The 72,089-nt window shown below is 42.4% G+C and overlaps 2 protein-coding genes across 2 annotated transcripts; one reads left to right on the forward strand and one right to left on the reverse strand.

Annotated features, from left to right (window-relative positions):
• Window positions 1-5,263: 5,263 nt before the first annotated feature.
• STING1 (stimulator of interferon response cGAMP interactor 1) lies at window positions 5,264-32,952 on the reverse strand. Its single transcript, XM_075274904.1, has 6 exons — window positions 32,702-32,952; window positions 27,973-28,150; window positions 22,603-22,711; window positions 13,513-13,751; window positions 10,408-10,594; window positions 5,264-5,409 (listed from the first exon to the last, which is right to left on the reverse strand). Exons 1-6 carry the CDS (start codon window positions 32,950-32,952, stop codon window positions 5,291-5,293), a joined length of 1,083 nt encoding a protein of 360 aa, XP_075131005.1. The 3' UTR covers window positions 5,264-5,290.
• A 33,086-nt stretch (window positions 32,953-66,038) lies between these two features.
• On the forward strand, window positions 66,039-69,036 carry CDKN2AIPNL (CDKN2A interacting protein N-terminal like). The gene is made up of 3 exons (XM_075274937.1): window positions 66,039-66,235; window positions 67,491-67,590; window positions 67,693-69,036. The coding sequence occupies exons 1-3, from the start codon at window positions 66,063-66,065 to the stop codon at window positions 67,699-67,701; spliced, it is 282 nt and encodes a 93-aa protein (XP_075131038.1). The 5' UTR covers window positions 66,039-66,062; the 3' UTR covers window positions 67,702-69,036.
• The last annotated feature ends 3,053 nt before the right edge of the window (window positions 69,037-72,089 follow it).

Genomic DNA, 72,089 nt, shown 5'->3' on the forward strand with positions numbered 1-72,089 from the left:
TATATTCTTTGAATTCCCAGTCAGACAATGGCACTATATACCAGTAGCAAAAATTGTGGGTGCACGTAACCCCAATATATTCTTTGAATTCCCAGTCAGACAATGGCACTATATACCAGTAGCAAAAATTGTGGGTGCACGTAACCCCAATATATTCTTTGAATTCCCAGTGAGACAATGGCACTGTATAGCAGTAGCAAAAATTGTGGGTGCACGTAACCCCAATATATTCTTTGAATTCCCAGTCAGACAATGGCACTATATACCAGTAGCAAGAAATGAGGGTATTTGTAACCCCAATATATTCTTTGAATTCCCAGTTAGACAATGGCACTATATACCAGTAGCAAAAATTGTGGGTGCACGTAACCCCAATATATTCTTTGAATTACCAGTCAGAAACTGGCACTATATGGCAGTAGCAAGAAATGAGGGTATTTGTAACCCCAATATATTCTTTGAATTCCCAGTCAGACAATGGCACTATATACCAGTAGCAAAAATTGTGGGTGCACATAACCCCAATATATTCTTTGAATTCCCAGTGAGACAATGGCACTGTATAGCAGTAGCAAAAATTGTGGGTGCACGTAACCCCCATATATTCTTTGAATTCCCAGTCAGACAATGGCACTATATACCAGTAGCAAAAATTGTGGGTGCACGTAACCCCAATATATTCTTTGAATTCCCAGTCAGACAATGGCACTATATACCAGTAGCAAGAAATGAGGGTATTTGTAACCCCAATATATTCTTTGAATTCCCAGTCAGACAATGGCACTATATACCAGTAGCAAAAATTGTGGGTGCACGTAACCCCAATATATTCTTTGAATTACCAGTCAGAAACTGGCACTATATGGCAGTAGCAAGAAATGAGGGTATTTGTAACCCCCATATATTCTTTGAATTCCCAGTAAGACAATGGCACTATATACCAGTAGCAAAAATTGTGGGTGCACGTAACCCCAATATATTCTTTGAATTCCCAGTGAGACAATGGCACTGTATAGCAGTAGCAAAAATTGTGGGTGCACGTAACCCCCATATATTCTTTGAATTCCCAGTCAGACAATGGCACTATATACCAGTAGCAAAAATTGTGGGTGTATATAGCCCCAATTCTATTGCTAGGGGACTTGCAGGGTATTTCTGAGGTGAAGGTGGGGGGGCACACCGTTGGAACGGGGATTTGGGGTGTATATATGGGGTATACGGGAATACACTGTCAGTGTGTTCCATTCAGGATCCTGGGAAAGCTGGGTTGCGGCGATTGAGCCCGTCAGTGCCACGTTACACTGACAAGCTTCTCCCTGGAATTGAATTTATATGTAAGCCCAATATATTCTTTTAATTCCCAGTGAGACAATGGCACTATATGGCAGTAGCAAAAATAGTGGGTGTATATAGCCCCAATTCTATTGCTAGGGGACTTGCAGGGTATTTCTGGGGTGAAGGTGGGGGGGCACACCGTTGGAACTGGTATCGGGGGTATATATTGGGTATACGGGAATACACTGTCAGTGTATTCCATTCAGGATCCGCGGAAAGCTGGGTTGCGGCGATTGAGCCCGTCAGTGCCACGTTACACTGACAAGCTTCTCCCTGGAATTTAGCTCTTATAAGAGCTGTTGGTTGTCTTCTCCTTCCTATCCTAGCCTGTCCCTGCCTACCCAGAATCTAAGCCCTAGCTAACTGGACGGAAACCTCCGTCCCCGGTGAATTGCAAGCTCAGAATGACGCGAAGCTGGGCGTCGCTGTTCTTTTAAATTAGAGGTCACATGTTTTCGGCAGCCAATGGGTTTTGCCTACTTTTTTCAACGTCACGTAACCCCCATATATTCTTTGAATTCCCAGTCAGACAATGGCACTATATACCAGTAGCAAAAATTGTGGGTGCACGTAACCCCAATATATTCTTTGAATTCCTAGTCAGACAATGGCACTATATACCAGTAGCAAAAATAGTGGGTGTATATAGCCCCAATTCTATTGCTAGGGGACTTGCAGGGTATTTCTGAGGTGAAGGTGGGGGGGCACACCGTTGGAACGGGGATTTGGGGTGTATATATGGGGTATACGGGAATACACTGTCAGTGTGTTCCATTCAGGATCCTGGGAAAGCTGGGTTGCGGCGATTGAGCCCGTCAGTGCCACGTTACACTGACAAGCTTCTCCCTGGAATTGAATTTATATGTAAGCCCAATATATTCTTTTAATTCCCAGTGAGACAATGGCACTATCTACCAGTAGCAAAAATTGTGGGTGCACGTAACCCCAATATATTCTTTGAATTCCCAGTCAGACAATGGCACTATATACCAGTAGCAAGAAATGAGGGTATTTGTAACCCCAATATATTCTTTGAATTCCCAGTCAGACAATGGCACTATATACCAGTAGCAAAAATTGTGGGTGCACGTAACCCCAATATATTCTTTGAATTCCCAGTGAGACAATGGCACTGTATAGCAGTAGCAAAAATTGTGGGTGCACGTAACCCCCATATATTCTTTGAATTCCCAGTGAGACAATGGCACTATATACCAGTAGCAAAAATAGTGGGTGTATATAGCCCCAATTCTATTGCTAGGGGACTTGCAGGGTATTTCTGAGGTGAAGGTGGGGGGGCACACCGTTGGAACGGGGATTTGGGGTGTATATATGGGGTATACGGGAATACACTGTCAGTGTGTTCCATTCAGGATCCTGGGAAAGCTGGGTTGCGGCGATTGAGCCCGTCAGTGCCACGTTACACTGACAAGCTTCTCCCTGGAATTGAAGTTATATGTAACCCCAATATATTCTTTGAATTCCCAGTGAGACAATGGCACTATATGGCAGTAGCAAAAATAGTGGGTGTATATAGCCCCAATTCTATTGCTAGGGGACTTGCAGGGTATTTCTGGGGTGAAGGTGGGGGGGCACACCGTTGGAACGGGTATCGGGGGTATATATTGGGTATACGGGAATACACTGTCAGTGTATTCCATTCAGGATCCGCGGAAAGCTGGGTTGCGGCGATTGAGCCTGTCAGTGCCACGTTACACTGACAAGCTTCTCCCTGGAATTTAGCTCTTATAAGAGCTGTTGGTTGTCTTCTCCTTCCTATCCTAGCCTGTCCCTGCCTACCCAGAATCTAACCCCTAGCTAACTGGACGGAAACCTCCGTCCCCGGTGAATTGCAAGCTCAGAATGACGCGAAGCTGGGCGTCGCTGTTCTTTTAAATTAGAGGTCACATGTTTTCGGAAGCCAATGGGTTTTGCCTACTTTTTTCAACGTCACCGGTGTCGTAGTTCCTGTCCCACCTACCCTGCGCTGTTATTGGAGCAAAAAAGGCGCCAGGGAAGGTGGGAGGAGAATCGAGTAATGGCGCACTTTACCACGCGGTGTTCGATTCGATTCGAACATGCCGAACAGCCTAATATCCGATCGAACATGAGTTCGATAGAACACTGTTCGCTCATCTCTACTGAGCACCTGTTTTCGCCTGTGGTGTAGAACTTATTTTTGGTGGTAACAGATTCCTTTCACATCAAACAGCATCTTTCTTTCTGAGTAGTCTGTAATATTTCCTTGATAAAGAAGACACAAAGTAGTAACTGCCTAAGTAGTTATTTTCACTTCCAACTAAAAATTATAATAATAATTAGAATTTTATTTATATAGCGCTAACATATTCCACTTACAAGGTACATGAACGGACAATATTTGACATTGCAATGTGATAAAAAATTTATGTCAAATAATAGGAGTGAGGGCCCTGTTTGTGAGAACTTACAATCTCTTGGTATACCTCCTATATGCTTACTATTTGGTATTGTGTTGAGACAGAGAGTGGTTAAATCTTGGAAATTACACCATAGTAGAAGAAATGTAAACAGAATAGAATAATGATGCCTAAAGAACATAGATGTCAACAACTCTGTGAGACTTTAGGCATCTGCCCCTCCAACAATCAATCATGACAATAGTGCATCCTCTTTAGGGGACATCACACGCCTTGGGGTCACTGCTGAGGCCTGTGATTGGGCTGCTGAGGCCCAATAACAATGTTGCTTAGGAAGAAAGTAACAGACAGTCATTGTAGAATGCAAATGAAGCCTCCTCTTAACTCTCATGTTGATAAAAACATGACAGAATCTTGTGCAAGAATTTTGTATAAAACAGCAGTGAAAAAGGGCCATTTTTCATGCCACTTTTGCCTTAGTGGGGCACCCATTTTCACGGACCCCTCATAGATTTGAATCTATTAAAATAACCAGAGCGGCCTTCTCCTGCGCTGGTTTAGACCTCTGCGTCTCAGCCCAGGCGACGTCATCACGCCTCCTGTGCTGAGACGCAGACGTCTTATTGCCGGGTGAAGAGGCGGGAGCAGCAGCGAGGTCGGTAAGTAACATACCTTTTTTTGTTGTTGTTTTATAATAGTATCCCCAGCAGGTAGAGGCCTATTTACCTACCTCCCTGGGCCATAGCCAGCCCCGCTTCCCCTTCTACTATAGGCCGCAGAGGGCGGAAGTGAGCAGACCCAGGCTGCGATCCCACTACTGCTATTATTATACGAGTATATTAATCTGAGCCCCAGGGGAGATGAGGGAACATAATAAACAGTGTTACTCACCTCTCCGGGATCCGTTGTCAATCCTAGCAAGCTTCGGGCCTGTAATGTCCCAGACGTCATGTGACTATATAGGCCCAAAGCCTATGCTAGCAATACCATACAGGCCCAAAGTCTGTGCTAGTAGTAATAGCCTGTTACTCCTAGCACAGGCTTTGGGCCTGTATGGTAACAGACTGTTACTGCTAGTACAGGCTTTGAGCCTGTATGGTACTGCTAGCACAGGCTTTCCCAGACCACATGACATCCTGAAGCCTGCTAGGATTAACATCAGATACCGGAGAGTAACAGTGTTTATTATGTTCCCTCACCTACCCTGGGTCTCCAATTATTATACTCTGGGGTCTGAAAAGACACCTGAATTTAATAATAGTTCATGGGTGTGCAACTGTGGGACATAACAGAGCTGGAAGGGTCCACTGTGGCCCCTGTAACCTCTATTATGCCCCACAGTCTATTGCGCCACTGTGGGCTGCAGGGAAAGGAAGAGACGGGAAATGTGAGAAGACATCTCCTGTCAGTATTACTGCACAAAATATTACTGCATTGTATTTATTGTAATGTTACCGCTAGCACACACCCCCCACCCCCACATACATTACAGCTAATGAAAGTGAAGCACAGCACAAACTGGTTTTTCTTATTTGGAAACCATATTACACAGATATTTAGTCACTCCTTAATGTTCTAAATTCAAGATCATATTCCTCAGAATGTTGCTGCTTTAAATGTTTCAGTATTATTCTGGACAGGAGATTCTCTTGTGAGTCTTCAGTAATTGAAGAGTCTGAAAGGAAATAATGAATGATTGGTTAAGTAATATCATTCCTTTTAAGTGCAATAGGTGATATCTATTAATCTATTACAGAATCTTTATTCACATGTCTGTGTTTCCCCGAAAGTACGACACCCCCAAAAGTAAGGCATGTGGGGTGTTTCTGTTGATTTGCCTAATATAAGGCACCCCCCGAAAATAAGGCATGCACGCAGTAGTGGGCGGGGTTTTGGGGGGTGGGGCTTAGCGAGGCTTTCATGGGCGTGGCTAAGCGATCCCCTTTCACTGACACAGCAGCCAGCTGGATGCCATGCTCTGTGCTCCGTGTGCACAGCAAAGCCAGCTGCTGTCTTTGCTGTTGTAGGATGAGCTCTCCCAGCTCATCTCAGAGGCAGCAGCCGGCATACAGAAGAGGCAGCAGCAGGATTTCCTGTGCACGTGGAGCACAGAGCACGGCTTCTGTGTCAGTGAAGTGGGGATCGCTAAGCCCCGCCCACGAAAGCTCCGCTAAGCCCCACCCACCACTGCCGGGACGAACAGCAGCACCAGCGCTGCTAGGAAGAAGGGAAAGGTAAGTATGATACCTTCCCCCCCCCCCTCCCCTACACTACCTACAACCGGCAGTCATGCTGACGCTCCACTAAGGAAGTCCCGGCATGACTGCCAGTTGTAATAAGACGTCCCCCGAAAATAAGACAGGTCTTATATTTGGGGTGACAATTTAATATAAGACACTGTCTTATTTTCGCGGAAACACGGTAGAAGAGAGAATGAATGTTAAAACCCAAAAATAAATCATGCGCTATGAGAGACCTTGTGTCTCGAAACGCGTCAGTGTTTTTTAGGGGATCTTTTTGGATTTTTTTCTTTTCTTTTTTCTACTGTATGTATTTATTTTTAGTTTGAATAGATTAAAAGTTATATTTTACTAAACTTCAGTGAGATGCTGACTTGTTCTCTCTACATGCATTGCTTCAATTCACTCTTCAAGCGCAGAGTAGCCCGTGCACCCTGAAGCTGTTTCTATATGGATTATCTTTAAACAGTGAGCTACAAAAAAATTTTTACTATTTAAAAAAAATACATGTTAAAAGGTTTCTTCCATCATTTTTATATAACTTTTCTGACGGAAGAAAAAGTATTGAATTCAGGATATTTTCTTCCATTACAAAAATAAACAAACAAGGAAGTAACAAGACATGACGGAACTAAGTTTCCGTCATGTCATAGATTGAAAAGGAACAGAAGACTGTTAGGGGGCATTCACATGGAGTAACGCCGGGCGTGTATCACAGCCGTACACGCCGGCGCTACGGCAGGCTGCCGAACACTTCCCATTCACTTCAATGGGAGCGCTCGTAACACCGCTGTTACGAGCGCTCCCATTGAAGTGAATGGGAAGTGTTCGGCAGTCTGCTGTTACGAGCGCTCCCATTGAAGTGAATGGGAAGTGTTCGGCAGCCTGCCGTAGCGCCGGCGTGTTCGGCTGTGATACACGCCCGGCATTACTCCGTGTGAATGCCCCCTTAGGCTGGTTCACACAGGAATTTTTGGACTAGATTTTGACGCGAGAATCCGCCTCAGAATCAGGTCCAAAAAACGCCTCCCTCGGCTAGCACGACTGCCGCGGCATTCCGCCAGTCGCAGCATTCCACTCTGGATTAGGCCCAAATGAATTGGCCTAGTTGGGAGGAAGTGTTGCTCCGCAGCAAGAAAGGACAGCTCGCTTTTTTTTTCCGCCAACGGGAAGAAACTGCTCACAGAGAAAGGAAGTGAATGGCTCCCATTGAAGTCAATGGGGGCAGCACGGTGGCTCAGTGGTTAGCACTGCAGCCTTGCAGCGCTGGAGTCCTAGGTTCAAATCCTGCCAAGGGCAACATCTGCAAGGCGTTTGTGTGTTCTCCTCGTGTTAGCGTGGGTTTCCTCTGGGTACTCCGGTTTCCTCCCACACACCAAAGACTTACTGATAGGGAATGTAGATTGTGAGCCCTATATATATAGTGACTGACAATATCTGTAAAGCTCTGCGGAATATGATGGCGCTATATACAGTCCTATGAAAAAGTTTGGGAACCCCTATTAATCTTAATCATTTTTAGTTCTAAATATTTTGGTATTTGCAACAGCCATTTCAGTTTGATATATCTAATAACTGATGGACACAGTAATATTTCTGGATTGAAATGAGGTTTATTGTACTAACAGAAAATGCGCAATATGCATTAAACCAAAATTTGACCGATGCAAAAGTATGGGCACCTCAACAGAAAAGTGACATTAATATTTAGTACATCCTCCTTTTGCAAAGATAACAGCCTCTAGTCGCTTCCTGTAGCTTTTAATCAGTTCCTGGATCCTGGATAAAGGTATTTTGGACAAACAATTCAAGTTCAGTTAAGTTAGATGGTCGCCGAGCATGGACAGCCCACTTCAAATCATCCCACAGATGTTCAATGATATTCAGGTCTGGGGACTGGGATGGCCATTCCAGAACATTGTAATTGTTCCTCTGCATGAATGCCTGAGGATTTGGAGCGGTGTTTTGGATCATTGTCTTGCTGAAATATCCATCCCCGGCGTAACTTCAACTTCGTCACTGATTCTTGAACATTATTCTCAAGAATCTGCTGATACTGAGTGGAATCCATGCGACCCTCAACTTTAACAAGATTCCCGATGCCGGCATTGGCCACACAGCCCCAAAGCATGATGGAACCTCCACCAAATTTTACAGTGGGTAGCATGTGTTTTTCTTGGAATGCTGTTTCTTTTTGGACGCCATGCATAACGCCTTTTTTTATAACCAAACAACTCAATTTTTGTTTCCAAAATGAAGCTGCCTTGTCCAAATGTGCTTTTTCATACCTCAGGCAACTCTATTTGTGGCATACGTGCAGAAACGGCTTCTTTCTCATCACTCTCCCATACAGCTTCTATTTGTGCAAAGTGCGCTGTATAGTTGACCGATGCACAGTGACACCATCTGCAGCAAGATGATGCTGCAGCTCTTTGGAGGTGGTCTGTGGATTGTCCTTGACTGTTCTCACCATTCTTCTTCTCTGCCTTTCTGATATTTTTCTTGGCCTGCCACTTCTGGGCTTAACAAGACCTGTCCCTGTGGTCTTCCATTTCCTTACTATGTTCCTCACAGTGGAAACTGACAGGTTAAATCTCTGAGACAACGTTTTGTATCCTTCCCCTGAACAACTATGTTGAACAATCTTTGTTTTCAGATCATTTGAGAGCGGGCTGTCCATGTTCGGCGACCATCAAACTTAACTGAACTTGAATTGTTTTGTAGAAAGAAATGGTCCAAAATACCTTCATCCAGGATCCAGGAACTGATTAAAAGCTACAGGAAGCGACTAGAGGCTGTTATCTTTGCAAAAGGAGGATGTACTAAATATTAATGTCACTTTTCTGTTGAGGTGCCCATATTTTTGCACCGGTCAAATTTTGGTTTAATGCATATTGCGCATTTTCTGTTAGTACAATAAACCTCATTTCAATCCTGAAATATTACTGTGTCCATCAGTTATTAGATATATCAAACTGAAATGGCTGTTGCAAACACCAAAATATTTAGAACTAAAAATGATTAAGATTAATAGGGGTGCCCAAACTTTTTCATAGGACTGTAAGTAAACATAATAAATAAATGGGGGGTGTTTTTGTTTGAGGTGGATTCTGCATCAAAATCCGGTCCATAAAACCCCATGTAAACCAAGTCTAACTCTCATCTTATGATAGAAGTCCACAATGGATGTTCAAAACAGTAGTGAACATCCCTTTTAAAAAAAGAAAGAAAAAAACCACAGTGCATCTGCCACAGAGTTTATTTCTGCAATGTGTGGATAATAGAAAAATAAAATAGTTATAGCTTAAAAATGTTAACTAACAACTAATGAAAATAATTGGCGTGCCATTAAGGCCATAAGTGGCAGTATCACTTAGGGGTTAAAAATGCATTGTTCATAGTCCCTTTATTTCTACCCGAATGTGTATAATGTACTTTAAAAGAGATTCTATCATTAGAATTCCCTTTTTTAACTAAGTTCGTGTAGGGATAGCCTTAAGAAAGGCTATTCTTCTCTTACCTTTATTATTCTGATCCGTGCTGCCGTTCCTGAGAAATGTCTTCTTTCTTCCATATGTAAATGAGTTTTCAGACAGCACTGGGGGCGTCCTCTGTGCTGTTTGAAAACTTTCCAGTGACGTCTCCATCTTCTTCTCTGAACCGCCTCTTCTCCCGTGTCACTTTCGTGTCTGCATTCAAAAGCGCCAAAAAGTCGGCACTTTTGGATGAAGACATGAAGGTGACGCATGAGAAGAGGCGGTCGGGAGAAGGAGATGTAGGTGTCGCTAGAGAGTTTTCAGACAGCACAGGGTACGACCCATGTGCTGTATGAGCGCAAGGGAACATCCCCTGTGCTGTCTGAAAACTTGTGTACATATGGAAGAAAGGAATGTTGGCATGGATCAGAATAATAGAGGTTAAGAATAGAATAGCCTTTCTTAAGGCTATTCCTACATGTACTTAGTTAAAAAAAGGGAATTCTAATGATTGAACCCCTTTAAAATACAAAGCTATTCTCTTCTCTATTGTTGTTGTCAATCTCTTTATCATCAAATAATCTTGGTACTAGCAGAGATGTGGAATCCCCCCGTTCCTCAATTCTAGATGAATTTATTACAATTCATCCAGCATAAATGACTATGGTTTACAACAAAAGAGCATACTTCCTTCCCATAGTCATGCAAATTAATATTTCTTTCTTTCCTCTAAACGCAATGGCCGATGCTGTTTGGGAGATAATACAATAGCAGAAAACATGAAGATCTGCAGAAGCATTCCAGATGTTTCCCAATATAAGTTACCAGTAGTATGAAGATTCCAAAGAACACTTCAGACAAATGCATTTTGCTCTTGCTATGTAAATGGTAGCAAATATTGAAATAATGTTGAAGATACATTTGTATAAAATATAGATTGAGAGTAGTTTACTTTACCGTTATATATCACTAATCGAAAAGTGTTGTGGCATTCAAGTGAACTTTCCAGTATATCCTTCAATGTGCGGTAGAACAGTTTGGCTTGCTCCATGCGATCCTCTCTGCTAAAGCCAGCACTGGCTATATTTGACATTTCATACAGGGATGCAAGAGGTGTAGCATACTCTGCTATACAGTAGTATGGCTGTCACATGTGAACAAAAAAAAAAGGAGTAAAGCTAAGAGCTACAAGAATACATAATCATGCCGAAATAGATGACCAGGGACAAACACGTTCAGTCTATCAGCAGTCATGGTATTGATGACATATAATAAAACTAAGAAACCACTTTTGTGTTGTATTATGAAATTATGCAGCAAATTAATCCAAAGAGTTACACACAGTTTGGACGGAAAAAATGAGCTCAGTTAGTTTTATTAGATAACTTCCAACTATGTACAACTGTGATGTACAGGCCGATGTAAATTGTACCCCAACACGCTCTGAGCCCTGCACACCTGGCTATCTCCTCTCTTTCCTGGGTCCTTTTCCTGAGTACTGACATCTCCCAAAGCCATACTCTAAAGCCCCCGGACCTTGAGGTATTGCTACATTCTGGCAGTCGCTCATGTACTCTCTAACACTATACTCTATTTGGGAGATTCCTCATCTCCTTCTTAGTTTCCTCATCTTGGGACATCTCTGGTTCTGGAACAGCGTTAACTTTACTCCTGTCACCCTGTCCACCCGCCCAGACACACTATTCCCTTGGGCCTATGCCCATTCCCTCATGTAATTGTGAGGGTGAACTCCCTGTTGGAACCCTCTGTGGTTGGGGAAGTCAGCTGAGTGCAATAAGTGTCTGTCATGAGACCGGTACTGCACTTCCTACAATAGAGCAAAATATAAGAAGATGTCAGATGATAAGATGTCAGGTTCAAAGAATGTGTGACCCTTGCAACTAAAAACCTGCCTTCACAGCAAGTCATTGTAAACATCACATTGATAGCTCCAGACTGCTGCAGCCAAACACTTGATTGGTGAAGCTATTGATTGACTTCAGTAGTCATGTGCTGTCAACCTGATTTCAACCCTGCAGTCAGGTAAACAAGGTCCATCAGCAAAATAGAAGTGAACGGCGCAGACGGAAGTAATATTGATTTTTTATTTATTTTTTTAAAAATTTGAAAACACACTCTCGCTTTTAAATAAAACAAACAAAAAAGGATTAAAAAAAAATCTACTACAGGAATTAGGAAATGTAATCTTTACACAATGAGGTTTTTTTTCACGTTTAACGTCACTTTTTTCGCTGCGTTTTTTTTTTTTTTCTTTTTGCTACAGCAGACTGTATAGACCTGGAAACTTCCCTTTAACCCCATCCCAGTGATGACATTTTTCAATTTTCATTTTTTTGACTCCCCACCTACCAAACCCCATAACTTTGTTTTTTTTTTCTGTTCCCAAAGCCATGTGAGGTCTTAATGTTTGCAGGACAAATTGTTCTTCATGATGCTACCTTATTATTCTGTACAATGTTTTTTTTTTGGAAAAAAAACATTCATAATGGGGTGGATTTGAAAAAAAAAAAGCATTTGTGCAACTTTTATGGGCTTTGTTTTTGCGGAGTTTACTGTGCAGCTAACATGACATGTCACGTGTATTCTATGTTTTGATACGATTTTGGGGATACCAAATTTATATGGTTTAACCCTTTTAACAAAAATCTAAAACTTTACAAAAAAAAGTTTTCTAAAAGTTACCATATTCAGACACCCGTAACTTTTGTATATTTCCATGTACAGGGATGCATAGGGTGTCTTTTTTTTGTAGGGCCAGGTGTGCTTTTTAATTCTACCATTTTGGGGAATGACTGTTGTTTTGATCACTTTTTATTAAAATTTTTATCAAAAGAGAAACAGTGAAAAAATGGCGATTTGGCACTTTTTTTATTATTTATTTTCCCGCTACGGCACTTACCGTACGGGAAAAATATTTTATAAGTTTGTAGACGGGTATTTTCAGTCGCAGGTATTTCAGGTATTACAAACCTAGATTTATGGGAAACAGCTGAAAATAAATGGCTATCAGTAAGTGGATGTTTTTATCATGTCCATTGTTTTAACCCACTATTGTAGTTCTTTACGTCAATGTGTTTACTGTGGTAGTAAATATGGTGGGGGTTGAAAAACACATGATGGGGAACATTGTTTAACAATAATGCAGATCTGTTTAATTTTGTGAGCTGTATAATGGAAAGTGAAATAGAACAAACTTGAAAGGTTCTCCTGGAATATCTGGGAGGCTCCCAAAAAGAGGGGCGACCTCTCAAACATCTGGAAGATCTAGCAAATCTCCCATGTAGCCAGAACTCTCCCTCAACCCAGGGATATTGATAGATTGTTCTGCATGCAACAGGTACCCTGCCTGATGGCTCTAACATACAGCGCTCCAGAGCAGAAGAGATGTCATCTTATTGAGACTGAGAACTATTATGTCTTGTAGACAGAATCCTGTGTTACTTACAAATTAATTTCTCTTCCACTATACAGGAGCAGCAGTGTAGCGAGAACAAAGTCACATTTCTCTATGAAACTACAGAGCTTGTGCCTATACTGCATGAAGGGCATAATACTGTGTTGTGAGTGCCACAGGTGGCATTATAATGTGTGGTGAGGATACAAGATGGCATTATACTCTGTGGGGGCACCATGGGGTCATTGAACTGTTTGTTGGTCACCAGGAGAATTTTACTATGTGAGAACAAATAAAGGGGCATAATTCTGCATGGGAGCAAGTAATGGGATATTAGTACATGTTGCACTATTTTGATTGAACTTTTAATCTGTGAATAGAGGACATGGCAAGTAAGAAGATGTCATGAAATTAGATATTTTTCTGAAATACATGCACCACTAGCCTGTCTCTCTCTGAAGGCAATTTTCAAAAGTTAGCAAGTCTGACAGAGAAGAACTGACCATTAACTATACTTGGATTAAATATGCTGAATTCTTTACCCACATCTCAGTATAGTGCTGATAGAGTACTGTACTGTATTGTGTTATATCAACATTTTGAAATCTAAATATGCCAGTAAACAGTATGAATAAAATGCAACATACCCGGTGCTCGGCATCCAGAATGCGATACACATTGTTTTTGAATACTCTTGCTCTGATACCAGCTCGATCGATGCGGAGTGGAGGAATTTCTTTAATAAATGTTATGTTTTCATCTTCCTCTTTCAAGTCCTTATATATTTTGCAGCTTAAAGGCATTAAAATATACAGCTTCAAAGTTTCTGGAGACCTCAATAAATTATTGTTCTGTTCATTGAATTCTTTTACCAAGTTTTTCAAAGCTATAAAACAAGTTTATAATAATTAGATTGAATGATTTAGATGCTGAGAAATTTGAGATGAATTATATAAATATTCCTGTACAGCAATTTATATACAGTAACCATTTTAATATTACATCTCAGCCATTGGATATTATTTATTAACCACAAAATATAGAGCCCTCAAATGTACTTTACAGGGCCATTGCAGAGTATAGGACATGTGTAAGTTTGTCAGTCCTAATCTTTGATCTAGGGTTTTTATACTGACTGCCAGATTGGAGTTGGGAAGGAATTTTTTGCCCTGAAATGGGGATATTGGCATGAGCCTCATGGGGTTTTTTTTTTTTGCCTTCCCTTGGATCAACACTGTAGGTGAGTGTAGGGTTATAGGTTGGACTTGATGGACTGATGTCTTCATCTAACCTCATCTACTATGTAACTATATAACTAAACTATGTTTCTGTAGATTTTTGGATCTGACTGAACATGTGTACAATTTATGAGATAACTAGCTTTTACCCGCGACTTCGTCTGCGGTGATTTGAGAATTGGGGGTTGACACAGACGTGTGAAACTGTAAAAGTGCTTTAAAAAGTTTGGTGGGATAGCAAATGTGATGTGTTATATTGTGTATGTAGTAATACAGACAATGTGATGTGTTATATTGTGTATGTAGTGATACAGACAATGTGATGTGTTATATTGTGTATGTAGTAATACAGACAATGTGATGTGTTATATTGTGTATGTAGTAATACAGACAATGTGATGTGTTATATTGTGTATGTAGTAATACAGACAATGTGATGTGTTGTAATGTGTATGTAGTGATACAGACAATGTGATGCGTTGTATTGTGTATGTAGTGATACAGACACTGTGATGCATTGTATTGTGTATGTAGTGATACAGACAATGTGATGCGTTGTATTGTGTATGCGTTGTATTGTGTATGTAGTGATACAGACAATGTGATGCGTTGTATTGTGTATGCGTTGTATTGTGTATGTAGTGATACAGACAATGTGATGCGTTGTATTGTGTATGCGTTGTATTGTTTATGTAGTGATACAGACAATGTGATGCGTTGTATTGTGTATGTAGTGATACAGACAATGTGATGCGTTGTATTGTGTATGTAGTGATACAGACAATGTGATGCGTTGTATTGTGTATGTAGTGATACAGACAATGTGATGTGTTGTATTGTGTATGTAGTGATACAGACAATGTGATCTGTTATATAGTGGAAAGCTATATGTAAATGTGAGTGAGTAGAGTGAGGGCTTCTCCTGAGGTGACAGTAAGGAGTGTGCAGGCAGGTTGAGGCAGGAAATGGCAGGCAGTGTGTGTTTGTCTATAGCTGGGGCTAGGAGTCCTGCTTTTGTGAGTCTCCTGCTAGGAAGCCATGTTGTTTAGTGGCACCAAAAGTATCCTGTGACTCAATCCTAAGGGAAAGCTATGTTTGTGGAAAATTGCACGCAAATCCGTCCAGGCGTTTTAGCGTGATTGGGGAACAAACATCTAAACTCACAAACATCCAAACACACAAACTTTCACACTTATAATATTAGTAGGATGTAACTCTTTGAAATTATAAGACTATTTAAAGTCACTGTGATAACATAAAAGAACAAAGTCACGGGTGCTGTACTATGACTCCTAAACATACTAAAAAGGTAGTCTCACAAAAAAACATATTTCATATAAAAGTAATTTGCAAAATATCTTTATCTGCCACTGAAAACAATTAGCCAAAAATTATATTTCACTAGAAAACCCACAAATCTCCCTTTTCCTACCACTGCTTAAAGGGTTGTCCCATCACAAGGATCCTATGTATACTGCTTATTAATGTGAATGTAAGACTTCTCCTAAATACATTGCTTCAGCAAAACTGCTTTGTTTGTCCACTATATCACTTTATTCATTTTTTTTTTTTACACATCCCTTGACTTATCTGGTCATAAGTCAAGTGATGTATCTGCCTGCTCTCAGGGGGGAGGGAGGAGGGGCTAAGTGCACGGGAGCGAGCCTGGAGGGGGGTAGTTTACACTTTGGGGGCGGGGGAAGGGGCCACCAATACAGACCCAGCATCCGCTGTAATAGAGAGGTGGATGCCGGGGAGTGTAGACGCCGGCACAGGTGAAGTCAGCAGCAGCAGGAGTGATGCTGATATTCCGGAGGGGAGGGAGGGGCGGAGGAGCGGAATAGCAGCATCGCTTCTACCGCTGCTGGCTTCACCTGTGCCGGTGTCTACACTCCCCGGCATCTGCCTCTCTATTACAGCGGATGCCGGGTCTGTATTGGTGGCCCTCCCCCCCCCCCCCGCCCCAAGGTGTAAACTACCCCCCTCCAGGCTCGCTCCCGTGCACTTAGCCCCTCCTCCCTCCCCACATAGAGCTCAAAATGTGCTTTTTTGTTTTCCTATCAGTATGTCTTTTTGAAATATGGGATAGAAATCCATGCAAACACAGGGAGAACATACAAACTCCTTGCAGATGGCTTTTTGCCTTTGGCGGGATTGAACACCAGGACCCCAGCGCTGCAAGGCTGCAGTGCTAACTACTGAGCCACCGTGTGGCCCCAAAATACTTATTACCTTCACTCTTCCCTTCAGTAATGCAGTTTCCCATCCCTGGGTTGAACTTGACAGACAGTTAGTTAACTATGTGCAGTGCATAAATAATTTTTGTTAAGAAAAAAGGCCAGTGCGGCAGGTAGGAACCACACAAAGCAAGGTTCACTGGGAAATGCAGTTTTCATCAGTGAAGCAGACAGTCATGTTTCATTACCACCAATTTTGACCACCATGGGCTTAAAATGTAAAGAAGTTATGTAGTGCATATCTTGGAAATCATAGTTACAGTGAAGGTTTGTCAGCATGGTTGCTCAAGTTTGAAAAAAAAAAGTTGCTTGTTGGGAAACTTTTTTATGATATTTAGTCATTTTTTTCTTTTTTTCTTTTTTTTTCACACCTTAGCTGCGAAACCACTTTTTGATGGTTAAGGTGGCATTTCCTGTTCACCATTGTTTGGTTGATATAAAACTTCCTCATTCTCTTCAAACATAAGATTTACAGCATCTGACCTTTCTATTATGTCTAAACTTGCTTTGACATAGTACGGTATAACCACAGTGGTGTCTTTTGCTCTTCTTTTTGTATGCTGGTAACACTGTTTTTTTTATTGGAATGTGAAAAGGATTTTGAGAAATAAGAGCTCTTTCCTTTTATGCCTATAGTACAGTATAATGCAGACAGCCACTACCAAATAAAGAGGAAGCACTGCTGTTAGTCTGGGGGTGGGACAGGATAAGGACCTTTCAGCAAACTTCTATTTAACTAGAGATGTGTAATCATCAGTTTCTAACATCAAAATGTGATATTAATAGCCTACTCGGTGAAGTGCTAAAGCAAAACTCCAATTATATATAGTGTCATATATAAAGGGTCGGTTTTAGGCAAAATGGGGCCCTAGGCAAGTTTTTGAGTGAGGCCCTAAATTCTAAGATACCGTACCAACGTCACAATTCGGTAACTGAATACACATATAATCACTTTAAACTAGATTTTAATTATATTAAAGAAATTCAATGTAATATAAACCAAACATTATTTAATAGAACTTTAAATTCTGCATCCTAATGGCTGGATTCACATAGATGCATAAAAAAGCAGGGTCTATGCCACGTGGGGCCCCAGACTTAGGCCCAGTTCACATCTGCATTAGGGTTTCCATTCAGGGAGAACGCTTAGGCACCCCATGAACAGAAACCTATACGCATTAAAAAGTAGTTAACTGGAGCTGTGGCCAGGATGTCAATGGAGTAGGTTGCATCTCCTCTGCGCTCCTACCCTGTCAGCACAGCTATCGGGACCCACTGCTACTCCCTCTCCAAGGGCAGAAAAATCACCAGGGTCTCCTCCTCAGCCTACCAGCCTACCTTACCGCTTTCCTGCAGACGGGTCCCTCGGCGCTCCGGTCTTCCATGCGGCAGCGGGCATTTTGCCACCAGGCCGCGCTGCCTCCTTCAGCTCCCGATGTCCCGGCGGCTGCTTCCTCCGCAGCCTCCTCGCATCCCCTGGTAGGACGAGCTTCTCCTCAGCACTCCCCCTCAGTGACTCCACCAGACTTGCATCCTCCAGCCCTACAGCATTCCTCCTGGGCTATAGCAGCCTCCTCCATGCAGGTACAAGACAAGGGAAGTGCGGGCCCTGCTCCATCTTCTGCCCTTCTCCCGCTCCCCCAACGTCTTCCGACTCCCCTGGGGCTCCTGCCTGCACTCTTAGGGGAATCAGCAGCCCACATGCCCTCCACAATCCCCTCACAGGGCTCCTCACCACCTCACTCTGCTCTGGGGGCTTTCTCATCCCAGCTGCCCCCTGCTGCTGCACTCTCCTCTGTCACAGGCACAGGATGCATGAATAAGGATGCTGATATTGGGGCGACTCCATCCCTTACTCCCTATGCCATTGTTACACAGCCTTCTCCTCCTATGCTATCTCAGCCTCCTATTATGGCCTCTTCACCACCGCCGTGGTTGGAATACCTTGCTCAACTCTCCTCTAAAGAGGATTTCGCTTCTCTGGTTGCTAATGTTACTGCTGCTTGCCATACAGAAATACGCACTGAAATTGCTGCTTTGAGGCAAGACTTTCAACACATTGTCAATCGGGTCAAATCTCTGGAGGATGACCATGACCAGACCTGCTCCTGTCTTTCCCAGCTTCAGGACACTGTTTCTTCCCACTCCCAGGCCTTTAGTGACATGCAGTGCCAGAGGACTTGGACAACAGGGGCAGAAGGAACAACATTAGAGACAAGGGGCTGCTGGAAGCTACTCATGAGGAGAATCTCCATGTTACGTTGGAAGCAATCTTTAATTCTGTTTTGCAGGAACCTCCGTCTCACAATATCAAACTGGACAGGGCCCACAGAGCTCTCCGTCCAAAAGGTTCTGGCCCTACCCCACGCGATGTGTTTTGCTGTGTTCATGACTTTGCTGTGAAAGAGGCTATACTGTCTAAGGCTCGCAGACTGAATGACATTGACTTTGAGGGGGCCAAGATTCAACTTTATCAGGATCTCTCGCTGATCACATTGCAGAAAAGGAGGTATCTTCGTCCCCTACTCCAGCTCCTCCGTGATCATCAGATCCCCTATCGCTGGGGCTTCCCCTTTGCTCTAATGGCCAGACATAAGGGCCGCTCTGCTACTCTCAGAACCTACTCGGATCTGGAACCCTTCTGTGCATCCCTGGATATTACTACCCCGGATCTTCCTAAATGGGAACTGCCGTCTCCGCCTCTGCCCCAAGTCTGGACTGTGCAGAGGCCCAAGAGGCACAAATTGCTTTCCCCTACCGCTCCTTCCAGGAGACCAAGAACGGATCCTCCATGTCCTGCAGTTGCTCTTTCGGAGGTCTCCTGTCGGCTCCACTTCCTTGATGCTTTATGTTGGCCTTTCCCCCTCTGGTACCTTGTGAGGTTCTCTGGTCCATGGGTTAGGCCCCCATGGTTAGATGTGTGACAGCTAATGTTAAGGGCCTGGGCTCTGACGCTAAGAGGCGTCTTGTTCTTAGGGAACTCCGCTCTCTCCGTGCTGATGTAGCCTTTCTGCAGGAGACCCACTTCGATCATACGGGAACGTTTAATTTTTCCAAGCATTACTTCCCCAATTCTTTTTCTGTTTTCCATGATCGTCACAGGGCGGGGGTCGCTATACTTCTGTCTCGCTCGTGTCCAATCTCGGTAACAGCGTCACACCTCGATCTGGGAGGTCGCTTTGTTATCCTGGAGGGCCTCCTCCATGGTTTCCCCATCATATTATGTAACCTCTATTATGTAATCTCTGGTCAGATTTCCTTTCTGCGACTTAGCTGATCGGCGGCAACTTCTATTTGATTTTCTCGGAGCGGGTGGATCGCCTCCCTGTCAACCCCAGCCCCCCGCCAACAGGCCCTCTTGGCTCTAGAATTTCGTCAGCTAATTCACTCTCGCTCCCTCTATGACCTCTGGCGGGTGGACAACCCCACGGCCCATTCCTATACTTTCTTTTCCCACCCCCACAACATGCACACGCGTATTGATTATTTCTTTGGAAATGCGCCGGCCCTCCGCCAGCTCGCTGATGCCAATATTGGTACCCTTTCGTGGTCCGATCACGCCCCAGTAGTTGTCACCCTCTCCCCTGCCCCGCTGTCACTGGCGTCTTAAATCTCTGCTTAAATCTCCCACTTCACTAGAAGTCCTGCGTTCCCATCTCACTGACTATTTTTGTGACAACCTGGGCTCCGTGGACTCTCCTGCGGTGCTCTGGGAATCCCATAAGGCTGTGATGAGGGGCCACTGTATCGCGCTAGCCTCTAAACTTAAAAAAGATAGACAGGCCAGGAGCATCTTCTCCGTACTCGGATCTCTTCCCTGGAGACTTCCCTAGCAGCCCACCCATCCCTGGGGGTCCTTCGCCGCCTGGTGCTTGCCAGGGCGGATCTCCGGTCTCTGGAGAGCCGCCATGTACAACGCCTTCTTCTTTACTCTCGCCAGTGGTAATTTGAACGGGGTAATAAAACCCCACACTCTTTTGGCTAAGGCCCTCAGAGATCAGAGGTCCTCTTCCACTCCCCACTCTGTGTATGATTCCGCAGGTGTCCTTCAGCATTATACGGACGCCGTTGCTCTGGCCTTCCGGTCCTACTACTCTAAGCTGTATACAGTATCTTGCCCCCTCCGAAGACCTTGGCCCAGGCGGACAGTCCCTCTAGATTAGCTGACTATCTAGCGGACTGCCATCTCCCTCTCCTTTCCTCCTCCGCTTTAGCTTCTCTGAATTCTCCTATTATGTCCGAGGAATTGACAGATGTTCTCAAGGACCTCCCCAATGGTAAATCCCCAGGTCCAGACAGATTACTTATTATTACTATAAAGTTTTCCAGAACGAGCTCTCTAGTCATCTCCTGACTCTATTTAATTCCTTTTGTTCTGGCTCTCCGATCCCTCCCTCGATGTCTGGCTTTCTCCTTACACTGATCCCTAAGCCAGGTAAAGACCCCCCAGCACTGTGCTAATTACCGTCCGATAGCCTTATTAAATACTGACTTAAAGCTCTTTACCAAACTTTTGGCCAATAGACTTAATGCTTGGCTTCCTCTTCTTATCCACAAAGACTAAGTCGGCTTCGTACCCTGCCGTCAAGGTTGCGACAATACTAGGAGGGCTGTGGACTTAGTGGAAGTAGCCAACCATAACTCTATCCCAACGCTCCTTCTGAGCTTAGACGCCAAAAAGGTCTTTGACCACCTTAACTGGTCATTTATGCAGGAAACCCTGAAAGCCTTCGGGTTTTCGGGACCTTTTTTGGCGGCTATCCACCCCTCGGCAGCCATCAGCCTTCCCCACGCTTCCTCCTCCTCTTTCTCCATCCAGAATGGCATTCGCCAGGGGTGTTTTCTTTCCCCTTTGATCTTTGCCTTGTGCATAGAGACCTTGGTGGCAAAGATTCGCTGTGATCCTGATGTTGTTGAATTGTAAACAAGAAAAACCGCGCTTCTTGCGGATCTTTGGAGGAACGGATGATATTTACGTCACAAAAGCATATGTGCTCAGACTGATGTACCGAGTATCTTGGCAGCATATCAACTTGAGCGACTAAAGAATGGATTTTGGATATACCAAAACGATGTTAATTGATCGCGCTCACTCAGGACCAACACTGGTAGCTTCAACAAAGGTAAGTATTTATTTAATTGAATGACGCATTTCGGGGTATAGGAATCAAACAGGTTATTCCAGCCCTTCTTCAGATCTTGATTTTTTAGCTGAACAGCATGCAGTAATGCATGGTAGATTTGTGCCATCGCATTTGTGTGACATTCTTACGGGCTTTGTTTTTACGGCATTCACTCTGCAGCCAAAATGACATGTCATCTGTATTCTACAATTCGGTACAATTCCGAGGATACCAAATGTATATGGTTTTATTTACATTTTAACCTCTTAACAAAATCTATCCCCATGTACAGGGATGCATAGGGCATCTATTTTTGAGGGACTAGGTGTTCTTTTTAGTTATACCATATTGGGGAATTGCTATGGCTTCGATTACTTTTTATTAACATTTTTATCAGAGGCAAAACAGTGAAAAAAACATCAGTTTGACAGTTTTGGGGTCCCCCCCACTACAGCGTTTGCCATATGGGAATTATTTTTTTTTTAGATCTGTAGACCAGGTGTTTTCAGACACTCAGACACAAGGATACCTAATGTGTAGGTGTTTCACAGTATTTAAGTACTATTATATATGTTCTAGGGAAAGGGGGTGATTTGAACTTTTAGTATTTTTTTTTTATATATATTTCTTTTAATATATTTTTTGCATCTATTAGACCCCCTATGGGTCTTGAACCACAGGGTGCATGATCACTAATGCAATGCATTACAATGCTAATGCATTGCAAAAAATTGACAGTTCTATTGCAGGCTACTCTATGTAAAGAAAATAATGAAAGACAGGCCTGGGTGCCTTGATAAGGCTCCTGGCTGTCATGATGCTAGCAATCCCCAGTAAAATGTCAGTGCCCACAAGCTGCCAATAAAATGGAGCCTCAGTCAAAGCTGACAGGGTTAATGGCTGCGATCAGAGCATGTACCGATCGCGGGTATTAATGACGGTGGCTGCTGTATAAAACAGCAGACACCCAGCAGCTACGGCAGCCAAACAACTCCCGAGTGGCAGCCGTATTTTTAATTTACGCCAGAAAACTACTAGTTGTTGTAAATTCCAGTTTTTTGGCACCTGGACACCCTGAGATACAGCAGAAATATAAAATAAGAGACTCGTCATAAAATGTTTCCAGCAAAGTTTCCTACCTGGCAAGACAAATTTTAAGTATCCAACATAATAGGACCAAGCAAGCCCATGAGCCACATTTAACTGTCTCTTTTCAGTTATTTCAGATATCACTGCTTGTGTTGGGTCCTAAAAAAAGAAATTTTAGTGTTGTTAATAGCCAAATGAGATATTGTTGTATATTGTTCAAGTCATAAGAAACTGCTTTACTAGAATTGGACAGATTTGTGTTATTCTGCAGTCTTATTTGCAGAATGGACTTAATTTTTACCCATGAAACAACTATGAAGGAAAGTCCAGGTACACTGTATCCACAGCCTCCCCTCTGTCCAGACGTCTATGCACCTCTTCATAAAACAAATCAGTTTAGTATGACAACTTCTGTCCATAGTAAAACCATGCTTATACTTATAATATTATATACAGTCAGTTTAGATTCAGTTTCCCCACACTGGATGTTAACCCCTTGAGGACACAGCCCAAAAGTGTGTTAAGGACCAAAGTTAATCTGTATCACTATTTGTCAATAAAATTAAATCTCATTAGATTATGGTCACTATTACTGTACAAACCTTTTCACCAACTGTGACATTTCCAAATCCCATGTTACTGTAAAACTTCAGATCCAGCTAAGCATCCCCTCCAGTTGGATCTTTTACTAGCTGGACCATAAAATTGTCCTGCAACAACTTCTTCTGTTTTGCAGATGATGTAAAACCATAACCCCATCAAGATCACTGTACCTGCCTGTGCTGCCCACTCTTTTGCACCTGCAAAGTGAAAAAGTTTCTGGCTAATCCCAACCACACATTGCAGAAAAAAAACAAAACACTGCAGGAAAAGCTGCATTTGGAAAATGTGGGGCCCTAAAATTGCAAAAACCCTCCAAAAACTGTTACTTTTTTATTGCAGATTTTGAATTTATGGATAAAATAAAAATTATTGGCACATAGCTCTGGTGCCTTAAACATTTTAACACATTAGTGATCTAAAACTGTTAGCCCCCAACCAGTTTTCATAACTTTTACATTATATTTCAGTACAACTTTATGAGACCTTGTATTTACTGAGTGCATAAGATTTTTGATCAGTTTTAATTACTTTTTCAGAGGTGATATGATCAGAAAACATCTATTCTGGCATCTGAATTTTAACACATGTTGTTTATCATGGAGAATAAATAATGTACTTTTATTTTAGGCGTTATGGATGTGGTAATAACAATTCTGTGTTTTTTATTTTTTTCAATAACCATCTGTAAAACGACTTCAGCATTGCAGCATATAAGGGGTTAAGTGGCAAGTATGCTTCTGACTCATAATGGAGGGGGGGGGGGAGTCATTGTAGTAGGCCTCAACACAGACTGAGATGATGGGGAGTAGAGAGACTTAAACCAGAACGTGGAATGGTGCCAGCAGAATTGCCTCAAGATTAATGCTGGGAAGACCAAGGAGATGGTGGCGGACTTTAGTAAGTGGAGAAATACTCTGAATCCGGTGGAGATCCAGGGGACATGCATTGAGATAGTCAAGAACTATAAGTACCTGGGTGTGCTCCTGAATAATAAGTTGGACTGGGCCAATCGCCTGGATGCGCTGCACAGAAAGGGTCACAGCAGTCTCTACCTGCTCAGGAGGCTGAGGGCCTTTGGAGTCCACGGGACACTTCTTAGGGACTTTTTCAACTCTGTAGTGGCAACATCCATCTTCTTCGGAGTAGCTTGCTGGGGTAGTAGCATACCAGCCAGGGACAGAAACAGACTTGACAGACTGGTTAGAAGGGCCAGCTCTGTCCTGTGGAGCCCCCTGGATCCAGTACAGGCGGTGGGTGACAGAAGGATACTGTCCATGGTGAGCTCCATGCAGGAGAACAACTCCCATCCCATTTATGAGATTGTGACAGCACTAGGCAGCACTGTAAGTGACCGACTGCTTCACCCCAAGTGTGAGACGGAGCATTATTGGAGGTCCTTTCTTCCAACCGCGGTCAGGCTATATAATCAACATCAGGCTAAGTGAAGATCACTCTTCACAGAGAGCTAAATTATCCTGAAGTCTTCTTTTCTTTTTAGTTGCTATGACTCCTAGTATCTTTTTTTATTTGCTATGAACTTGTATTTGTTCTTTCTTGTAATATATTACTGTATTATCCATGCTGCTGTAACACACTGAATTTGGTGGTACTATTAAAGGGATTATCGTATCTTATATCTTAAACAAAAGTCCATGATACCCCCTCCCCTGGCATCATCTGATGGCACAAGAGAATACTTTCTCCTCTCCCCACATTGTCAGTTGTTCGTGTTCTACACATTGATTAAACTAAAAGTGCGACCACCACTTTAACCAGTGATATCTCAAAATCTACGAGGGCTACTGACAAGATTCCTGCTTTAAAACAAGATCAAGCTCCGCAGCTCTAGAACCGCGGCTCCAGAATTAGAGCCATTTAAAGAGAACCTTTCACCTTGTGAGGGGCAAGCCATGAATCCGCCATTTTGTTCTATAAACTCTATTATTAATATGTCATCCATATTGTATCCTAACACATATACTATGAGATGAGGTCACTGAGAGTGTATAGTTTTGGACTATAAGATGCACCGGACCATAAGATGCACTAAGGTTTTAGAGGAGGAAAATAGGGGAAAAAAATTTTGAAGCAAAAAAATTTGTAAAATATTTAATAACATAATAATATAATATTTCAACAATGTAAATAGAGCTGAGGGTTTTTGGACACAGGGATACCAAATGTGTATGTGTTTCAACAGTAATGTTTTTGTTACATATGTATTCTAGGGATATGGGGGTGATTTGAACTATATATATATATATATATATATATATATATATATATATATATATATATATATATATATATAGTTTTGAACTTGCAATCATTTGATCGCAAGTCCCATAGACTGCAATACAATTGTATTGCAGTTTATGGGAGATGCTCAATATTACTACTGAGGTTGGTCAGGGGAGGCTCCCGTGTGGCACAGTAACAGGTTGGCTAGTAGTAACACCAGTAATAGTAATGCCTGATTGCGGGCATTAGCTCTTAAGACTTTTGGCCGCTCTTGCAGAGCGATTGCCATAGCTATTGGGTCTCCTGTACAGCGGAGACTCAGTAGCTATGGCAACCGCTCTGCAGGAGCGGCCGCCATCTTTAAGACCCCACTCCCCGGGTTCTGCTTACCTGCACAGCTGCAGCTCCCAGTTCTTCTTGGTCCGATGCAGGGAGTAGGCGGGGCTTGGTGCGGCTGCAGAGTGTTGGCGGGGAGACGTGAGTGCATCACTCACGTCTCCCCTCTCAGTACTCACCCACACTCTCCTAAGCCCCGCCTTCTCTATAATACTAGTCTAGGGAGCTGGGGCGGGGCGCAGGGCGCTCTGAAGCCACATGAAGGACAGAGGATCGGACCAGCAGGGGGCAGCGGCAGCAGGTAAGTTGAACAAAGTTCACGAGTAGATAGATATTACTGTACATAGACAAGTCAATGTACAGTAGTATCTTATCTACTTGTGAACTTGCCTCGTCGTCCTCACAGCAGCGCAGCACACAGTGATTTACCTGCTGCATTTGGACTATAAGATACACCCCCATTTTCCTCCCATATTTGGAGGAAAAAAAGTGCGTCTTATAGTCCGAAAATCTAAGATGTCAGCTCACACACAAGTGTTTTATATCCTTCTTTGTTTCATGAGAAAGTCCATCCCAGTTTGGAAAGTTATGAGATGTAGATTACATTAGGCCCCAGCCAATAGTCATGTGCCAGCCTTATCTTATAACTCTATAACCAATCATGTTATACTAATTAGAATAGCCAAGCCAACTCTTTGTCTGAATTGTACTTAAACTACCTTTTTCCCGTCATTAAATGAGATCACTTGAATACTGCATCTGAGTGTATGTCTGTGTCAGTGATTTCCTGAGCACTCGTACTCAACTTTTCCAAATTCGGATACCGATGGCATCTACCCCAGGGATTCTCCCCCAACAACCTCCTGGGGCACATGCAGTGTAATATAACGCTAGAAAACCGACAGTGTGCTGAATTCAGCACACTATCAGCTTTCCCGTTCTGAGCACTGATAGCTCTTCACCGAGAGCACAGAACATGAAAGCCGATTTGTGTGCTGAATTCAGTGCACTGTCGGCTTTCTAGCGATGTATTACACTGCATATGCCCCAGGAGGTGAAAGGTCCTCTTTCAAGTTACAATGTCTCTGAACGTGCTGTATTCAGGGTATACAGTATGCTCCAGTGATGAGCAAACCAGTTTGTAGCAAGCTGGGTTCATTACAAATTATTCAAAAATGTTTGGTGTTCACCATTTATTATATCTCAAGAGACCCCAGAGTATAATAAGGAGAGATGCATATACATAACCAAAAGTCATGCTCACACCTCTGACATTGTAACCACTGAGGACCAATGACAGACCTCAATGGTCCCCCAGGGCTGCTGTCGTAATTCAGGTGGCTGGAAAAGGCTCAAAAAGGACAGGGACCTGTATCTGATGCTACTGTGAAGCCCAGAGAAAGCGAGTACGACTTTTTCTTGAGGTTTGCCCAACACACAATCATATTGCATACAAAATTAGTATGAAAACATCTGAGCTCCTAATCATTAAAGGGAATGCTAAAAGTCACACTCACATGCTTCTTGGCACCTACAGCTAGGATCTAGCCATATGCAATCTTGTCGGAACGTTTTTGGCATTATTTGCTTACTGGCTTATAATGTCCATTGAAGTGTATGGGATAACGCTGCAGTACCTAAATTTACCACTATACTTTATACGGCAAGTGAGTAGCACAGTTCTCAAAATGTTAACATTAGCAGGAGCCATGCTGTCCTGAAACAGCTGATCTGTGGGAGTCTGGGACCCTAGCACATGATGTCCTAAGGAGAATCCATCCAAAGTGAATAAACCCTTTTATACACTTATACAGTATCAGTGTGTTCATCCATGCCCTTCTTTTCTACCATTACTGTTTTTATATTTACAGAAGTTACAGCCAGAGTGTATGCATATTTACAGCCAGAATACTACCAAAGACAATGGAAAGTCGCTCACTTCCCCACTCAATGGCAGCCAAACAGTGAACAGCTAGATTTCCCTGTGTTAAAAAAAAAAATGCTGATATAACTTTTTCCTCAATCCTACACAACTTTTCTCTGCTTGCAAGTTACAGGTCAGCAGCGAATTATTAAGTATTGACTCACTTTTTTACCCACCTCCCGTTTCTTTACTTGGGGGTTGACTTAGGGTCCAGCTATTTAACCAAATCATATTGAAAAAAACATTACAACATTTATACATATAAACTTCTAAAAAATTATACACCTTGAGACACAAGATAAAAGTTGTTACATACCTTAAGTCCACAACAGACGCATAGCAAATTACAAAGCAACAGCAACACCACATTAATCATTCCTGGTAAAGGGTCTTCATTATAAAGAATGTAGCAGAAAATGGCTGTCATCATCATTAATAACGTGTTCCTGGTACTGATACTCGCTTGTAATGTTTTCAGGTATTCTCCATGATACCTTTTGAAAATTGAGAATGGTTTTTTTTAAAAAAAAAAATATATATATATATATATATATATATATATATATATATATTTCTTTGTCATTAGTTTTAGTTTTTTGTTAATTCTTCAAATTCTAGTTTCTTCTACTTTTTTAACTCAGCACTACAAATGTACCAAGCTGATATATGCAGAGAAAAGTTGTCTGTTGTATGACTTAAAAAGTTTAAGACTGAATAAGAACTATACATCGTGGACTTCATGGAAATTAGTTTGCATGGTTGAACAGCGGAAAACAAGTATAATATTAAGTATTGCCAAGCGATGGCTGTAGAAGATGACATGCCTGGAACCTGGGGCAGTGAAATCAGGCTTGCTGTAGATAATAATTCACTGTCTAGAAGTGTGATACACATACAGCTAGAAAAGGTTCAGCAACCTCCAGCTATTGTGAAACTATAACTCCCAGCATGCTCTAGTCATGCTGGATAGTGTAGTTTGACAACAGCTGGAAGCCTGACTCATTCCTGAGTCAGAATGCATAGTGTCTATTGTAAACTTTTGATGTAAAAGACATAATAATATGGGCCTGCTCAGTGGGGTCTTTGGACTAGGTCCCTTATTTCCAATGAAGGATAACATTAATGCTCTAGCAAAGACATTTTAGTAATTGGGAAGAAATATGCAAAATAAATCCTACCCTACTAATATTATAAATGTGAAAGTTTTTGTTTTTGGATGTTTGTGAGTCAATCACGCAAAACTGGCTGAACGGATTTGAATGAAATTTGGCACATAGATTGTAACCTCAATTAAAACATAGGCTATTTTTTATCCCAGTAAATGACATGGTTTCACGACTGTTATGAATTTATGTTCACATACTATATTTCACTGGTCTTGCAGCAGCCTTATCTCAGCCAGGTCTGTTATCTCTCTATATAAACACATGCTAACTCTCAGGGATTCTGTACATACATTTGCATATTATCTGATTAGCTCCTGGCAACATATTGACACACTGGATGGGAAATCACCTTTAATCCAAATCGGCAGTTTGCTACTTTTAAACATGTCGGGAAAACAAAAATCTAATTTGTTGCACAATTCTAAAATGACAGCTATGAACGTAGACAGAGGTCAACAGAGTTCTCTTCAAGCGGAGCTCACGGGGACCATCGGCACCAACATCGGCATCCCAGCGAGCTGCTGAGATGCTGGAACAATCACGGGCATAGCGCAAGGAATGAGTTCAGCGGCAGCCAGCTTGACAGCTGCCGAAACACCGGAGCAGGTGGATTATCAATGCCAACAACACGCTCATTATATGGCATCCCAGCGAGCTTCTGAAATGCCAGAGCAATCACGGGCATTATCGACGCCAACAACCCACAGACGAAGTCGTGGGCAGAGGCTAGTAAAAAGAAATAAAAGAAGATGCTATAAGAGACAGCACTTCTATTGTCAACCAAAATCAGATTAGGCCTAACAAAAGTCTCTTACTGCCCTGGTGGGTGGGTGTAGGGGGCAAGGTGAGCTCACATCTAGATATAAGTAATATAAGTACTCCCTATGATTCCCATAAGTAAAGGATTCATTCAATCCATATGACCTGGTTAAGCCAGTCTCCAGCCAAGGGTCAGCAATACCATCAATAGCAAAGAAAAAGAAGTGAGAATTCAACGGCTTATATATATGTCTTGGGTAAAGAATAAAAATAAACCTCATAAATGAAAAAGAGGGATTTTCTCCTAGCACCTACTTTTTGGAAAGTAGCTCCCCACAGGTGAATACCTGATTTTCAGAGAAACCTGAGGGCATAATCTGGAAATAATAACCAAGCCAGTACGACTCTTCCAGAAAGGTTTTTGCCTCATATTTGTCCAGATTAGGATACTGACTAGCTGTGTGAGAGATCTCGACATGTCTCTCATTAGGAAGAAACTGGTACAGGGACTTTTTTCACCATGCATGACCTTTCCTTGTTGCAATTATCTGCTTGTAATAACACTCAATTGGTGTTCAATAGGGGTGCGGGTGCTTCTCTAACTGCATTTTCCCTCAGTGCTAGGAGTCTCTATCAGTCTATCAGGGCATTTAGTTTCTACTGTTATAAATGCTGATGTACATGTTGGGTCTTTCTTCTGAGAAGCAGAAGTCTATGACCAGCCTAAATAATATCTATACTTTTTTATTGAGGTTACAGAAGAAGCTGTAATACATTCTATGGGCATGCACAACTAACTAACTAACTAACTCACTAGACATGCACAGACCCAAGGCCGGCGTCAATCAGGGCTGAGATACCCAAGAAAGTGCCGGGGCCCCAAGCTCTTGAGGGGGACCACTCCGCAGTCGCATAGGGTACAGGACCACCATGATACCGATTAGGGAAAGCCTGGTTTCCCGACTACAATACATATTGCTAATGTAGATCGGACCAGATCCCTTTCCATTAGATGCCAGACTAAGGAAGGTGATTAAAAATAAAAAAAATACTTATACTCACCTGTCCAGAACTCAGCATCCACTTCAGAGCTGTTCCGGCTGGTGACTGAGTTCCTGCTCCCCAGGCCTCTCAGCTGGGGCCAGTGATTGGGCCCCAGTGGTCACATGGAGCGCATCGGTGTAATTATTTCATCATGCCCCATGTGACCACTGAGGCCCAATCACAGGCCCCAGCAGGCCCTCAGTCACAAGGAAGAAAAGGAGAGAGGAAGGAGTGAGGATTCCAAGGAGAGATGAGGTAAGGTGAGTTTTTGTGTTAAGGTGTTTGTTAATTTTAATCACTTTCCCTGGGCCTCTGATTATTATACTTTGGGGTCTGAGGAGAACCTGGAATATAATAATAGCACCAGCTCTGGGGGAGGGGGGTCTTAGGAGCATATAATACTGTATGTGGGCCACTGCAGAGCACATAATGCTGTGTGGGGCAACTGTGGATCATATAATACTGTGTGGGGGCCACTGTGGAGTGACCCTATTAACAGTATTAGGTCCTGTTCACACGGTGGAATCTGGCACTGATTTTGGAGCGGATTTCACACCAGCAGCAGATTCCTCCTTCATTTTGCCTCCTATTGAAACTGGATAAAGCTGGGGAAAAAAGCGTCCTGCTGAATATTGCCGCAGAGTCTGCAGCTGATTCAGAGGCCGCGGCTTGAGACTCCCCACTGGTTAGATTGGCTGATTCATTTGGGCTTAATCAGTGGTGGAAAAATGCAACAGAATGCTAATGTTTTGCTGGGGTAAGAAAATAAAGAAGAATCCGGGGCAAATGTCCGCCACAAATTCTTCTTTACTTTCCAATGTCCGAACAGATTTTATCTACTTCTACTGGCAGTCCATTCCATACGTCTCCCTCAGCAAAAAAAACCTCCCAATTTTGATTGTTTTTTTGCTGCAGTGTGTATGAGTTACTCCAAAAGGGGCCCACTGGGGTTCTGTTGCCCAAGGGCCCTGCACAGACCTATACATTTTGAGCACAGGGGGTACTATTAAAAACAGGTAATTGTGATATATCCGAGAGGAAACCCTTTTTACAAAGTTACTAAAATGCATATTGTGTTTACTTCTTCCCATTTTTATTGATGGCACAACCTTTTTAATGAAAGGATTAAATATAAAAGCTCAATGTTATGGGGTTTCTAGGCTGGAAGCATCTTGTACATAAACCATGGTGTTCCAAACCCACTCCTAATGCGAGATGGAAACTAGGATTGCATTGCTTTCACACCCCACCCCATAATTTCACCACCACATGCCAATTTATTTGCCAGATTGTTTTATTCGAATGCGTATGAAGATGGTTTATTGCAACAACTATGCTTCATCTCCTGAGGAAGAGGATCCTCTGTATACCCCTGAATCGTGTTAAGCCTCATTTGTCTATGTTTTAATGATTTATCTTATTATTTATTTTTTATAAAATACAAAACAGTAATATGGTAATAGAACAAAGCATGTATTTGATAAGCCCATACCTACCATACCCAAATTCTGCTAGAGGGAGTGGGGGGATTATGAATTCATAATTTAATAAAACTCATATTAAAGTTATAGCCATTGCAAATATATATTTGCTTATATAGCCACTGTAAGCTGAGTTGTTTTCAATTCTTTTTTTCTGCTGCCGATGATATATTAAACAGTTGCATGCTTGCAAGTTAGCAAGACCTAAAGGATTTTTTTTTTCCCATTTCAGAATAAACCTAAACTTGAAGACAGCCTTTCATGAATACAGACTGTGATCCTGTGCACAAAGTGAGGAGCTTGTGGACCTCTAATGGCCTATACGCGATCATTCACCTTTGGGACATCTAAATAGTGGTAAGATATCTAAATTGTTGTGGCTATAAAGTATATGTTCACTTATGCTTCAGTAGCTTAGTTCAGAAACCACAAACCTTAATAGACACTATAATAAGACAAGTGCTTTGGGACACATCTGGTACAGTGCTGAGGCTTCCCTTATGAACAGAAGCCACAATGGACATATGAAAAGAGCATAAGCAAACAGAGTATTTAATATGAAAGGAGATTTAACAGTAATATACTGGATCATTACCTGGTTTGAATATGAGCAAGTTCTTCACAAAACTCACATAGGCCAAAAAGGAAGTGACAGCTTTGTGCAAGTAGACAATGAACTGCCATTGCATAGGCAATTTGACTCCTTGTGTAATTTCCCATTCCAAGTAGGTACAGAGAGAGAATACAAAGAACAATAAAGAACCATGCTGTTTTGGCAGCTCGATTTCCTCTTGGTTGCGGAATAATTGAGCTAATTTGACAGTTATTTCTTGCTGTAGGTGTCATCTGAAATAGAAAAATGAGACGTCATCTTCATACAAAACCATACACAGACACATGACATAACAGTCAGGTAAGAATCATTAGGACAGCATTAATATTTTGAGATATAATTCACAGCAATAAAAAAAAGTTAAGGCTTTCAGAATGTTTTTGGCAAAATAGAAAAGTATTTAGCCAAAAGGAGATGAATTCTTATGGGCTTACAATACAAACATGCAAAAAGATGAAGAATTATTTTCTTTATCACTGCAGTGGAACTTCAAATTGTATTTAGTTCGTTCACAACGAATAAGTGATTTCAAATGCCAGTAAACAAACAATGCTATACTTTCCTTTTCAGGGTGAAAGAATTTCTTATCTGTACTTGTTAGGCCATTACTGGTATATGAAATGATGAACTGGTCTGGGTTGTTGGCTTTATATTGTACAAGAATTTCTGCTGCCTTACTGGACTACAATCCACAATCAGTTTGGTGTATTAGGTCATGGTTTTCGTGGAACAAATTTCATTTTTGATAGTCTGAGTAGCTTGTCTTACGTGGTGCATTTAGACTGTAGAATAGTTCTGGATTTTTTTAGTGAAGTAGCTGGACATTCCAAGAAAGGGAGAAACAGAAACACAATTCATTTGTGCGGGCAGTGCGCGGCAAGCACACGGAGCCCATTATAGTCTATGGGCTCCATGTGCTTTGCAAGCACATCGCTTGCAATTGTGATCGCATTCCGTCCAGGGGGGTCTCCATGCGGACTCCTTGCGGACGGAATACAAGCGCTAGTGTGAACCAACCCTTAGTCTTAGCAGGACTGATCAGCATAGATATGAATAAAGCTTGGTGTCCCAACAATTGTTTCTCCTTTCTGGCAGAAGATGTTCATGGTGCTCATGGATGTCCTGATATTTTCCTTTAAAATTTGCTGGTATAATTCAAAATTCACTGTTCCATCAATGATGGTAAGCTGTTTTGGCCAAGATGCAGCAAAATAGGCACAAACCATGATACTGCCACTACTGTGTTTCACAGATATGAGGTTTTATGCTGGAATGCAGTGTTTTTCTTTTTCCAAATATAATATTTCTCATTTAATCCAAAAGCCATCCATAAAACATTATTCCAATAGTCTTATGGCTTGTCCAGATGATTTCTAGAAAACTACAAGTGGACAGCAATGTTCATTTTAGAGTGCCAAAGCTTTCTCCTTGCAATCCTGCCACGCATACCATTAGTATTCCATATCCTTCTGGTGGAGAACTCCTAAACATTAACATTAGCTAATGTGAGAAGTGCTTAGAGATTACTTTGGTCCTTTTTTATTACAATACACCTTGCTCTTGTGGTGATCTTTTCTGACCACCCCAAAAATGGTCTTGAATTTCAAACAAGTCTTCTGAGCTTCTCAGAAATCTCCTTTTTTTGTGTCATGATACACATCCACAAACGTGTTGTGGAGAGCAGACTTTGATAAAACCCTGTTTTTTACTATATCTTTGGATTAGGAATACCAATATGAACTCTTTACAATACAGGGGTACCCTCAAATTAATGGATAAATCCATTAATTATCCATTAATTTGAGGGTACCCCTGTATTTTTAAGCAGATGTAAAGTATCTACATATGGCAGAAGGTTAGAGGCCATTATAGCCGCCAGTTCTCTGTTGTATAAATGGTCGCTCAGTAGTCAGCACTTTAGCCTTTCAGCGCTGGAGTCCTAAGTTCAAATTCGAGCAAGGGCAATATTTGCAGGGAGTTTGTATGTTCTTCCTGTGTTTGCGTTTTTTTTTTCAGGTACACTGGTTTCCTCCAACACTCCAAAGACATATTGATGGGGAATTTAGATTGTGACTAGAGATGAGCGAACAGCGTTCGATCGAGTACATGTTCGATAGGATATCAGGCTGTTCGAGATTCGATGTCGAACACCAGGTGGAAAACTCACTAAAAATTTGATTCCCCTCCCACCTTCCCTGGTGCTTTTTTTGGACCAATTACTGCGCAGGGGAGGTGGGACAGGAACTACGACAACTGAGGCAGTTCAGGTGACCTCCAATTTATACAAATAGTGGATTTAAATTCATATGAGACTGTGAACTATGTGACTGTGAGACAGGGATAGATGTACAGGCAAGGTTAGCTAGGGATTACCTTTATTTAGGTGGGAATGTCACTCACCCAGCTTTTTGGGGCTCTATCTGGTCAGGATCCCTGTCAGCTTGCGGGAGCTGACTTTTTCCCATAAGAATGCATTGACCAGCATTGATTGGCCGAATGCCATACAGTGTACAGCATTCAGCCAATCAACGCTGGTTCTGCCCGAGGCTCGTCTATGAGGAGGTGGAGTCTAAGATCAGACCAGAATGGAGACTGCTGTGGACCGATCATAGACTCCACCTCCTTCGGCAGAACCAGCGTTGATTGGCTGAATGCTGTACTCTGTATGGCATTCGGCCAATCAACGCTGGTCAGTGCATTCCTATGCCGAGATGTAGAAGTGCTGGCCGTACGCTCAGCTTGACTACACCGGAGATGCATTCCAGGGTGTTGGCATCATTTCCTGGGGTGTCATAGTGGACTTTTTTTTTTTTTTTACTTCTATTTTTAATCTCCTCTGGGGGGACTGTTGCATTACAATGTATACACTTCTATTACAGGCTGCACATGCTCACTATAATTCCTTTTTTGGGAAAAAGGTGATGGTGGCACAATGGCACAAGAAAGAAGTTGCAAATCTTTCTGCAAAAAACTACCATACAAGGCATAATTTTATTTTCACTTGCTGGAGGTGGGTGAAATGATTCCTATTATGAAGTCATTTCAGATCATTAGACCCATGCTTGGGTTGGGACTTGCCACTGTAATACACACAAATGCACTCATATTACTCTTGAATGAAATTTCCCTGTCTGGAAGAATTAAGAAATCCCTTCCCAGGAAAATTAAAGGTCAATCATTGCTAAAATCACTTTTTAAATAAACATATCTTCAAATAACCTTTATAAAGGCTATTCCAGGCATACCTCTTATTTATACTTTTTCTTTCAGCCATTTTTCCACACATCTGGTTTTCTTCATATGCAAATCATATGAAAATCATCTTCATTTAACACAGGGGGCATTGCTGTTTTCCAAGCACAACCGCCTCATCGAGAGTTCAACGCCTCCTACATCAAATATGAGCCCTCCTTCTTTGACTCTTAGCTGTGTCAAGAGCAGCTAGTGACATTGGGGCAATCCAAATCCCGCACCTCACTCATTCAAGAAGAGAATAAAGATGACGCATGTAGCATGTGCTGTACACTCGGCCTGAACCCAAAGTGGCTGAGTGTAACAGCGCATGCGCAAGATTTGGATTCTGCCAACGTCACTAACAGCTCTTGACATAACTCAGGGCCCATTCACATCTGTGTTTGGGTTTCTATTCGGGGAGTCCGCTTGGGGACTGACCCAAACGGAAACCTATACACATTAAAAAGCGGTTACCTAAGGAAATCACACGGACCGCATAGACTATAATGAGGTCCATGTGGTTTCTGCATGAAACATGCGGAGAGAAAAGTGCTGCTTGCACGCGGATCCCATTAAAGTCTGTGGGGTCCGTGGATATCCCAGGTAACCGCTCTTTTAATGCGTATACATTTCCATTCGGGGGGTGGGCCTCAACCCAGATGTGAATGGGGCATAAGAGGAGAGCGGGGGCTCATTTTTAAAGAAGAGGGCATTGTTGAACAGAGGCAGAGGCAACGAACTCCTGATGATGCGTATAATGCCCCCTGTTCTCCGTTCTCTGATTTGCATATGAAGAAAACTGGATGTCTGGAAAAACGACTGAAAGAAAAAAAAATAAGCAGTATGCCTGGAATAGCCTTTATAAATGCTATTTGAAGATATGCTTATTTAAAAAGTGATTTTAGCAACGATGAACTCCCTTTAAATTCAACAAGTATTCTGTTCTCAGCAGCCCAGGAAGTATAAGAGCATACTGGGTATTCATCACAACATGTTATTATACAAATTCAGTATTATTGTACAATGGTGTATCTTCATTAACATGACATCTACATAATCTACACATTTATTGAAGAAGAATAATCTAAATAATCTTACCTTGAATCCTTCTACTTGCATATGAGAATAGTAAGTAGAATCACAGGGAGTGGTTTTCACAACCTCAGATTCAGGCTGGGAAATGAAAGCAAAAGTACAGCAGATGTTTTAGTGAGGTGGAACTTACATTTGCTTCCTGCTTTATATGCAGATCTACCACAACTTTAATTTCATGCTAAAAAGCACAGCCATTTATGGACCGACTGGCAGTAAGACTATTTCAACAGTCGATAGAGCAGGGGTAGGCAACCTTTTTTGTTCGGTGTGCCGATTTAAATTAAAGAATCAAAGATGAGGTCCTCTGAGTGCCGCGCAATAATTGTAAGGGAGGGTTCACACGGTGTAACGTGCCGCGTGATGTGGCACATGTACGCTGAGGGAGCCTTTGCGGGCCATACACGCTCCCATTGATTTCAATGGGAGCGGGGATCGTATGCGCCGCGCTAGTTTGCAACATCACGGCCGCAAACTAGCGCGGCGCATACGATCCCCGCTCCCATTGAAATCAATGGGAGCGTGTACGGCCCGCAAAGGCTCCCGCGGTGTACACATGCCACATCACGCGGCACGTTACACCGTGTGAACCCTCCCTAAGGATGATGACCCCTATACTAAAGTCATAAAGCACAAACCGTAACACAGAGGTGCTGTCATACTGCGCTCCCAGCCACTGTGGCTACACCTGTACTTTTCCATTAGAACCAATGAAAGTACATATGTAATCCGCAATTAGTGATAATGTATATGACTGGTAGCAGAGTGAGGTAACACCTGTAGGGGGTCACACCCTATGTGCCTGGATGCTGCATCTGGTCCCTGGACGCCAGTACCTTCACTTTTCTGTAAGTGAAACGCAGATTAATTTCAGCCACATTTAATTCCTTGTAGTATGGTAACAGGAATTAATGGGTCTTACACTTACACCAAAGTGTCAGCACTGTTGCCTGGGGACTAGATTTGGCTATAGCCGCATCTGGGTATACAGTGTATCACCACCTGAAAAGAAACACCCTAAAAGGCTGAGGCCCCACGTTGCAGAAACACGGCTTCTTTTGCTGCAGATTTTGTCGCGTTTTTTTGAGCCAAAACCAGGATTGGACTCAGCAGAAGGGAGATTTGTTGTATATTTCCCATTCCCTGTGTAGCCATTCTTGGCTTTGGCTCAAAAAACACAGCAAAATCTGCAACAAAAGAAGCTGCGATTCCACAATGTGGAGCCTCAGCCTAAGGCCCTACACTGCAGAAACACAGCTTTTTTTATTGCAGATTTTGCTGTAGTTTTTTGAGCCAAACCACCATCTCCTTGGTCTTCCCAGCATTAATCCTGAGCTGGTTCTGCTGGCACCATTCAACAAAATCCCGATTTAAGTCTCTGTATTCCCTATACAGCCAGCAAACGGCAGGGTCCTTGTGCTGTATAATGTTAGCTCCGCCCCCCGGGCTCTCCTCTCCTCTCATTGGTGGACACAGGGCAGCCATAGAAGGGGGAGCGTCCTGAGAGCAGTGAAGGGACGCTGCCTCACAACTCCTGCAGGTCTTGTCGTGCCAGCGAAATATGCCACGCGTGCCAAGTGTGGCACGCATGCCAGAGGTTGCCGACCCCTGCGATAGAGGATACAATGCTATAAGGCTCCATTCACATTACTTTTAATGTGAAAACAGGAATGCTATTTTCGCCATAAAAATACCTCAAATCAGTGGGATTCATTACTAGATTTTGTTGGCATTTATTTAAAAACAGATATGCCATAGCTGTCATAACTCCATTGCGAATGGAAGCCATGCTTCTAGATCAGGGCTCGCAACCTTTTTAGTATGGTGTCAATCAGTGTGCCAGTCAGTCAGTGTGCCATGTAATAATTGTAAGGATGTCGACCCCCACATGAAAGTCATATAATACAATCCATAAGCGCAACCAATGAATTAGGTGATTAAACTTTTATTTCAGTGGGATCCTTCTCGGATTATAGGATCCGTTTTATATATGAACAGAGGACTCAGAATGGACGTTTACACAGCCCGATCTTTACCAAATCTGTCCTACCTTGTTGAAATGAATAAAACCCCACTTTGTTGGCGATAAATTAAAACTTTACCACTAAGCTAAACCCCCTCCCCCACCTAACTTCTAATTTACTCCCTTCAAAAAAATGTGACCGCCCCAGGCACATTTTCTGATTTCCTGGTGACGTTCCATTTCGTTGTTTCTGGAGATGGGAGGCTACCAGTACTCCTCTCTCGTCCTACCTCTCCTGTTCCTCTCATAATCGCCAATGCTCACTTCCTCTTCTTCTGCTGGGCGTCGCTTCCTTCAAAAGGGAGCCAGAGCCGGCCCCTGTGCAATAGAATGCCAGCAGAAGTAGCGTTCTATGTGCATGCGTGGTTCCGGATCCCAGGTGTAGGCAGAAGAGTGGACAGTGGCACCACAAAGTCATCTCCAGGAAGAGAAGTATGATGGGGTAGGGAGGGAGTTAGGGGACTGAGCTAGCTAGCTAGGTAGGTGGTTCTAGTAGTCCAGGGGCTAGCTGGGAAGGGGGTGTGAGAGAGGGGATATGAGTGAACTGCAATGCATCATGGTAATTTGTAGGCTAAGACAGCAGGAAGCTACCCATATAAACAAATGCAGAGGACACCAGGAGCTCACAGAAAGTCAGAAATCACTCAAAACACTGCTAAAAGTATTTGGGTGCACTATTTAACCCATTGATAGCACTAATAGAGCTTTTTTTTAAAAAAAAAAAAATTGCCTGGAAAACCCCTTTAAGGATTCATTCATATTAAAGTCTTTTTTTACATCTCTTCAGCAGATACGCTTAACAGACAGCCATCCTTTTACATACATGAAAATCAGTTTATGTGTTATTTTTTCGTTAAAGACCTTTTTGTCTACCAAAAAATGTTCAGTAACTGATCCTTTTTTGATTTGTGGCTTGAGCCTAACTTATTGTAGTCATATGATGTGTCTTTATATTTACCTAACAAAATCCAGCACTCCCCAAATCCAAGAGAATGATTAACATAATGTTTGTAGGTTGTTGATCACATGGATGAAAAGCCATACAGCTAAGACGCTGATATGTTTCAAACAGAAATTCTTCCTCATAGCATAGCATTCTTAGGAAAGACTTCTAATTATATACCGCCCACTTGCTGCATACAAGCATTAGAAGCAAAATACAAAACCAAGGCATATCCCAGCAAAAACGGAAATGGATCTGGCAGAAACACAGCTAAAACAGTTATTTCAAAACGTATATAAAAATGTATAAGGTGGCAATGTGAAGTGTCAGCACCCACTGCCATATTAACCGGTTACATTACCACAGATGAAAGGGGTTGTGCGGGGGAAAAAATATATATTTTAAATTAAGCCGTGGGAGGATATATATAAAAAAATAAATCATACCTTTCCTGATGTCCTCGCAGCACGGTCCAGTCCTACTGCTCTGGTGTCTTCTCACAGTGAAACTCCTCACCGGCTGTGACATCCTGGATTTCTTCCGCTGACACTGCTGATTGGCCAATGAACAGCCTTAGGAGGGGACCCAGGACATCACAGGTCCTTCGCTGAGACTGCTGATTGACCTCAGCAGTCACATCCAGGCGGAACTTCTGCTGGACCAGCAGGATCGAATCACACTGGGAGTAAACTTTAGGGTCCCTCAGTTGTTTATCCAGCAAAGTATGGGACTTGTTCCCCCTCTCATAATACATTGTTTGGAATAAACTAATATTTTATCTACTTTAGCAAGCACTATGTCCTTTAACTTGTGTGGAAATTATATCCTTGGGTCAGCCTTGCAAAGAGTTTTATTTACAAGGACTTAGTTGAGAAGTGTGGTGTGTAGAATCCTTCTTAAGGGTGCATTCACACTACGTAACGCCAGTGTGTATCACAGCCGTACACGCCGGCGCTGCAGCAGGGCTGCCGAACACTTCCCATTCATTTCTATGGTAACCGGCATGCGAGCGTTCCCCATAGAAATGAATGGAAAAAAGCAGTCCATTCATTTCTATGGGGAGCGCTCGCATGCCGGCTCCCATAGAAATGAATGGGAAGTATTCGGCAGCCCTGCTGTGACGCCGGCGTGTACGGCTGTGATACACGCTGGCGTTACGTAGTGTGAATGCACCCTAAGTCTAGAATAAAGGGCTATATAATGTCCCCCTAACACAACCATCAAATTCAGTTTCTTAGGCCCAATGTTGCGGAAACACAGCTTTTGTAGTTGCAGATTTTCTTGAGCCAAAGCCAAGAATGGTTGTAAAAGGAATGGGAAATATATAGAAAGTACTTCTACCTGCTGTGCAATTCACTCCTGGCTTTGGCTTAAAAAAACTGCATCAAAATCTCCAACAAAAAAAAAAGCTGTATTTAGGTAACGTGGGGCCTCAGCCTAAGAAACTGAATTTGATGGGTGTTAGAGGTATATGTTACGAAGAATAATAGGGAGGCCTTGGCAAGAACCCTGCAGTATCAAAGTGTAGCCACCTGGATAAGGACAGGTCCAGGAGAGAAGAATAGCTATACTTTCTGTCTTAAGAAGCCGCATAAGCAGTATGTAATTGTGTGGAAGTTAGCTCGGTAGAAGTGGTGCAGATCCAAGCTGTCAAAACAGGAACACAAAATATATAGCAAACTGGTTTATTTAGAAAAAAAAAACAGGAAAATAAATAAACCTTGTCTTCAGACAAAAACAAAATATAAACCTGCTCTTCTGAGTGACTAACTAAACAATAAAGTTAACCTAACTATATGTGTGACTTATTACCAGCCACACAAACAAAATAAGCACAACTTTGTCTCACCATACTCAGGGTTAAAGGACAGACCCACACGCCTCCTTTCACTCCAAGGATCTGCATTAGAGTGCAGAATCTGCAGCCTTTTTCTGGCCCAGTAATGAGCCAAAGACTCACACCTGGAGCTGAGGCCTACTCAAGATCCGCACTGGACCACATATGAATTAAAAACCTGGGAGAGATGTAGCGAGATTCCAGCACCCTGCCTATCTCCTTCTCACAGTATTTATTTATTTCGTCTACTAATATGGTGCCATCATATTTATCGCTTACAGTCATTTACAGTCACTATTCCATATAGGACTCACAATCTAAATCCCTTTCGGTATGCCTTTGGACAGTGAAGTAACTAGGAATGGCGGGGCCCAGTGGTGAACTTTTGACATGGGTCCCCCCCTTCCCCAACCAATGGCAAAGACCCTGACTGACCCCCCCCCCCCCCCGCATTCCTGCGCGCTCTATTATAGTGGCCCCTGCACATACTATTATGCCCTATAGTGGCCCCTACACACATTATTATGCCCTATAGTGGTCCCTGCACACGCTATTATGCCCCATAGTGCCCCTTGCACACGCTATTATGCCCCATAGTGCCCCTTGCACACTGTATTATGCCCTATTGTGAACACCCATAAACAATTATTATATTCTGGGGTCATCTTGTCTTCCATTGACTCCTCACAGTTTCTAAATGTACTAACTCTTCTCTGCCGCTCTCTGACCATAACCTTCTGTCTCTCACCACCAACACTTTCACAGGATACACCTACCCATCATACATATAGGAATTTGTGTGCTATTGACACCCAACACCTCTCAGATACTCTACAGTCCTTTCTGTCCCCTATCTCCTCAATCTCCTGTCCCAATCTGGCCACCATTCACTATAATGTAACCCTTAAAAATGCATTGGATGAGGTGGCTCCCTCCTCCACTCGTAAAGTCCCACATAGGAGGCAGCAACCCTGGCACACACCACAGACATGTTTTGTTCAACGTCTGTGGAGAAAATCACGTTCACCTGCAGATTTCCTCCACTTCAAATTTATGCCCTTTACCTCGCCAAACAAACTTATTTCACCGCTCTCTTCTCTCTCCAGTAATCCTAAAAGGCTTTTTGAAACCTTTCACTCCTTATTCACACTGAAAGGTGCAGACGCCATTCACAGACGTTAGTGCAGATGACCTGGCCACTTATTTCCATGATAAAATTGAAAAGATCCGTCAGGAAATTACTGCCCAATCCCCAGGTGGCATTGATTCCCTCACCAATCATAGTACTGATCCCCTCAACAACCATACTTCAGACTGTCCATTGTCATCTTTTGAACCTGTTACAGAAGAGGAAGTCTCTCAGCTACTTTCTTTATCTCGCCCTACGAGCTGCAGTAGTGACCTTTTCCTGTCACACCTTCTCCAATCTCTGTTGCCTGCTGTCACAACTTACCTTACTAAAATATTTAACTTCTCTCTCTCTTCTGGAATTTTCCTATCCTCTTTCAAACATGCTATTGAAAAAACCCTCCCTGGACCCGTCCTGTGCTGCTAACCATTGACCCGTCTCTAACCTCCCCTTCATCTCTAAAATCTTGGAATGCCTGGTCTATTCTCATTTAATCCACTAGCTATCTCTCTGCTTGACCCCTTACAATCTGGTTTACACACTCTACACTCTACTGAAACAGCTCCCACAAAAGTCTCCAATGATCTCCTGATGGATAAATCTAATGGCGACTTCTCTCTTCGTATTCTTTTGGACCTCTCCAACTCCTCCTTATTATGCTCCGCTCAGTTGGCCTCAAGGACACTGCGCTCTCCTGGTTCTCCTCTTATCTTTCAGACCGCACTGTCAGTGTACCATTTGCAGGCTCTGTTTCTTCCTCTCTTTCCCTTGCTGTTGGGGTTCCTCAGGGCTCAGTCCTAGGCCCCCTGCTCTTCTCTCTCTACACAGCCCCCATTGGACAAAACATCATCAGATTTGTCTTTCAGTACCATCTTTATGCTGATGACCCCCAATTATACACATCTTCTTGTGATGTCACCCCTGTACTAATACAGAACACCAGTGACTGTCTTTCTGCTGTCTCAAATATCATGTCTTCGCTCTATCTGAAACTAAATCTCTCTAATACTGAACTACTACTGTTTCCATCATCTAATAGATCTGTCCCTGATATATCCTTTGCAGTCTCAGGCCTTACTATAACTCCTAGGCAGCATGCCCGCTTCCTCGGGGTTATGTTTGACTCAGACCATTCCTTCACCCCCCATATTCAATCACTCGCACGCTCATGTCACCTCCACCTCAAAAACATCTCCAGAATACGCCCTTTCCTTACCAGAGATACATTAAAGACACTTATTGTTGCTCTGATTCACTCTCGCCTTGACTACTGTAATTCCTTACTAATCGGTCTTCCCCTTACTAAACTCTCCCCTCTACAATCTATTCTGAATGCAGCGGCCAGGCTCATCTATCAGTCTAGACGCTACACCGATGCCTCTGGTCTGTGTCAGTCGCTACATTGGCTGCCTATTCAATATAGAATAAAATATAAAGTTATCACGTTCATCCACAAGGCTCTCCATAATACTGCACCTCCCTACAATTCCTCCTTCTTCTCTGTCTACCGCCCAACCCGTGCTCTCCGTTCACTCAATGACCTAACACTTACATCCTCTATTATCAGAACCTCCCACACTCGTATACAAGACTTTCCCGAGTTGCACCACTTCACTGGAATGCTCTATTCTGGACAATCAGATTAACTCCCAATTTCTACAGCTTCAAGCGCAAACTAAAGACAAATCTTTTCAGACAGGCCTATCACAATTTCTAAAGTAAACCCTTCCGTACCATAATTAGAATCCCTAAAATGAACCCTTCTCTGTTCCAGCTCTCACATTACCCCACATGATAAGATGCCATATCAGGCTAACTTTTTTTTATTTTTTTTATTCAAAATATCAGGCTAACTTTATATGTCCAAGCACCATCCACATGTTAAAGGACATGACTGGTGATGACTTATACAGTTTTATGTTTGTGTAATGACAGCAACCTCTATTACAAAATTGTCTGACCACTGTATAAGCAATTCTACCTCTGATGCCACCCCTGACACCTCTTGTGTCACTCCCTCTACCTCTAGATTATAAACTCTTGCGAGCAGGGCCCTTAGTCCCATTGTGTGAAATTACTAATTCTTTGTAATGTATCTTTTTGTCTGTATTTGAACCCTATAAATTGTACAGCGCTGCAGAATATGTTGGCGCTATATAAATAAAATGTATTATTATTATTACCTAAACATAAAAACTCCCAAACAGATACGGTCCTTGGCTGGATAGTATGTGCATGCAAAGGCAAAGGTACCCGCCTGGTGAAAGTGGATATCCTGGATAAAGGCTATAACTTCCCCAAGGATATGTAACTCAGTAAGGGTAAACATAGTTTAGAATTAGAATTAAGCCCTTTCACATTTGATGTAATTAAAGCATAAGGTAGGAGGATAAGCTGGCCAATAGAATTCAAGGGGATGAGGTCTTAGTTTTTGGTGGATACTTGACAAGGAAAATAGACAATAGGGTGGGACATGACAAAAATAATAAACATTAAGCAACAATTAAACAAAAAAAGCACTTCAAAGCAATCTTGGAACAAAGTTACAGTAAAATAACAGTAATTTCTCAATCTAAATATCTAACTCCTCTCAGTATGAGGCGAACATACAAAATTAGATTGCCCAAGTAGCTAAGGTTAAGAGATACAGAAGTAAGGCGATACATAACAGCCCAATGACCTCAAAACGGTGTTGAACAAATAAAAGATTTTTAAAAAAATTTTTTTGGAGGGGGGCCATAAAAAAATAATAAATGCCATCCACTAAAATTAACTGGCCTATAGAAAACTAAAAATCTGTAACATCTTTGCCCGTCCGGGCTTTGGCGTCATCATCCGGTCGCATGCTGTGGCACAGGAGATGTGTTCGGCTGTGATTTCTCCTTTTGGGTTTGTTTTGCATTGTCTGAACACTGTCCTATTCCTTCACCTTGTTAATAGATTTTCCACCACACCCATCTCCTTCACCTTCATTTCCCTCTGCTCCTCTAATAGTTAACTTAGTCTTGCCCTGTGATTGACAACCTGCCTTCCTATCAGATCCAGGGTGGGTTCATCCTCCCTATTTATTCTTGGCTCACATTCACATTGGTGCTTGCTATTGCCTTGTGCGTGCTGGCTTTCTCTTGTTGTTTAGTCTTGTATTCTTATTCTTGACCTCTGGCTTTCCCTGTTGACTACTCTTTTGGATATCGATTTTGACTGCATTTCTCGACTGTTACTGACCCCTGGCTAGCTGACCTCCCTTGTTGTTGTTTGTCTTGTCCGCGTTTTGTGTGTCACATATTTAGGAAGGGCTCGTCTTCAAGTTGTCGCCTATTACCTAAGATAGGACCGGCAAGCAGGAAGGGATAGTGGGGGGTTCCAGATCAGGGCTCACTGTCTCTTGTGCCCCTTCCTCCAGGGTTCTTTTACAGCGCTGGGGAACTGCTGTCTGGCACTTCCCTAACAAAACCACTGTAAATATACTGTCCTTGCTCTGGAAGACATGAATGTGTGCTATGTAATAACATAAGTTTTCCACAATTTTTTATTTTTTTTTAATGTGTGTATTGGTGCTTATAATGAAGTTTCCTCAGTTATATAGATTTTCCTAACTATCTATGGAGGTCTAAAGTGGTTTAGTGGTTACCTTGTAATATAATTAATATAATGTATTATATAATGTATTTCACTTAAATATGACCAGCATGCTTCATATGGTTTGGAGGCTTTGTTTCTGATATAGAGCTTTAAAAACCTTACTTCCACATATACAGCTATAGTTATATATTAAAATTCTATTTGTATTCACCAATAGATGGAGCTCACGTTATAGAGATTTACACAGGGCCTAATTCCACTCATCAGAGTGGATAGGAGATAAATTGAATTGAATTTGTGGTAGTACACCCCTAGTTAAAGGGGTTTTCCGGGCTTTTTTTTTATGGCCTATATGATCAATAGGGGGCCGACACCCAGCGCCCATCTGTCAGTCCCCCATCAATCATATATTTATGGTCTATCCTCCTGAGCATAGGCCATAAGGAAAGCGAGCGTGGACAACCCCTTTAATTGCATAAAGAACACAGTTTCAATCTTCAATTCTAAGGAATTCTTTTGTTTAAAAATGTAACAAAAAAGGAATCTCAATAAAATGTAACATATGGCATTTATGGACAGGAGATTAAGATTGTATTAATTTTTCCGATGCAGTCCCAGACTTATTCTGTAAGTATTGTTCGCAGATCATTCCGTATGATAACAAACCAGCTGCTCTGATGACTCAGCTTCCTTAATTTCAATAGCCAGACATAGCCACTGCAGCTTTTATCTCCAACTCATTTTCAAAAGCGTATAGATTATGCCAAACTATACAAGTGTGTCATGGAAAATTGTGCTATGATTTACAGGAATTTAAAACGAGAAAAACTGTTAGATTGTGGTACAAAGGTCATGAAAAGGTTACACAGTTGTGGTCTACGGATATAACATATATATATATATATATATATATATATATATATATATATATATATAAACACAGACTGACGAATTAGGCTTATTTATACAGTCATGTTTAATTTTAAGTTTCTAATTACTTGCTTTCATTTATAATCGTATACCATGCCAAATGCCTTTGTTAAAAATGTCTGATCCTGCTTTATTGCCTTGAATAGTGAAATTTGTTAAACCGCATACCAATCAATTCTATGCCATCACTGTGAGAGTAAGGCTAGGTTCACATGGCAGTCTATTCCATCATCGCTTTCCTCTGCTGATTGAGCTCGGGATAAATGGGTTTAATCGCCAGGGACTCCTGAGCCATGGAATTCGCGGCTGTGATTTCTGCCTCCCATTGAAAACAATGGGAGGCAGATTTGGAACGGAATCTGTGGCAGACTCTTCTGTGTGAACGTACCCTTATAGGTCTATATTCTCTACAGTTTTATGGCTAAATCAGTTTTTAACCCCTTACTGTTATAGTCATTTTTCATTTCTGCAATTTAGATTTTTTACTCCCCTCTATGTAAAGTCATAACTTTTTTTTATTTTTCCATTCACAGAGCTGTAGGAGGACTAATTTGTTTGGTGGTACAAATTGAACTTCACAATGGTGCCATATTATTATTCTTTATCACAGGCAGAACATTGGCTCAGTCGTTAGGACTGTTGCTTTGCAGCACCGGTGTCGAACAAAGGGCAACATTTGCTTGGAGTTTGTATTTTCCCCTTGTGGTTTACATGGGTTTTCTCCCACATGCCAAAGAATATATTGATAGGTAAATTGGCTTCCAAAAAGCAACTGACCCTTGTAGGTGTTTTGAGGGTCCCTTGTCTGCAGGGACCTGGTCCTTATCGTGTCCCCTTATAAATTGAATGAAAATATGCCATCTTATGGTTAAATGGGTTTGGCCACAGCTTTATTTTAACATACCATATAACAAACCGAACATAACAAATAAACCTTGTAACTGCTTCCATGCCCATATCTCCTTTTTCCATCCTCATCCTTTGCCAGAATGCCGAACCGCTGTGAAACGGCAGCATGTAGACCTAAATATACACAGAAATGGGGCATAGTAGGGGGCAGTGTTCCTTCTCCACCTGACTCCAACCAACCCCATCACTTGCCTAGGACTGCAAGGTCACAGGCTTAAAACTACTCTTTATGTGGGACCACCTACAATCAGATGATACAGATTTTTCAAAAAACTAGGTTGCTCCCACATATATGACCAGGATGAACATATCAGGCACTGACCTGCTTCACTGTGGCCAATATTCGCATCCAGAGCAGTCCTCGATACCGCAGCAAATTTACACTGACCTACTGAATGCCCAAGGACTAGCCACCAGGGCGTATTGCTGCTCTTCTCTCAGTAGTAGGATTCTGACCTCCAATGACTCAGTTCACATACTCAAATCCTATTCCATACAAGTTAACTGTAATCACCGCACCAATGTGGAAAGAATTCTTACCAAAATCCCTAGGTTCCAGAACCAGATTTACAAAACAAGCTCTAAAAACACTGAGAATTGAAATTTAGTACAAATGAGCTTAACTCCGAGTCTTAACAAATTCACCTACCAATTTTAATGAAAAGCAGTATTTGTGGTGCGGATTGTAAGCATCAATGTTGGACTTTCTAATATAAACACAAAGTTCAGACAGCAAGAGTGGAGCATTCTTACTTGTCAAACTGACCGTTTTATGAGCACTCGTCGGAACTAAGTTGCTTATCCACAAGGCAATGATAAAGGCCAAAGAAAAAAACTGCGCAAAACAGCATAACCTCGTCATCATATCTACACTCTACAGGAAGGATGGCTAGACATGCATATATGAAAATCAGAAGCCTACCATCCTGTCTTGTATACTCCTTTTTCCAACCTTTTAAAATATGGCGCACCAAATATTGCTTTGTAATGTCCCTAACCACAAATAACTTTAACATAAAAGTCACTCCCTGTAGGCTCTTTTGTGCTGAATTTTCTGACGCCCCTTTTTGACATAAAATGTCTAAACAATCCAATGTAACACCTAGAAGAAGTCTGTCCTCGGTACCACATCCCCACAGCAGGTCAGCCATTACTTCCATGCTTTTATGTGACTACGCCAAATTACTAGAGTAACTGATCCCAGTTCTAGGTCAACTGCACAGTCTCAACCAGATTCCATAAGTGTTCTGGGCATATCGAACCTTCAGGATCAACTGTTGGGTGTAAAATTTGGAAAAAGACAGCACATCAGCAATAGCATTCTGAATGCTTGGAATATGCGTAGCCCAAAACCAAATGTTGGTTTTTAGACAATGCACGACCAAGTGATACATCAATGATAAAACCTATAAGGATGATGAAGACTGGCTATTGACAGCCTGCACCTTTCCAATATTGTCAGTCCAAAAGCATATATGGTTATTACTAAAAACACTGGCCCACAGCTCAGGTGCTACCATGATAGGAAATTTTTTAACTAAACCCAAAGCTTTGCAGGAATTCACCCATTTACCTTTGCACCACCAAACGGCAAACACCAAACCCAAATACTTCCGCAAAACCGTCAGCCCCTGTCGCATCAGTATTCAAGGAGCATTTAGTGCTAGAATTTCCTCAGACTGAAAGATAGCTTTCCAATTGAATGAAATAAGAAAACACTGCCAAACACACAAATCTTTTCGTAAGGGTTTTGTAACCCTTATAAAATGATGAGAAAGTTGAACTCCCTTTGTAGCTAAAAACAGGGTGGTTCAGAACAAGCAACTCATGAGAATGACCTTATATGTGAAATTTAAGTAGCCTAATAGAACCTGCATTTGATGCAATGTTACCTTCCGGGCCTCAACCATGTCATTGACTGCTTCTACTAATCGATCATGTAAGAAAAAAATAATTGAAATCATATTGATTTTTATACCCAAAAAAGATAAAAGAGTAACTGGCACAATAATTTGACCCATCAAACGTTAGAAAAATATTTTCAAATATTTACAAACTGGTGAATTGGGATGGCCTACCAACAAAAAATTATCGAGATTGTGTATAATTGAAGAAAAACCTGTTTCAAAATACCCATTCTAAAAAGAAACTAAAACTTCAAAAAGATGGCACGAAATTGAGTATCCCATTGGGAGGCACATGTCGATGAAATATTTATCTTGAAGGCAAACAGTCTGGGTGCACATCCAGTAAATGACAGTCAGATTCTATATCCAATTTTGGAAGAAGTGCACTCTTGCCCGTCCGGCGAGCTAACTGAACCACTCTGTCGAAAGACGTATATATGAAACCGCTAACTTGTCTTTCGATATACCATCATTATCAGATTTCCCGAGAGAATTGTTGGAAACTTCTCTCTGCATTTTTTAAGCGGAATGCGGGACAGAATCCCCCAAAGGAAAGAGCACTTTTGAATCCAACCTTACTTATATTCTGTAGATTGGTGTGATCACAGCCCATCTACCATAGAATACAGTTTAAACTTCTCACCCAAAAGTCCTCCACAGTGCTGTATCTTCCTTCATCTTCTCTGCCTAAAACCCCTATATTCTCTGTTCTGCCAATGATTTAAAGAGGACCTTTCATCAGATTGGGCATAGGCAGTTCTATATACAGTACTGCTGGAAAGCTGACAGTGCGCTGAATTCAGCGCACTGTCGGCTTTCCTGGTCTGTGCCTTGGGTAAAGCGCTATCGGTCCCGGTACCGTAGCGCTTTATAGTCAGAAGGGCGTTTCTGACACTTAGCCAGGGACGCCGTTCTGCCCAGGGACGCCCTTCTTCCCAGCAGCGCCTATCGCGCAGTACTGTGGAGCGGGGAGGAACTCCCCCCTCCCGCTCCTGATAATACTCGTCTATGGACGAGCACTGTGAGCAGAGGGAGGGGGCGTTCCTCCCCACTCACACAACACAGCGCGATAGGTGCTGCTGGGCAGAAGGGCGTCCCTGGCTAAGTGTCAGAAACGCCCTTCTGACTGTAAAGCGCTACGGTACCGGGACCGATAGCGCTTTACCCGGGGCACAGATCGGGAAAACCGACAGTGTGCTGAATTCAGTGCACTGTCAGCTTTCCAGCAGTATATAGAACTGCCTGTGCCCAATCTGATGAAAGGTCCTCTTTAAGGTCCTTTTCAACCTCTTTAACATATTCTGAAACACTCCTGGCTTTACACCTTAATAAAAAGGAAAAATAAAAACATTTATTTTACGTTAGGTCCACACTAGTGTTCGGATCTCCGTCCTGTGAGCTTAAAAAGCGGTTACCCTCGGAAACCCACAGAGCCAATAGACTATACTAGTCCTCCTTACAGGAATTTTCTCTCCACAGATTTTAGGCAGAATTTGAGGTGGACCTCGACCACAGATGTGAATTCAGCCTAAGTAGCCATATACTGACACCTGTAACATTTTTTTTATATTTTTGTGTTCAGAAGAGGGCAAGCCGTCTTTTTTGCAAGAAAAGCTATAGTTTTTATTTTGGAAATTCTCTTGACATTTTCGAAATGGTAAAACCTTGAAAAAAGTGGTTTAACTTTTCCCCTGCTACAGCAGAATGGGATCAATACTTTTATGTTTATAGTTTAGCCATTTTCGGGTGCAGGGATACCTAATATATTTATCTTTGGGGGTTTTTCTACATTTTTATTTGTAACCTGGGGAAAGTAGAAAATTGAATCCCCCCCCCCCATTTTTTTAGGCTTTAACCCTTGTGAGTCTGATCATGAGTACAATATGCAAAATCCTTTCACTTAAGAGGTTTTCTATGCCAGCCTATATGAGAAGTATAGAGGCAAAATGGTGGCTCAGTGGTTAGCACTGCAGCCTTGTAGCATTGGAGTCCTGGGTTCAAATCCCACCAGGAACAACATCTGCAAGGAGTTTGTATGTTCTCCCCGTGTTTGTATGGATTTCCTCCCATTCTACAAAGACATACTGCTCAGAAAAAAAAAGTACATTGTGATCTCTATATGGGGGCTCACAATCTACATTAAAAAAAAAAAAGTATAGATATGATGGGAAGACTTCGATAGGCTGTTAATAGCTGTTAATGGGAATGGATGGCCAATCCAAGATCTTTTTTCAGGAAATGGAAATCCATACACTACCAGTGATCAGATTTGTTGATCAGATATGACTGAGACCTCTGAAGAGTTAGTTTAGGAAAGAACTACAGTATTGCAAATCCTTGTCATAATATTGAATTTTGCCAAAGGCAGGTCTGAGAAGCAATGTAGCACTGGCAGAAGGCTGCCATAGCAGTGGAACGTCTACAACGATTTCCATGCACTAGAGGTGTTCCAAAACCAGGAAACTGAAAGTGAAAGTAACATCTCAGATGCCATGGCTGTGTTTGACCACAGCTTATAAGGCTTTCATTGTCCATGCTTGTAGCTGTGTCCAGTCATGGAGCCTGGTGCCAGTAAAGACCCAGTGGCTATGGAGCTCTGGTGCAAAACACCATGCAAAGCTTTAAAGCCTCTTAGTTAGGGACGTATACAGTCCTATGAAAAAGTTTGGGCACCCCTTTTAATCTTAACCCCTTCCCGCCGATGGCATTTTTTGATTTTCGTTTTTCGTTTTTGACTCCCCTCCTTCTAAACCCCATAACTTTTTATTTCTCCGCTCCCAGAGCCCTATGAGGTCTTAATTTTTGCGGGACAAATTTTTCTTCATGATGCCACAATTAATTATTCTATATAATGTACTGGGAAGCTGGAAAAAAATTCAGAATGGGGTGGATTTGAAGAAAAAATGCATTTCTGCGACTTTCTTACGGGCTTCGGTTTTACGGCGTTCACTGTGCAGCCAAAATGACATGTCTCCTATATTCTGTGTTTCGGTACGGTTCCAGGGATACCAAATTTATATGGTTTTATTACATTTTGACCCCTTAAAAAAAATCCAAAACTGTGTTAAAAATTTTTTTTTCTAAAAGTGGCCATATTCCGACGGCCGTAACTTTTTTACACGTAAGTGTACGGGGATGCATAGGGCGTCTTTTTTTGCGGGACCGGGTGTACTTTTTAGTTCTACCATTTTCGGGAAATGTTCTTGCTTTGATCACTTTTTATTCAAATTTTTATCAGAATCAAAACAGTGAAAAAACGGCGGTTTGGCACTTTTGACTATTTTTCCCGCTACAGCGTTTACCGAACAGGAAAAATATTTTTATAGATTTGTAGAGCGGGCGATTTCGGACGTGGGGATACCTAACATGTATATGTTTCACAGTTTTTAACTACTTTTATATGTGTTCTAGGGAAAGGGGGGTGATTTGAACTTTTAATATTTTTTATATTTTTTTTTTTGAACCCCAGGGGGTCTGATCACTAATGCAATGCATTACAATGCTAATGCATTGCAATGCATTGCAAAAAATAATCCTCTCTTTTGCAGGCTGCATAGACCAGCCTGCAAAAGAGACAATTTGCAGACAAGCCTGGGAGCCTTGTACAGGCTCCCGGCTGTCATGGCAACGTGATGTCGGCCCTGGAGCATGCTCCAGGAGCCGGCGATCACCGGCAAAATGGCGGCACCCATGCGCCGCCGGGGTTAATGCCTCTGATCGATCCGGGGACCGATCGGAGGCATTAGATCCGGTTGTCTACTGCTTAAAGCAGTAGACACCCGGCGGCTATGGCGGCCGCCCGGCTCCCGGGCGGTCGCCATAGTTACAGACCCGACATGCACCGTACTATTACGGCGCATGTCGGAAAGGGGTTAATCATTTTTAGTTCTAAATATTTTGGTGTTTGCAACAGCCATTTCCGTTTGATATATCTAATATATCTATATCTAATATATCTATATCTAATATATCTAATAACTGATGGACACAGTAATATTTCGGGATTGACATGAGGTTTATTGTACTTACAGAAAATGCGCAATATGCATTAAACCAAAATTTGACCGGTGCAAAAGTATGGGCACCTCAACAGAAAAGTGACATTAATATTTAGTAGATCCTCCTTTTGCAAAGATAACAGCCTCTAGTCGCTTCCTGTAGCTTTTAATCAGTTCCTGGATCCTGGATGAAGGGATTTTGAATCATTCCTCTTTACAAAACAATTCAAGTTCAGTTAAGTTTGATGCATGTAATTTTGCGTGCATAATTTTGCGGCCCGTAACAACCCATTGAAATGAATGGGATCTGTTTTGAGCGCTCACATTCTGACATGTGTATACGTGCCAGAGTGCGAGCCCGTTAACTCCGTGTGAACTGGCCCTAAACAAAAAATCACGGAGAGTAACTCCGTGTGAAGGCACCCTACTTTGATTTTATAGCTTTTCTTTGCATGCTATGTACTACACATACACTTCAGATCTATTGCTAGAGCATACAGTGTATACATACACTGAAAGGCTATTTATTACTATCCTGTAGTTCAACGGAGTACAGAGCATACTGTGCATGCTCGCATAAGCGGCCACAAAAAAATGGCCGCTGGCATTTGCAGTCGGATCTGCGCGAGGCCCGATGGCAGAGCCGACTGCGTAGGCGTCGAAGTGTGATCCCAGCCGGAAGAAGACGAGTGAAGAGGCGGTTGCTGAAGAAGATGGAGGCGTCACTGGAGAGGGTTCTTTCGCAGCATTGGGGACACCCCCAGTGCTGTTTGAGCGCTGAGGCCCACCCCCAGTGCTGCGAGAAAACTCATTTGCATACAGACGAAAACTGGATTATATACCGAACGGCGGCATGGAGAAGACATCTAAAGGTAGGAGAAGAATAGCCTTTCTTAAGGCTATTCCGATGTGTTAGGCAGAAAAAAATTAGTTTTAATGATATGATTCCTTTAAGCGGAATCATGGACAGAATGCCTGAACAGAGACCCAGCGCAGGTGTGAACCCAGCCTTAAACTGATGATCAAAACATGGTGTGAATGGGCCCTTATTGATATGTGAGGAGTCCAAATGTTGGGCAGTTCAGGATCGGTCATCAATATGAAAAGTCACTATGGGGATTGTTACAGATAACCCCCCCTAAGTACGCAGAACAAGACTCTGGGGGAGCAGATGGGGGTAGGAACAGGTGGTCATTACTATGAAGAGGATTCTAAGAGTGTGAACTGACAGGGGTCTCTGAGGTGATGGGGGGCACTTACACGGGGAACTGAAAAGGGGAGGGGGGCACCAGTGGGAGAAGGGGCCGGGGCACCTACCTGAGGAGTTGAGAATGGGAAGGTGTGCACCAGCAGCAGCAGCAGGAACTGTGAGGACTGAGGAGACATAGCCCTGCCTGTATATAATGATGATGATGATGATGATGCATACAGTCAAGGTCTCACTTCCTCTTCACCTCACACTCCACAGTAAAGTTGCAGGGGAAGGGAGCAGGTTCTTCACTTCCATGAACAGTCAGTGAGCTTTCTCTCCCTCACACACTTATGGATTCAGCAGACACCAATGACATCTTTGCTCTTCATGATTCTTCACAGGACATCAGTGTCATTTTTCAGGGGGCAGGGCCAGATACATGGGAGGGCGGGGTCAGATACATGGGAGGGCGGGGCCAGGTTCTGGGGGGAGGGTCATGCAGCAGCAAAGACTGGAGAAGTACAGCCCCAAGAAGCTACAGCAGCCCGTGCAGACAGTTTGAATTGCATACTGGCGTCTTGCAAATAGTGTCTGCCTAGCCAAAGAGGCAAACTGTATGTAACAGCACCCGACAGCCAAGTGGCCCCCTCTGAAGCATGGGGCCATGGTATACTGGGTGCTGACGCCAAACATAGTAGATGATGGCTCTAATAAAGTGGTCATTCAGCGTATATACTACAAATAGAAAGAATGGGAGACAGGCCAGCCCTGAATCATACTAGACCATGAAAATTATTAGTTATTAATGCTGTATTTACAGGGCTGTATAAGGCATCTCTTGTGGGGCCAAGTTTGTAGTTTGGGCATTTTCGGATGCAGGAATATCTAATGTGTGTGTGTTTTACTAGATCCAATCTAAGGAAAAGGGTTAATTTGACAATGCCTTTTTTTTTACTTTTATTTTTAGATCCTTTTAGGGCAGTGGTCCCCAACCACCAGGCCGTTGTTTTTTTTTAATTGGCCCACGGGGCGGCGCGGTGGGCTGGCCTCAGTCATAGCTGGATACTTTGCGCTAGACCTCGTTGGTATGGTAATGTTTAAACTATCATGTAGCGTGGCATCCTCTAGCTTTGCTACCCGATAGTTTACATGTTAACATAGCAATGTGGCTTAGTGCAGTGTCTAGCAATTTACCATTTCCGCTCAGATGCTCGTGTAACGCCACCTGTCCCCTCAGAGCATCCCAGCCTTCTCGTCCACATGGTGGAGACTGCCTATAACCCCCACCCCCATATAACCAAAGCCCTGCCCCTGTCCCAACCCCACATGGCCCTGCCGGGGAATAGAAAAATGGTTTTGCTTGAAGCCGGTCCCTGAGGCAAAAAAGTATACATTGCATTGCAGTATATTGTAAATTCACATCTGAGCCAATGCCTTAAGTATATGTGCAAACTACTTGCATAAAATGACATATTTGCTTCAAAAATGCAAATTTAATTTTTTTTCCATAATTTCCAAGAACATTTCTAATAGAAATTTGGAATACCTAAGAAGACAGTAAACCACTTAATAAATAGTTTGGTATGTCTACCTTTGTAGGTGATTTGTGGGGTGTCTGCACTATTCTAGGAATTTAGGGTCTTCAAAATAATGAAAGGAGGAAGAAAATCATCTGGGGGGGGGCCTCAAATGGCAAAATTGCCTCCCTTTCTAACAGGTCTTAGCACATGCACATACAGTAAGTAAAGCAAACATATTGGGTACCTTTGTGTACATGAGTTTAGTTAATGTCAAAGAGCTCTTTTTTTGTCTCATCTGACCACAGCACCTTCTCCAGTCACTCTCAGAATCATCTAGATTGGTCAGATGAAACAAAAATTGAGCTCTTTGTCATTAACTCAACTCGCCGTCTTTGTAGGAACAGAAATGCTGCTATGACCCAAAGAATACCATCCCCAATGTCAAGCATGGAGATGGAAACATTATGTTTTGGCGGTGTTTCATTGCTAAGGGCACAGGACTACTTCACCGCATCACTGGGAGAATGGATGGAATCATGTACCATAAAATTCTGAGTGACAACCTCCTTCCCACCGCTAAGACATTAAAAATGGGTCGTGGCTGAGTCTTCCAGCAGGACAATGACCCAAAGCATACAGCCAAGGCAACAAAGAAGTGGCTCAAAAAGAAGAATTACGGTCATGGAGTAGCCTAGCCAGTCTCCAGACCTTTATTGTATAGAAAACTTACGGAGGAAGCTGAAGCTCTGAGTTGCCAAGTGACCGGTTCAAAATGATTTTAATGATTTAGTGATGATCTGCAAAGAGGAGTCCTCCTGACATGTGTGCAAACCTCATCATCAACTACAAAAACATCTGACTGCTGTGCGTGCCAACAAGGGTTTTGCCACCAAGTATAAAAAAAATCTATAATTACCCCCACTGGAACAGTCATGTGGAGAAAAAAGTACTTCATGAACTATTTTCCTCTCTGCATGACCCGTGCGAAGACCGCACGGAAAACACACGGACCTATTATAGTCTATGGGGTCCATGTGCTTTCATTGCTCAACGCTTGACAATACGTTCGTGGGGGGGGGGGTCCCCATGCAGACTCCGTGAATGGAATACTCAACACAGATGGGAATCAGGCCTCAGGGGCCAACTTAAAAAATCAGCAAGTGATCAAATAATTATTTCTTTCACTGTTTATTTGATATATTTAAAGGGGCTCTATCACCTAAATAAAGCAATATGCGATAGACATATTGCTGAATAGCCTTTAATAAGGCTATTCCAGCCCCGCTACTTATTTAATAAAAGACCCCCCGTTATTAAGTTTAACCTAAAAAACGTATACTTAACATGCACGATGGGTGTTTCGTGCACTCCTCCACGACATCCATCGTTGGCGCCCTCCTCTGGCTTCTTCTCCGTGAGACGTTCTTGATTTCACTACACAAAAATGGCTCCGGAGCATATTGCTGAATTTAGGTGATAGAGCCCCTTTAATTTATTTATCAAGCACTGTATAAAGCACATACATGTTAATAAAGATTTGTATGTTCCCCAAAAAATGTGCTATACACTCAGTGCCCCCCCTCCCAAAATAGTGACCCATACTGTACTTCTGGAAATAATGTCAAACCCAGTAACTCCCAGTAGGACCCCCTTCAGCTCTAATAATAGTTTATTATTAACCATTCACTACATAGGATTAGCAGTGGAAAAATATGGCATGAATATTTTATAACTTTTCTATAACCATCAAAATCATTTAAAGCTTATGTTACTTGTCAGTTACAATAAAATCTGACTTCCCTCATTTCAGTAACATAACAGTAACTCATGACATGAATGCTTGACATATAAAAGTGGATTTTTATTGTATCAGGAAAGAGGACGATTTCCATCCTTGCTGCTAAATATGGCCAGGATCAATTATGCTTTCTAGGAAATAAGCAATATACTAGCAATAACGTGATTACACTTAGCACATAGACATACAGTAGAATATGGTAGACACTCTCTTCAGATGAGCATCTGGCTTGGATAATTCTTCTAGTCATATTTAAATGCTCTCTTATAGGTCAGGCATTGACATACAGGATAGCTAAACCACATAGTATACAGGCTTATAAGCCTCTGTGTATGTCCTTGGTATTGTACTGCATCTATGGTGATGCATGTATTTAATAAACATTATGGATTTATAAGGGCTCGTTGACACGTGAGCAAAGGGGAGGTTTTTGACAGCGGATTTCGCGTCCAAAACCTCCCTTTTACAATGATGGTCTATGCAGACCGCCAGGCTTCTTTTCTCCGCTAGCGGCGGGCTGCTGCTAGCAGAGAAAAGAAGCGACATGTCCTTTCTTCAGGCGGAAGCGGCAGCACCCTCCTATGTCGCCTCATTCATTTGAGCCGACATAGGAGGGGAAAGCCGCGACCGCGATGGTCGCAGCAGGCGGGTTTTGACCAGAGAGAGACGCGGCTTGCCGCGTCTCTCTCGGTGTCAAAACCCGCGCGGGCAGTTCACGTGTGAACTAGCCCTTAGGGGCTGTCATCTGCTCATTTTTATATTTTCTATCGCTAAGGGCAGTGGTGTAACTAAAGTCTTGTGGGGCCTGATGCAATCTTTTGTCTGGGGCCCCCTACCTCATCCCTACAGCGAATTCTTGTTAGTGATGATAATGGGTGCTAAGGAGTTTAAAGGGATTCTACCATTAAAATATGTTTTTTTTCTTGTTAACACGTCAGAATAGCCTTAAAGGGGTTCTATCAGCAGAATCATACTGATAGAGCTCCACATATGCGTGAATAGCCTTTAAAAAGGCTATTCAGGCACCGTAAATGTTATATTAAACTACCCCCGTTTTAAAATAAAACCCTAAAACAGAATGTGATATACTTACCGACCGTGCATGCTGGGCGGCCCGCCGTTCGGTAGAGATACCGGTTTTTACCGGTATGCAAATGAGTTCTCTTGCAGCACTAGGGGCAGGCCCCAGCGCTCAAACAGCACTGGAGGTGTCCCCAATGCTGCCAGAGAACTCTCTCCAGCGACGCCTCCATCTTCTTCTGCAACCGCCTCTTCATTTGCATATCGGTAAAAACCAGTATTTCTCCCGAACGGCGGGCCGGAGGTGACTGATAAAGGTAGGAGACGAATAGCCTTTCTTAAAGGGGCTCTATCAGCAAAATCATGCTGATAGAGCCCCACATATGCGTGAATAGCCTTTAAAAATTAATTTAAAAGTTATATTAAACTACCTCCCCATTTTACAATAAAACCCTAAAATAGAATGTGATAAACTTACCGAACGTGCACGCTGGGCGGGTATTCAGGGTGCGCCGTCTTCTTCATCCACGCTTCCTCTTCCTCCAATGTCCTCGGGTCCCGTCCTCCTCCGGCGCTCGTGAACTGACATTTGCTAAAAAAATGGCCCAGGCCATCCCCAACTATCGCTATTTTATACTGAGGGGTTTTTCAGACCCCCGAGTATAATAATCGGAGCCCCAGGGGAGGTGACAGAACATAATAAACAGTGTTACTCACCTCAGTGTTACCCACATCTCTGCCCCCAGTGTCATGCCGTCCTCTCCTTCATCTACCCCCAGTTTCACGTTCCACATTACACTTACCTTCTCCTTCGCTCCCTCGCTGCTCTCTGCGCGCCTCTCTCTCTCGCTGACACAGTTGTAGACGTGATGTGACTTCATCACATCGCGTCTACACAGCCAGTAGGCGCATGCAGCGCCGAAGCAAGGAGCTGACCTGTGTGCCGTCCTCTGGACGCAGATCTGAGTTGAAATCCTGACCTATCTCCCTCCAACCGGGACCGTGGGACACGTCACCGGAATCGTGAATGTCCCGCAGAAATTGGGACGGTTGGGAGGTATGCCTTATGTCAGTCACAAGGCCCGCAGAACTGGGAATCACACCAGAGCCTATTAGCAAATTATCACCTATTGACCAGGCTCAGGCTGGCTCACAGTTGATACAGTGATTTCCTTGTTGGGCCCCTGAGTCAGGTGGGACCCCCAATTCACCCTGGCATGATACATGGACACTAATTGTACTTCACACAGATACTCATCATACAGCATCTCAGCCAGGTTATACAGTCCTATGAAAAAGTTTGGGCACCCCTATTAATCTTAATCATTTTTAGTTCTAAATATTTTGGTGTTTGCAACAGCCATTTCAGTTTGATATATCTAATAACTGATGGACACAGTAATATTTCAGGATTGAAATGAGGTTTATTGTACTAACAGAAAATGCGCAATATGCATTAAACCAAAATTTGACCGGTGCAAAAATATGGGCACCTCAACAGAAAAGTGACATTAATATTTAGTAGATCCTCCTTTTGCAAAGATAACAGCCTCTAGTCGCTTCCTGTAGCTTTTAATCAGTTCCTGGATCCTGGATGAAGGTATTTTGGACCATTTCTTTCTACAAAACAATTCAAGTTCAGTTAAGTTTGATGGTCGCCGAACATGGACAGCCCGCTCTCAAATGATCTGAAAACAAAGATTGTTCAACATAGTTGTTCAGGGGAAGGATACAAAACGTTGTCTCAGAGATTTAACCTGTCAGTTTCCACTGTGAGGAACATAGTAAGGAAATGGAAGACCACAGGGACAGTTCTTGTTAAGCCCAGAAGTGGCAGGCCAAGAAAAATATCAGAAAGGCAGAGAAGAAGAATGGTGAGAAGAGTCAAGGACAATCCACAGACCACCTCCAAAGAGCTGCAGCATCATCTTGCTGCAGATGGTGTCACTGTGCATCGGTCAACTATACAGCGCACTTTGCACAAATAGAAGCTGTATGGGAGAGTGATGAGAAAGAAGCCGTTTCTGCACGTACGCCACAAATAGAGTTGCCTGAGGTATGAAAAAGCACATTTGGACAAGGCAGCTTCATTTTGGAAACAAAAATTGAGTTGTTTGGTTATAAAAAAAGGCGTTATGCATGGCGTCCAAAAAGAAACAGCATTCCAAGAAAAACACATGCTACCCACTGTAAAATTTGGTGGAGGTTCCATCATGCTTTGGGGCTGTGTGGCCAATGCCGGCATCGGGAATCTTGTTAAAGTTGAGAGTCGCATGGATTCCACTCAGTATCAGCAGATTCTTGAGAATAATGTTCAAGAATCAGTGACGAAGTTGAAGTTACGCCGGGGATGGATATTTCAGCAAGACAATGATCCAAAACACCGCTCCAAATCCTCAGGCATTCATGCAGAGGAACAATTACAATGTTCTGGAATGGCCATCCCAGTCCCCAGACCTGAATATCATTGAACATCTGTGGGATGATTTGAAGCGGGCTGTCCATGCTCGGCGACCATCTAACTTAACTGAACTTGAATTGTTTGTCCAAAATACCTTTATCCAGGATCCAGGAACTGATTAAAAGCTACAGGAAGCGACTAGAGGCTGTTATCTTTGCAAAAGGAGGATCTACTAAATATTAATGTCACTTTTCTGTTGAGGTGCCCATACTTTTGCACCGGTCAAATTTTGGTTTAATGCATATTGCACATTTTCTGTTAGTACAATAAACCTCATTTCAATCCTGAAATATTACTGTGTCCATCAGTTATTAGATATATCAAACTGAAATGGCTGTTGCAAACACCAAAATATTTAGAACTAAAAATGATTAAGATTAATAGGGGTGCCCAAACTTTTTCATAGGACTGTATGTCAATGTAATATACTGGGTAGATTAAGAAACTACCAGCGGAGATAACATCTATGTGTAGAGTCAGGCTAACCAGTATTCTACCAACCTGGGCCTCATCTTTTCAGACTACTGGCAGGGCAGAAACAGGACAGAAACAATTAAAGGCGTATTCCCATCTCAAGGATCCTATCTATACTGGTTGCTTATGTAAATTGAAGACTTTTCCTAAATATATTGCTTTAGAAATGCTGCTTTATTTTCCTTCTATGTGAACTATAGGGTAAGACTTCCAATGAAAAAGACTTGATACGAAGGAGGCTATAGACCGCGCTCGAGGTCACGGTAGAATTTATTGGTTACTTCGTATCATTCTCTTTCCCTATGGTTCCCTGATCGGTGCTCTTTGGACGTGCTGCTCCCTCCATCTATATACAAATAAAGAATTTCTTTACGTGGTTGTGAACGGGTCACAACCACATCAGATGAGAGGCCATTTGGGTCACTATTATTACCATATATTTTGTATATCCTTCATTTTGGTTTCCACAAATATCTACACTAGAAGTCTGCTCGGCTATCTGCTCAGCCGGTCTTCTCTTTTTTGTTTTGAATGAAAAAGACTTAGGGATTTTGGTGAACAGCAAGCTTACCTTTAGTGACCAGTGCCAGGCAGCTGCTGCCAAGGCAAATAAAATTATGGGATGCAGTTGACTATATTGGGCCAGGCCATGGAGACAGTGCGCTTCACTTTACCTATTGGAGGGCACCGCTCCTGATGTCTTTGCAACCTGCGCTGCGTCCAGTGTCCGCCTGTATCCTCCTGCCACATCGCTTGTATGCGATGTAAGGAGGATACCAGAGGCAGATCAGGCCACCATGGCCTCCATGGCATACAAGCAATGTGGCAGAGCAGTGCGCTCCATGGCCTGGCCCGATCTCCCCAGGAGCTTCATTATAAATGCACGCTTGCTGGCGTTGTCGGTGGGCCGGACAGAAGTGCTTGGCGGGCCGCAGTTTGAGGACCCCTGGCCTATGTATTCAGCTCATCGGCAACCTACGGATGCCGATGAGTTGAAATCGGGACATACCTCCCGCCGACCAGGACCGCGGGAGGGTGAAATACAGGAAGTGAGAAGGGACAGCAGGCAAAACTGCTGAAACAAGGAGATGGGAAAACCCCTTTTAGGGTACTAACTAGATTAGGGTACTACTAAAAAAAAATTATATTGGCAACATTTTAGGAATTTGTGAATATACATGTGTCAGGTAATATTTGCATGTAGTTGTAGAGTGGGTCTACAGAATAAATTTTATCGGTGGGCACTAGGCACCCCAGCTCAACTTTAGGCATAACCTTTATAAGAGCTGAATGCCTCGTAATAACTGTGGCACATTTCAGACTGTCCATGTACCAGAAACTGAAATTGATCTCAACTAGGAGCTGACAAAGATTTCAGGTCCAGTTTTCTTGTTTAAATTATAATATATGAGTCAGATGCAAAGGACCTGTCATCTTTAATGAAAAGTAGTGACAGCAGAGCAGAAGTCCAGGAGGTATGCCCTTTTTCTGAAACCTTCCTGGACAGTCCAGGAGAATTGGCTAATATAATACATCTCATACTTGCCTACATATGGAAAAGACAGCTCTTAACTGTGACGGGAGAGTCCTGATTTTATACTGCTGTCCCACCGTTCTGGATAGGTTTCGGTTTGTCCTGCTATGCCCCTGAAGTGTTTTGCTGTTAACATACACTTTGTTAGGGTAGAATAAAGGCTAAATGGTAGATGCCAAATCCTAGTGGGATTGAGGACATTTGATGATGTCATGACTAGAGATGAGCGAGTACTGTTCGGATCAGCCGATCCGAACAGCATGCTCACATAGAAATGAATGGACGTAGCCGGCACGTGGGGGGTCAAGCGGCCGGCTACCGTCAAAGCGGAAGTACCAGGTGCATCCATTCATTTCTATGGAGCGCGCTGTTCGGATCGGCTGATCCAAACAGTACTCGCTCATCTCTAGTCATGACCATGTGATCTGACTCTTGTGTGGGAGGAGCTATTCTGCATACTACAGGACATTGTGGCATTACACAGAGAGAGAAAGCTGCTAGGAACGGAGACTGATGGAAGGGAAGGAGGAGAGAAGAGAGCATGCAAGAAGGGGAACTGGGTGCAGATGTAGGGGGTAATTATACTGAAGGCAGATGAAGGGGCAATTAAACAGGGGGCAGATAAAGGGGGACATGAAGCTTGTGGCAGATAAAGGGGGGGCATTAAGTATTAAGCTCGTGACAGATAAAGGGGGACATTAAACTGGTGGCAGATGAAGGGGAACTTTAAAGTGGTGATAAATGTAGGGGGCAATTAAGCTGAGGGCAGATGAAGGGGGACATTAAGCTGGTGGAAGATGAAGGGGGACATTAAACCGGGGGCAGATGGAGGGGGGGGGGTAACATTAAACTAGGGACAGATAGAGGAGTGGACATTAACCTGGCGGCAGATGGAGGGGGGAAAATTAAACTGGGGACAGGTCAAGGAGTGAGCATTAAACTGGAGGGAGGAGGGCAGATGGAGGGTGACATTAAACTGGGGGCAACTGGAAGAGGACATTAAACTGTGGGGGGTAGGTGGAGGGGGACATGTCTGCTTCTAGTTGCCGCCAGTTTAATGTCCCCCTCCAACTACCCCCACTGTTTAATGTCACCCTCCAGCTACCCCATAGTTTGATATTCCCCTCTAGTTTCCGCCAGATTAAACGGGGGCACGAGGAGAGGGATTTAATACTGTGAGGAAATAGGAGGGGAATATTATAATGTGGGAGCATGAGCGCTTTGCACTACATGAAAATTTTAGGTGCTGAACATGCCTATATTGGTGAAATCATGTTCCCTTTTTAGGACGTGGGATAACCCCATTTCTGACATAGGCATGACAATACGTAGCCCATGGCCCCTTTTTCATGACCTGCAGATAAGATAATAGAAAGCCTGGCCAATGCGGGTACATGGGGTCAGTTCCAGGAGATCTGGTAAAGCACCCCTTTCTGTTGGCAAGTCAAGAATGAAGAATGAATATTTATGAGATAAATACATCTTACATAGATGGATATATTAGACTGAATATACATAGATTACAAATAATAGACACAAAGGTCACTAATATTTAACACTACGTCGTTACAAGTAATAACATTTTCAAACATTGGCCACTAGATGGCGCCCGCACATATACAGAGAGTGATCGCGAGCTTATCCTCTTCCTTTGACGCCAATTTACGTCATCAAACCATAGTGATGCGGCCGTGCCCTGAGCAGAGCGGAGCATAACCCGGAAGTAGATGGTTTGTTTTCCTGTGCTCAGAACACAGAAGATGGCGGCACAATCCGTAAGCCGGTTCCAGAGTTATTGCGAAAGTGATAAGCAATGGAGAGCAAGAAAGGAGTTTCTGCTAAGGAACCTCGAGGATTTCCAGGGAGAAACTGAAATGGACAAACTGCTCGCCCTGTCTATGGTGTGGGCCAACCATATATTCATGGGTTGCAGGTAGACATGGTCGGGGGAGTCTCTATCGTGCAGTGTGTGCATAAGTTGTGCAGGCCGTGTATTATTCGGGTTACTTTCTCTTCCAGTCCATAGTGGTCTTAGTGCAGTTTAGACTGCTTAATGTCAACCACTTCAGACAGAGGAAAGGCTGAGAGAACTCTCCAGCGCCGCCTCCATCTTCTTCAGGAACGTCCTCTTCGGCGCATCTTCCGGTGGTGGCTTCAAACTTCTAGGCCTAGGGCAAAGCCGACTGCGCATGCCGCGGCCACAAGAAAAATGGCCGCTTACACAGTATTGTAAGCGGCCACTTTCTTGTGGCAGTCGGCTTTGCCCAAGGCCTAGAAGTTTGAAGCCACCACCGGAAGAAGACACGTCAAGACCCCGTTCCTGAAGGGGACCTGTTATCTTGTGGGAGCCAAATAATATGGACTTTAGTTTATTGAATGGGAATACCAATGGTCTAGAGGGCAATTGGGCAGAGGATTCAGTGCCACCCTGGTGACCTTTTGCCATTTATTAACTCTTATATACAGTATATATTGACTTCTATACAGTGACTCTGCTTTGCCTTATGGGGGCTGTCCAAACTTTCCCACCATTGCTGAGGGGCAAAATGACAGAACTTTGTGTTCTTGCTTAGGCTCTTCTCACACTAATGATGTACTTTGGCAAGTGCTACCTATGATGCATGAAAAAGTAGAGCATGTTGTATTTGATAGATCTCCTGTTTTCATGGACCCCGCTTTCCTATTCAAAGTCAATGTGTGCAAGTAAAAAAAAAAAAAAAAAAAAAGGGATGTTGCACTGGTGCCATGACAAAATATGGCCAAGAATGAACATAGTTGTTTGGGAATATAGTCTTAGTCAACGGGTTTAACTTCAGGTAACTAGAGTTCTGTCATTGGATCAGAACAATTCACTGACAATGTGGGAATCTAACACCCTCAATCTGTATCAGTCTCCATTACCTGTACTGCTAGAAAAGAAGAATTTTTTTTTTCATCTTGTTTTATCTAATTTTTCAATGTAAGTTCTGAACGCAGGACTTTATCTTCCATCTATAACAGTAACAAGACAAGAAATCTTTTATCTGGGTTTTAACATTATAGTTAATGAACTGGTGCAGACTTTTTTTTTTTTTTGCATCAGTTATTTTGTTAGTTTTTTTGTTCAAAGCAACAAACTTTAATGATAGCAGAAGATCTTAACCATAGCCAAATTTTCACACACGATATATTTCTCTCTCTTTTGTCAGATACAGCGAAGAACTCTTGGAGAGGGTGCAGAATATGGCGGAAGGGATTGAAGTAGAAGATGCGCCACACTTTACGACAAGAGATGAAATTATGAAACGGGTATGTTGCCTGGTTAAACTACTAGATTCTTGGAGTGTGTTCTTGGTTTACAATGTATATGATTATTGATTTAATACGATCTTTTTTTTTTCTTTACAACAGACTCAATGACTTCTGGATTTAAGACAGATGGCTTTATAAGAGACTGCCTGTGATCTGCTTTTTTTTTTGTAGGTTACATCAAGATACAGATTAGTATTTTTATTCTTTATAAAATGTGAATGCCATTGTGTCGCACAAGAATCAAGGCTCATACAAGTTTTAAATTACTTTTAGAATTTTTATTTTGCCTTTAAATTTGAAAGAAAGTAACCAATTTTGTATATTTTTTTTTTAACATATGATGTGATCCTTTAGTCAGTTTTAGTATTTGTGTTATAATGTTCTCCTGCTCCCCAGTACATGTAAATCTTCTTTGTATAAGGGCTCTTATGAACCCACTACAGGCTGCCAATCATCTTTTTAGTTCTATTAGTGGAGGTTTACATGTTTAAAGACGACCTTGCACCATCAACTCTAGTTCTTGGCATATGTTAATAGGTGCTGCTCTACTGATTCTGGCACAATTTCTCTTGAGCCACCACTGTTCCTGAGCAATCAGTGCTGATAGTTTTGGTGTATGGCATGCTTTCTACTTCCTGGCGCCGCCTTCAGTGGCTGCCTCGATACGGAGCTCCAAGCTGGGAGCAACCTTTATCTTTCCTTTTTCACTCTTTTTCTCTGTATCTTCAAGAATCCTCTAACTAACCAAACTAGCACTATGGATTAGCAACTATAAATCGAATGGAAGATCCTGTGGAGTATTTTGTTCCTTTTGTTTCTATTGTTAACGCATGGACAATGACTCAAGACCTGTGTGCACATGTGCCTGTTACCATCCCCCCAGGAGCTAAGGACAGCATATCTCACCTACATGGAAGTGTGGACGTCTTCTTTTCAAGGAGATGAGTTTTGGTGTCTATTGCTGATATGTGAAGATGCCTGCGGCTGACTGGTATTTCTTTCTTTTACTGTGGACACGTGGGACTCTTGTTACAACCTGGGAACCTACCATCACCCACCTACCTCATGTGCTTATGGAAGCTTGGCAAGAGAGAAGCACCCTGTCTACCTGGATGGCTTCAGACTTCCCTGGGCAGTAGAACACAGTGGTAAGAAGAAAGGAGGAGGAGGGCTTGTGATGAAGGACATTTGGGGCATTTTTTCTTGTGGTTAATGGACAATAGTGCTGATGCAAGATACCGAACTATCAGCTGTGAGCAGGAGGTCTCACTACGTACCAAAGAACTACCACATGTTATCATGATAGCTGCATATGTCCCCCACCACTGCAAAAAAAAACGTTTTTTTGCCTGTTATCTCTACATGCTGTGACCCCCCTCCTCGTGTCCTCCAACCACATTAGGCTGTATTATTTACATCAATCCGCACAGAGAACTAAATGATCCTGCAGTGTGTCTGTGTTTCTTTCTTTAGTTGCTATGATTCCTAGGATTTCTCTATATGCCATGAGCTTGTATGTGTTTTCTCTCTTGTTATATACTACTGTACCATCTATGAAACTGTATCACTGAAATTTCCCCATTGTGGGACTATTAAAGGAGTATCTTATCTTATAGACTCTGTATCATCAGGAGGTGATGTGCTTCTGAACTGTGACACAGGCTGCCTGTGATTGAAGCTCTGAATTACACCTCTTGCCATGCACTGCTTTTCTGACATTGCAAACCGTAAACAGCACAGCAGGAACCAAAACTAACTGCGCTTGTTGCTCAGGAATGATGACACTAACTGTGCTGGAATCATATATTAAGCACTTGAATTAGAGGAGGTGGTGAAAGTTCCTCTTTGAAGTGTAACATTCATTTAATTCTTTTTAAATATATATGTTTATTTGTATACTGTGTTTTTTGTTTTTTTTTACTGTCAGCCTATTCCCCTGTCCTTCTTGGCATGCTCAATAACCAAGAAGCAAACTGGACAGGCTGATGGCAGGTTTGTCAATAAAACTAGGGTGTAGTGTTTTGGGTGGAGCAGAAAAGGTATTGGATCCAACTTCAAAATAAATCAATTATTTTCTAAAATACAATTATCAATATTGTATAAATCATTGTATGCAGTTTGTTGCATATATATATATATATATATATATATGTTTTTAAGAATTCAATCGCTAGCTTTTTTTGTTTGTTAGAGGAGCGTTACTGCTTGTCTGACCATGGCAGACAGACCTTTATGATGGAATTAACGTTGGACTGTGGACAAATAAGAATCTGAGTCGGTGATTTTGCCTACTGTCTCCACAGCTCTAAGTGAAACAGGTTAAAAAAAAGTTTTTATGTAGACAGCTGGCAGGGAGTGTAGAGTGGAGGCTGCATGTAATTTGTATCTATATTTATCGCTATTCACACTGTATACATATTTTCCCTAAATATTTGCTAACTACTAAGGAGGCCAGGTCAATTTGTTTTCTAATAATGAAATATTGTGAATACAATAAAGTACATGACAAATATGTAAAAATCCCTTCCTCTATACTTAAAAAACAACAAACAAAAAAAATCACAGGAGGCCCCAGTGCACACTGCACTGTATATTTCTGTAGGAGGCATATGTCTAGAGTTTCTCATATACCTCCAAAGAAAGGCCTCAACATATACCATTGAGTAGGTGTATATTGCCCATTTAACAATGTCAGTTTTATGAACTACATCACAAGGGCACACCCTCACACAAATATAAAAGTACACCATTATGTTATTTTTAATTGTCTTTATATTTCCATGTGTGTTCTTCTGATGCATTTAATAAAATTGACTTTGTTCATTGGGCTGGTGTAATATTTTGTAGGTGTTACCTCATGAGAGATGTTTCCCTAAACTTTTGTGTTTGTTAACATTGGACTGTAAAATCCATTGTGAAAATTAGAAATTCAGGGCTAAAGGAGAAAAGGCACCCTACAACTTGTTACACAATTTCTTCTGAATACAGAAATGCCCGATATGTTGTTGTTAAAGCACATGGCAGGGCCCAGACTGGGAAGAGTTCCTCACTGTCCAAACCTTTTAAGTAAACTGCAATTAGCTGACCTGAGTGCCCTGATCAGAAGCTCGAGCAGGAGATAACAGCTCTGAATGTATTCCAGAGAACTCAGCCTCCCTCCCCTCCATAGATAACAGGCCAGGTGCCTTGACAACATTGTGTAAACAATGGTAGGAATAATTTAACATAGCAGACAAAGCAATATATTTAGGAAACTCTTGAATTTATAAAAGCTAACAGTATCGATATGATCCTTGAAATGGGAATACCCCTTAAAGTGTTTCTCATGTCTGATTTATATTGTAACTCACAGCTTAAAGAGGACCTTTCATCACTTGGGGTACTTGCGGTTTTATATACCGCTAGAAAGCCAACAGTGCGTTGAATTCAGCACACTGTCTGCTTTCACGATCTGTGCCCCAGGTGAAGAGCTATCGGTGCCGGTACCGTAGCTCTTCACCGTCAGAAGGGCATTCCTGACAGTAAGGAACGCCCTTCCTCACAGCAGCGCCTATAGCGCTGTACTCTGACAGCGGAGAGGAACGCCTCCTCCCTCTCCTCACAGTACAGCGCTATAGGCGCTGCTGTGAGGAACGCCCTTCTGACATTGAAGAGCTACGGTACCGGCACTGATAGCTCTTCACCTGGGGCACAGATCGTGAAAGCCGACAGTGCACTGAATTCAACACACTGTCTGCTTTCTAGCGGTATATAAAACTGCATGTGCCCCAAGTGATGAAAGGTTCTCTTTAAATCCTTCTCTGAGCTTTTGTTTTGATTTATCATTCATGGGTATCTGCTATATATATAAATTTGCAAATCTAGCATTTCTTGCAATGAGTATACTTTGTACCAGTTGCGTTTCTTCATTGTTTCAAAGGCTTTTAGACTCCTAAAAAGATTTTTTTTTTTTCTTCCCACTTACCGTATATAACTTTAGATACATCATAACCACCTATGACGTAAAATTTTATGGTTCAATGGGAGTTGGATATTGGACAAACAGTTACTGAGAGTTGTTATGATGCTCTTTTATACACTGCAAAATTCTCTAGATCACACAGAAGTTATTAGAAAAATCTGATTTAGATGCTAACGGCATGCCAACAGCATATAACAGGCACATCACTTTATTCTGGAGACAATGTGGTGCAAAGGTTAATTTATATTACCTGTGGTGGGTATGTAAAACAGTCTACCCATTTTGGGTTATATGGGATATTACATATTGCAAAAAGCTGGAAGACAGCTGTGGCTAATATATCAGAAATTCTCAGCAGGCTCTTACACTTCCAGTATGAACTTAATTTTGCTCCTGGATATATCCACCTGTTTCTTCATAAGCATCATCTCAATTTATAACATACTTTGCTATAATCTACAATACCTCCATATAAATAAACTTGATTTTTATCTGAACATGCATTTTGAAAGTGTGTAAGGTTTGCTTCACTAGC

This window comes from Leptodactylus fuscus, chromosome 5 (genome assembly GCF_031893055.1).
Source record: "Leptodactylus fuscus isolate aLepFus1 chromosome 5, aLepFus1.hap2, whole genome shotgun sequence".
Classification (NCBI taxonomy): domain Eukaryota; kingdom Metazoa; phylum Chordata; class Amphibia; order Anura; family Leptodactylidae; genus Leptodactylus; species Leptodactylus fuscus.

Excerpts from the sequence above, each read along its gene's own strand:
- STING1 (XM_075274904.1), bottom strand. The coding sequence starts at position 32,952 with ATGACACCTACAGCAAGAAATAACTGTCAAATTAGCTCAATTATTCCG. Across the intron at positions 28,151-32,701 it reads CTTGCTCATATTCAAACCAG|GTATCATGGAGAATACCTGA; the intron begins GTAATGATCCAG and ends AATTTTCAAAAG. Across the intron at positions 10,595-13,512 it reads TTCTGGATGCCGAGCACCGG|CCATACTACTGTATAGCAGA; the intron begins GTATGTTGCATT and ends CACATGTGACAG.
- CDKN2AIPNL (XM_075274937.1), top strand. The coding sequence starts at position 66,063 with ATGGCGGCACAATCCGTAAGCCGGTTCCAGAGTTATTGCGAAAGTGAT. Across the intron at positions 66,236-67,490 it reads CATATATTCATGGGTTGCAG|ATACAGCGAAGAACTCTTGG; the intron begins GTAGACATGGTC and ends CTCTTTTGTCAG.